This window comes from Aythya ferina, assembly GCF_964211825.1.
Source record: "Aythya ferina genome assembly, chromosome: 3".
Lineage (NCBI taxonomy): Eukaryota > Metazoa > Chordata > Aves > Anseriformes > Anatidae > Aythya > Aythya ferina.
The window spans coordinates 59080998-59141945 of record NC_140298.1 but is presented as its reverse complement, the minus strand read 5'-3'; the positions used below and the strand labels follow the sequence as shown (position 1 = coordinate 59141945).

At 38.8% G+C, this 60948-nt stretch overlaps 1 long non-coding RNA gene across 1 annotated transcript; it reads left to right on the top strand.

Moving 5' to 3' along the window:
- The first annotated feature begins 260 nt into the window (after positions 1–260).
- LOC311434424 lies at positions 261–41184 on the top strand. The gene is made up of 3 exons (XR_014691474.1): positions 261–356; positions 13690–13760; positions 40901–41184. It is a non-coding gene; the product is annotated as an uncharacterized lncRNA (long non-coding RNA).
- Positions 41185–60948: the final 19764 nt, after the last annotated feature.

Below are 60948 nucleotides of genomic sequence, written 5' to 3'. Positions count from 1 at the left end.
TCCCACTGGGTTACATTGTAGCTTCATGCTTCATTTATAGTCCTACATGCATGTGTTGTACATGTCCAGGAGAACAGGATTATGAACAAATTACATATGTTACTTGTTTTGCAGAAGAACTCGTCTTGCCAGCTGTGAGCCTGCAGCGAGGGCTCCCTGGGTGACTGCAATGGGGAGCACATGTGCCAGTGAGGCAGCCTGGGTTTCAGAGAGAAAGCCATGATGGCAGTGCTGAACAACACGTTGCCAACACCTTGCCTTTACCTGCAGCATATCATGATAATTCTCAGTGCCACTGCAGTGAAATGGGTCCTGGAAAATAAAAATAAAACAACAAACCCCTCAAGCATTAGCAGGTACTGTGCTATGCTACCCTCTGGCATTTTCATTTATCTCCTTGAAGTCTGAATCTTCCAATTAGCTGTAACATACCTGCTACGAGATTTAAGCTGTAATAGTAGCCCTGGGCTTCCTGACTGGTGTGACTCCAAAAACATACACTGACCAGAGCCACTGAATAATGATGAGGAGGATGTGACGTGCCAGTGGCACAACTTTTTGCAGACACCTACATAAGAGCCCTAGATAGCTACACACAGCAGTTTTCTAGTCTGTTACCCCCTGAAAGAAGTGTGAGAAGAGGACATAGGACTTCTGGTTCTCTGTGTGGGAGCAGACAGGAAGGGCTGGATCGACAGAGGTAATTACAAGGAATGACAGCAAGTGTGTGATTTTGTCTGACAAAGGGATGAATTTGATTTCCTTTCTTGTTTATACACACTTGCTGGTTACTGTTTTGGCTGCAGCCCTGCTTTTTTGTTCCTTCCTTTCATTCATTTGTTTCATAATTGCTTCTTTGCTGATTTGGTGCTGTGTAACTAACTACACCTCCGAGTTTGTTTTTAGCAGTTAATGGTTTGGGGCTGATTTTGAAAGGACACCTACAAGCTTGAACATATCTGATGGCATTTGAAAACCTCCTGAAGACTTGAGAGTCTTCAGTCACCCAAATCCTAGGGGAAATTTGGCCCTTTTATGACAAAAGATATGCTAAGTAATAAAAAGTGGCATGCTAGTCTTGATTAAATCATAAGATAAATTACATCCTCTGGAAAAAATAGGAACTTTAATTTTTCACTGTTGACCTCTGTTCTTGATTAAAGTCTGTGAGGTCAGCCTTCAGGCAAGGCTACCCTAATTACTCAGTTCAGTGGTAATGCAGTGGACTATTTAACAATAATCTGCCATCTCTCATGCTAATATTTATCTGGTTTAGGGCAAAAAGCAAAGAGGAGGAGAATTTTTGACTGATTCCCTATGAATGTAGAGCTGTTGAAGCTGGCATAGGTGTCGCAATGACAAGGGATTTAGTCTGGCTGACTTTTATTGAAATAAAGTGAACAATAATCAAACTGCACTTTGGGGAAAATATTCTGAACTTGTGCAGGAATTAGGAGAGCATATTACAATGGCAAGTGTATTCCCACCACAGCTCTAGTGGCTGAAAGTAGAAATCCTCAGAGGTTTTTGCCTTTCTGTGCAGCCTGACTGTGCCCTGAAGCTAGGCAACCTTTGGGTAGCTGAAGTGAAATGTGATAATTACAGGCCTCTGATTTCTGAAGGTTTATCTTGAGACTGTGTAAACCCTAAATAAGTAATATTTGCTTACTTGAGCAACAATTTGTGTTGCTCAGTATCTTTATATATATATACATATATAAATAATAATAATAAATATAAATAATAAATATAAATAATAAATATAAATATATATATTTATATATATATTTATATATATATTTATATATATATTTATTTTTCTTTTATTTTATTTTCTTTCTTTCTTTCTTTTGGAGTGAAGTTTGACTTTTTTATTTGCTAGCACCAAACACTAATACACTGCCCTATCGTTTCAGACTGAATTAAAGTACCCAGCTCTTTTGCATCAACACACCTCCACCCAGCTACTTGGCTGCTACCATAACCACCTCCAGCATTACTTCAGCAGCAATAATGACACTTGAGAATGTGTATTAATGTTCTGTTTAATAGAGATGATTTCCTGAACTGTGACACCAAAAAAGAGGAGGTTGTAATGGGTGCACAGTGCATTTGATCCTGGCAGGCAATTATTGGAAGAATGGTACAGATCAGGAGTCAGACTGCCAGATTAGCTGTGTGGGTATGTTATCCTTCTTCCTTCTGCATCTCTTGAATCAACCCTTGTCAGACTCTTCTGAGAGTGTGAAGGGGTATTTATGCCTGTGGAGACAAGCTGGCTCCATCTGCTTGGGCTCTGGGAGAAGGCACGGGGGAGCCGCGCAGGGCGAGGTGGGTGTGTGGCCCTGCACGCCTGTCTGCAGTGCATGTGTGCCATTTACTGTGTGGATCTGTAACTAGTACAGGCATTTTAAAAGTTCCCATCTCTTTTTCCAAATGCTCTACTGTGAAAGCACAGTACAAGGACAAGTAAAACAGAAGTCTTCACATATACCTCCTATAGAATTAAAATCAGCTAAACAGTATCTCATTTGTGAGGAATAAATAGCAGCCTGTGTCCTGTGTTTGCTATGCCTGTAAACAAAATTTGCCTTGAAAGTGAGTAGATACAAGATATTACAGCTCATACAAGGCTGCCACATCATATTTTAGGTTGTAGGTGCTCCAGCTCTGGTGGCAGTAACCAGTGCAGAGATGGTGCCTCAGCAGAAGAAGTAAACAGAGTCCAAGCCATCCAGTGTGTAGAGAACGAAAATTCAACTCATGTTTTCTCTGGTCATCAGACAGTCAGGGCAGATGCTGAATGCCAGTATCACCAGTGACTAGCACTGCAAACTGAACTGGGCTGTCACCTACCAGCCACAGGCAGGCTTGTAGAGCAATGGTCCAGCGGCAAGCAGGTATTGCAGGCTATGAGTGAAGATAGCATAGCACTTTGATAGACTCTGATCCAGTGTTTGGATAGAAGCGAATCTCAGCAGGTAAGGGAGTAAAGGGAGAGGCTTTAAAAGTTATCTGTGGAGCACAAACAGTACAGCAGGGAAAATGTCAGAGGAGGAAATACCACAATAAAAGAGACAAATATGGTATGTCAACTAGGAAAGATATCACTGATCTTTTAAGTATAGTAAATAGAGGTTTGTTACAGTGGAAGGATTGTATGAGATTGAAAAGACAGGACTGAACAGAACTGATTTTCATTATTTGTTCCATTGACCTCAACTCAGATGCAGGCATAGTCCACTAGCTTTTGTCAAATGATTAAGTAGCTCAAATTTGGAGAATGTAGGTCTATGCCATGATGTCTCACAACATCATGAAAAGTCCCCCTCTTCTGCAGAGCACAGCTGGCCTCTCTGAGCCCAGAGTGGAGCACTGTCTGAAAGGGATGATTGCCCAAGGGCATGACAGGGCATGTGCCACAGAGGAAGAAGCTGACCCAGAGAGCCCTTGCAGAGTGTGCTGGGGCTGGCACTGGTCCCACTCCAGCAGACAGCAGTGGGAATGAAAGCCGGAGCTCGGGATCCTGAGAATGCAGCTCATGAACCCAGCCCTGGGGACTGAGAGCAGACCCACCGCAGCCAAACCCAACAGACCCTGGGACTGCACATTGTCTTGACAACAGATGGATATGTATGTTTGCCCTCAGTCTGAAGTCTGGTCACGGTCCTTGTCAAATCCCCAAAAATGTTTCCTTCTGCCAGCATGCATTACTACTGTTTTATCTGGATCGAACCAAGAGTATCAGACTTTCATCCAGACACTGGGCCACTCTGGAGTTACACTGGAATTACACCAATGTTACTGAGATCAGAGTCTGGCAGTGGGTGAACAAACCCAGAAATAGCAGCATATCATGAAAAGGAGATAAAGGCGTTTGTCATGACTGGTGATGTGACAGTTAAAATAAGAAGGTTCGTGAGACTGTATGGGCTTAAAATATGTTGTCTTTATTGTAATGACATTTATGGCTAGTATAATTGTATACATTAAATATGAATTTATTATTTGAGCTGTTATTTAGAATGAAAAAGAACCCAAGCTTCTGAATTTAAAACATATATAAGCCAAGGATACTTGCTAAGTATCGCTAGTAGGAATGTCACAACACCGATGCCATTCTGTGAAGTTCTAAAACAGTAAATGTGTGGCATAGTCCAGCATAAATCTCTCTCTCTCTATGTATATCAGAGTAGAACCAGTGGTAGATAAAGCACTGCAGAGCCTGTGTTCATCAAGCTGGGACAAGAAATATACCATTTATTTTTCTGCAAGGTAAATGCAAATGAAACTATGCATTGGCAAGGATATCTCAGTTTAGCTCTAGTCCTTTTACAGTAAGAAATCTTCCCTCAGGCGGAAATTAAGGAGGAAAGTAAAAATAATATTTAAAGTTTATTTTAAGAAAGAAAAATTGCACATAAAAGGATAAGAGAAAGCTCTCAAATGCAGAGACAGTTTTTGAAATTAATCCAAAAATAAGAACAGATTAGATTGTATTACTGTGCCAAAAGGAGAAGTTCATTTGTTGTTGGACAAAGGACTCAATTCATTAAAAATTACTCAGGTGGATAGTGATATTTTTGATATTTCATCCTTCACACTGGAGTCAAGATGGTGATTTTCTACCTGATTTAAAAATGAAAAAGGTGCTTTTGTGACTGCATAGAAGATAAACAAGACTTAAAGCATAAAACCAATAGCCTTTTTTGCTGCATTAGACTGCTTCATCCAGATGCCCAGAAGATGTTCAGTGATAGAGCTTGAGTGGGAACAGCTCTGGGACAGAAGCAACTTTTCTGTGTTTTTGTGATTGTACATCACTACTGTCCTTGCATTCACAATTAACAGCATTACTGTAAGAATTAGAGTCCTATGCCTCCTTCTAAAAATCTCTCTCCTCCACAAAAACCCTCATAATAGAGTATATCAGCATGGCTCGTTTACCCATATAAGGGAAGTTATTGTAGTGGTAACAGACTGCAACACCTCTACAGGCTTCATCTCCACTCATTTGGATGACATTCCTTTCTCTGCTGGTAAAGATATTTGTTAGGCAGAGTTAGTCTTTTCCATGCAGTTGGGAGCAGAACAAAAATAAGTGAGTACCAGAGTGACTTACACCCAAAGGGAGTGTTAGAAATCTTTCTAGGGTCACAAACGCAAGTCAAAGTCAGTTCTGGGTACTATAAATCTCCTTGGAAATCCTCACCTATGATATCTACACTCATTTCTGAGTACCAGTAACTCTATCAGGTGGGCCAGATCCTTCTCTATTCTCATTAATAGCAAAAATTAAGAGGGATAGTAGTTACTTTCCCCACAGCTGGGAGCTGCCCTGATTAACATCTTTATGAGTGATCTGGAGAAGACAGAGGTGTGGTCTTACCTAGGAGGCTGATGCCAAGTGACCAGGCTGCTGAGTGGTTTTCAGGCTGAGGGTAATGTCACAGAACAGGAGATGGGAAACTGCTGGATGAGACATCAGAAATTGCCAAACAGGAACATCAGTGTGAGAAGGTGGCAAAGACCATAGAAACAGAATCATTTAGGTTGGAAAAGATCTCTAAGATTATCAAGTTCAACTGTTAACCTAGCACTGCCAAGTCTACCACTTTGGGAGATGGTTGGACCATAAGATCTTGGAGGTCTTTTCCAACCCCATTGATTTTATGATTCAATGATTCTAAACCATGTCCCTAAGCACCACATCTACCTGTCTTTTGAATACCTCCAGGGATGGTGACTCAACCACTTCCCTGAGCAGCTGGTTCTAATATTTCAATTCACAGGTACTTTTCATTTGAAAAGTTTTGTGGGTTTTGAATTCATATTCTTTACAAGTGAAGAGGCAAAGGGACAGGCAGGAGAGAATAAGTCAATGACAACATGTTACTGAAGATACCATGTGGAAGAGAGACAGACTGTAAGTGTGAGAATTTCAGACAAATAGAGTGAATTGAAAAATAGACACATATTTAAACTCTTGATAAAGGATCAGACTTGCAGAAGAGTTTCTGACTCAGACATCTTTAATTTTGCTGTCATTTGATACATGATGTGATTCAAAGAGATAGATTTGGTTATGTTAATTTAAACTACAAACTTAATATGTAGCAAATCCTCTGCCTTGGTCTTTGAGTTTCTCAGGACACAGAATAGTTTTTGAGCCAGATCTCCAACAGGAACACTGCCATGAGTCCAAATTGCAGGTATTCAAAACTTGCACTCAGTTGTCACCTTCTTCTAGGGACAGACATTTTAATGATCTGTGCTTTCAGTGTTCTCTACATGTTGGAATTCATTGCAGGTATGAAGTCTGAGGAGCTGTACTAATAGACATGAGTCCCTGCCCAATTGCAGATAACCAGTTACTCCCCCTCATAGATGTTCTCAGAATGCGCCCACAGAAAAAGACTTCCCATGAAAAGCAGGAAGCAGAAGTAGTGCCATTGATTTTGCCATATGCCCTCCCCAGAAGTGCAAAATCAAATTATCTAAGTACAAGCATAATGAAAAACAAACAAACAAAAACAAGCAAAAAAAAAAAATCGTTACCAAAGCAACCTACTGAAACCGCTACTGTGTCTCCTGTTCACCTTCATACTTCTTGTGAATTAACACTACCACTTACACCATGTGTAATGACATGCAGACATACTTCTGCACTTTTCTCTCCTCTCACAACAATTACTTCATTGTTTTTAGTTCATACAAGCTTATTAATGTAAATTTACTGTTTTACAGAAGTAGTTCTTCAGCATGGCTTTTCTACTGCTAGATCTTTACATTTGGTGGTAACACCTGGATGCAGCCTCAAAACAGCTAATTGTATTTTTGTCCCTTCACCTCTGACAGCTGGCTGCCCTCACTGCTCTTACTGTCCTCTCCATCTGCTTCCTGTTTCTCTGAGGAGGAAGCATATTCTTGTCTTTCTAAAATAGCATCTGATAATGTGTGATTTTGTTTTCTTTTTTTTTGTTGGTTTAGAGAACTTAGTATCTATATAACTATGTCTGCTTAAGGAACTTAATATCTATTTAATGTCTGCAAAAGCATGAGCATTAACAACCTTTGCTCAGCCTGTAGTATTTCAAAGTAGATTAACTGCTGAGCTCCATAAACTGACCATGTCATTCATCTGTAGGCAAAGAGGTTTGAACATTCTATGATATCAGAGAAGCATAGAATCATAGAATGGCATGGATTGGAAGGGACCTTAAAGACCATCCAGTTCCAACCCCCCTCTGCCATGGGCAGGGACACCTCCCACAAGACCAGGTTGCCCAAAGCCCCATTCCAATCTGGCCTTGAACACTTCCAGGGATGGGGCATCCACAGCTTCTCCGAGTGGATGTGCCAGTACCTCATCAGCCTCTGAGTAAAGAATTTCTTCCAAATATCTAATCTAAATCTATCCTTTTTTAGTTTAAATCCATTCCCACTTGTCCCACCACTACACTCCCCGATGAAGAGATAAAAATGGGAAGATTGAAATTTCATGAATTACTTGATTTGTAGCAAAGATTTATGCAGGTATGGAGGGAAGTTCCAGTTCTCCCTCAGTTTGGTGGGAGACAGCAGTTCAAGGTGAATAAGGAAGTCAAACAGAAACTGTAATGTTTTCTTGTGCAGCCATTCCAGGTTATTGGAAAATATAACCTGTTATTGCAGTTGAATAAATTGAGGACAGTGAAAGCTAGGAAATAATGACATGTGGAAAACAATTTTTAAGCAATCAAAATCCTTATCATGAAATTCAGCTGAAGTGACAATTTCAAGAACAACAACAAAACATAAGAAAACCTTTTTCAAATGTATTGAGCAGATCAGTGATCAGGAAACTGCCAATATGCTGAAAAAAATGTCCACCTCTAATGGGCAAGAAGTGTGTTCTTAAATTAGTTACTGTTCTTAAATTTCTCCAAGGAGTTATATATAGTGTTTGATCCAGATTGTCTATGAAGTAGCATGGATACGCTAGAATTAATTCCTGATGAGGCTTTGGGAGCAGGATGTGGGGCTGAATGAATATCCCTGCTTTGTGGCACTAGGAAGGTTTACACAGTTTAGTCTTCAAAATGGAATGTCCGCTTGGTGAAAGACCTGGGAGATCAAAACTGAAAGTTCATGTTCTAGTATGCCAATTGGAGCTAATTATTGGTTCTTTTGAACCATAGAATCATAAAATCATTTAGCTTGGAAAAAATCTCTACGATCATCTGATCCAACCATTAACCTAGCACTGCCAAGTCCACCATTAAACCATGTCACTAAACACTACATATACATGGTTTTTGAAGACCTCTAGGGATATTGACTCAACTACTTCCCTGGGCATCATGTTCCAGTTTTGCAATTAGTCTCTCATATTGCAGAGATTAATAACCTCTTCTCAGGATTAGGCCCTAAATTGTCTTGTGGCAGAGGAAAGTATAACTGAAAATATTACAGTTTGATGAAAAATAAATACTATCCTGCTTAGAACAACTACAGCCTTGGAATAAGCAGCACTTAGAAAGGATGAATTAGTTTTATAGCTTTCTTGGTGTATCAAGCATCTTAGGTTGTACTGCAGATTAACTTGGAACAGAAGATGGTCAAAAGAGTTACTGTCATACTGGCATTTCCCTGGTCTACATCTCTACCATTACACCATTACATCAAAATACAACCAGTTCCATTAGTTTTAGGTCTGCAAAATATTATTCTGACTGCTCACGTAATCTGCAAGGCAATTTTATACCTAAGCAGATGAAGGAGATCACCTGAAATATTCAGAAAAAAATGAATTTCATTAAGGAAAATGCACCCAAAATTTTCGTATTTTGTCCATTACTTGCTAAGTAGTAATAACATCTCTGGTAAGGATGTGCTTTTTTTTTTTTTTTTTTTTTTTTTTTTTTTGTAGTTTCCGGTGACAGAGCTCAAATTTTTCCTGATTCCTGATTTTTCCTTAAATACTAACTTCTACAATTCATATTCTTAGATATTATACTGAGAAAATAATTCTCAGGTCTTATGTATATACATATATACATTCTATGACAACTGCAGTCAAAGATGTCTTTATTGTATGTGTCAATGGGAAGAAGAAATACGCCTAAATGAAACCTTTGGATTCGTATCCTCACTGATTTTGGGGGTGAAGAGCATGCACTGAGACCAGAAAGAGTCTCTAGTATATTCTGTCAATCACTTTGGAATTTATTTATTTTTTTTACTTTTATGTAGTTTTTCTGTTGAACCAGACTGCTCCTTTGGGTTACAAGGTTTTCATCTTTTGTATGATATGTGGTGCTGCTTGAAGCCTCTTTGATAACTCAGGGGTGCCAGAGAGATAAAGTTCAGCAGATCTATAGATTGTCTGTCTGGTTTCCTAAGAGTGTTTAGTAACAATATTAGAAGAATTCAATAGATTGCAACTTGCAGAACATGAATGCACAATCCAGAGATGTATTAGTTAATGAGGGACTGCAAGTCTTTCTGGAAGATTTGACCTGAAAAAGAATTCAGAGCATGAAGTTCAGCTGCCAGGTGAACTGGTGTGATGGGCTTGTGTTATCCAGGAAATTAGAACAGATGACCAGAACCATCCATCTTGGCTGTGGAATTCATAAAGGTGTAGATAAATGGGATTGCTTAAGATCTGAAAGCAAATGAGCCTGATGGGACATCCAAGTCTAAAAGAATGGTCAGCTATTAAATTTCTACTTCATGCATTTTTTGAGGCAGGGATAAGTTTAAAATATCTAGAAGCTGTGGTCCAACTGGCTGTCAATTCAAACCTTCAATGCATCTGGCATCAAGTGCGTCTGGGACTATTCTAGACAAAAGGAGATTATGAATTCTCAATAATACACATCGTTCTATAATATTTTCTTCTTTGACACCCCTTCTCCCAGTAGATACACTAGTATGCTCTCAGTCTGTAATTTTTATTCATGTGGGTGTCTTTCATCTCACTGAGCTTTTCTAAATCAATTACGTTGCTGGCTGCACTAAAGTCAAAGATCTTCACTGCTCTGTTTGCATGTTGTGTATGTCCTAGTGTTGTTTAGCTGTGGAAATTTTGTGCTGTTGTTTAAAGTTACGAAGTTGCACAACTTTCCCAGTTTTCCTTCAATCTTTCTAAAATCGCAATATTTCTTTATATTTGGCAAGCAAGGAAGATGTGGTAAGGACTTAGTGAGGAAGGGGAAGCATTCAGTTTTGCCCATTTAAAAGCGTCATAAGAAATTATGATTGAATTATGATGAACGCATATAAAGTGGATTCTTTCAAACCAGACCTCTGTCTCTGAAGAGAGAGGTGGCAGATGCCTAAAGAAATTCTCATGTTCATTTTACATTGATATAATCTCACTGAGGCCACTACAGAGTGCACTTTGCATCTGTGAATCCTTTTTCTACCCCATATTAAATTTATAATGCTTAAATAATCCTGTGCATAGAGTACATTCCAATCTCTCACCAAATTGGTGTGTGTGAACTGGTGAGAAATATGGGAAATTTTCATTTGCTTTGTCAATGCAAATGTTGTTTTATATATAATATTTATTATCCTCTGGATACTTACACCTTTGGTAAGAGCCTTCTTCACATCTAAGTGGATCAAGATTCCTTGATATTGATGCTACTGGAAATTAAAGGTGGAAAAGACAGTAGACAAACACCTAGAGATATGAATAAAGATATAACATAACATAATTGTCTTTCCTTTCCCTTCCCTGCCTTCATTATTGAATCTTAATGGAAAATATTACTAGGAAGCTAAGGAATTGGAAGTCTGTCTTCAAATAAATTATTATTAGATGCAGAAGTTGGATCCACATACCACAGTTCTGTGATCCTGTGGTGCTCTTGCCCTTGATTTCTGTCATGTTTAAGTAAAAAGCACAGGCTAAGAGGCGGCAGTCCAAGTATGGAGATAGGCTTTTTTAGTTTTCATATATGCCAGTGAACTGCATTCCTGAGGTTGGCATTTCTAGACCTGAGGCACTCCTTACAGTAAATGCTGAGTCTATAAATGTTATTATTTAAATCAAGCTTTTTTTTTTTTTTTTTTCTTTTTTTTTCTTTTTATCTGAGATCTGACAAGAAGAGAAAAGGGTTCTAGAAATTCAATGTCACATTGGTAATTATTCTTTCTCCTTGAAAAGGGTGCCAAATTCTTCCATCACACAACCTTTCTGGATTGCTTTTTCTACACCATTGCTTGCAGGCTATATGTGTTATGGCAGAGATCCAAGTGACTTCAGTAGAAGTAGGCCCAAGAGGGAGAGGGTGGAGTGAAAGGTTACAAGTTCAAGAAGAAGCAATTCAAATCAAATCGAATCATAGTATCTTAAAATAGTTATTTAACATAACTGTATTGTCTTAAATGAGTCACCCTGAGTAATAATCCATTGATTCCCAGGCTGACTTTTCATTCCATATTTTGATGGGAGCTTTAATGTCTTAAAATCTGTTATGTTAATCTGTGCATGAGAAGTTTCAGCAGAACAGTGTCACTGAGAGAGTTGGGTGAAAGATGAGGGGAAAGACTATGTTCAAGCCGTAGAAAGAGGACTATGTGGTAGTTGCTGTAATAGACAACAAAATATATTGTTTATTCCTCTTGGTATTGCCTGCACCTTTTCCCTGTCTAACATTTAGTTGCTGTGGCCAGTTCATTGGCCATATATTTCACAAATGACAAGATTCCTGTACTTACCATGTGCTGTCTTCCTCCATCCTCAATGGATAGATTAAATGTTTTTGAAAAAAAAAACCTAAAATCTCTGTTAAACATATGAGAAATTAAAATCTGCACCACAAAAGAAAGAAAGGAAGAAAATTTGGACAAGTGCGTCTTACACAGTTGTGGAATAGGATGAAACATTTTATCTATCATTTTATCTATTTCTGTAAGGGAACATACTTCCTTCTTGTCCCTGGGGCCTTGATTGACAAATACAAAAATCAATCTCCTGAAAGCTGAAGCGTTGTGTTTTTTTTTGTTTGTTTGTTTGTTTGTTTTTAAGAGCAAAAGTGTTACAGCTTTTCTTTTCGACCAATGAAGCAGGCTTTCGACCAATGAAGCCCTGCCAAACTCTTGATGTTCAGAGTACTTGTAGTGGGTCACTGGATCATACTATAGCATCATGTCTTACCTTGGCCTGTGTCTCCCACTCACCCGAGTGGAGTGCTTCACTGCAGATTGCTTCATGTTGTCTTTGTTCATTTACTTAGCAACTTTTTACGAGGCAGATGTGAGATAAACCAGAAAGAATCTCTCAGTGTTTTGCAATAATTTTTGTTTTGGTGACTGGGACCATATTCTGATGACATGTAGTAGGTATTTAAATTAGAACTTCCCATAGTGAAGTGGGACCCCACATCTTTCTGACTGTTGAGAAAGCCATATATTGGCATCCTTTCAATGGGAGATCTAAGTACGCTTATTGTTCTCTTGAATTTTGACTCTATGGCAGGTGAGTTAAGTGTGCCTTATGAACCCACATTTGTGTTCCTACAGGGTTTGCTGATTGTTATTCTTGGATCTTATACATTGTCTGAAGGAAAACTCCTTCTTCCTGACACCTTCTGGGTTTTGGCCAACTAAAATTGTAAAGTTAATTTCATACTTATTTCTGGAAGCAATATAGCAAGTAAAAGGTGGAAAAGCTTTAGGGTCAGTTTGATTTATGAGTTGGATCTGGTTATATGTTTCTATGTCTCCTACTGCTTTGATGCTGTGGCTTGTTTGTGACTGCAGTGCTACTGTTCATTTACAATGATAGAAGAGACAGTGATAGTTGTGGTCATATCCCATTAATGTGATCTAGGGCAGGTTTTAGTAGAGGGTAGAGAGAACATGTTGGGGGTCAATTGCTCATACAGCTGGAGTGGAGGAAGGAAGAAAGAATAGGGGAGCTGATAAGCTTAATTTCTTTAAGATCAGTGAATGTAAAGCTGTGAAGGGTCCAGTACTAATCCCAGGTCAGAGAGTTACAGAAATGAAGTGTGAAAATTTAATTAAAATTTGGAGAGAAACTGGGACCCTGTCCAATTTCACTTCTAGACTGGGACCAAGAGTTCTTTTTTTCTGAGTCCTGTCTTTCCCCACTTCCCCTCAACTGCTATCAAAGAGCCAAGCTTTAGTACTGGATGTAAAAAACCTCTGGTGGTGTCAGGTGTAGGCAGAGTCTGCTGCTTGTGTGATCCAGCGCTGGAGCTTTTCAAAGAAATTTTCACACTGAGACATGGTAAAAAGACAATGTATATTCAATTAGCTTGTGCTGGGATTACTGCTAAAATGGAATTAAGCTTTGCAACCCACAAAAGCTTTGAAACTATTTATATTAAAAATTAATACTCTGTGCTCACTCATCTTTTTATTTATTTATTTATTTATTTATTTTAATATACCTGCTTAGATTTTATTTTAGGCACTTTGCATCTTTTCATGTATGACTCTAAATAAAATATACATATATAACATGTTTTCTTATCATATGTTTAGGCTAATTTCTTGATTTGCATAATCAAACTGAATTGTGCTTGCAGGTCTTGATATAAAGAGGGTCGTTTTTTAGTTATGGCAAATAGGTAGTAATAGCTAGCAAGTCAGTAAAACTTTTTAATTTGAAGTGAAAAGAACCCACAAAGTGGAATACTCAGACTTTTCCATTATTAACTTCTACAGGACTTCAAGCCTTATTAAAAAACATAGGCAAATTCTACTGAAATTCATTTGAAGACCTATAGATTTTTCAGGTAAGTATCTCCTTCCTTATTGTCAATTTATTAAATATTACAGAAGCAAATTTTAAATGTTGTATACCAAAAACATGGTAACAATCCTTCTAAATTTATGCGAAGATGATAAACTGTACTTAAGAATTACTCTTTCAGTAGAGATATCAGAATGCAAGACTTCATGATAAATTATAGAGATAAAAAATTAATGAGCTATTTTTTGTTTGTTTTTTTAATTCATTAAAAAAAAAAAAAAAAAAAAAAAAAAAAAGATTCCTGATCATAATGAACATGTTTCAAAAATGTATTCTGATACAGAAGACTATTTCTTTCCATGACGGCACTCATTTCATTTTTCATTTTTATTACTAATGCTAACTTTTTATAACTCTAGACATGCAGTTTCTTGTTATTTCCTTGACTTTGTCATCCTATGGTGTAAATTTTATTTTATTTTTTGGTCAAGAAACTTACTCTGACATGACTTATGTTATACAATTTAAATATCAATTAGATTAATATGCTAGAATTATCATTGGTAATATTAACCTTAAACAGATATATTTTTTTCTTCTTTGTCATCTGTTTTTAGAGTTTCCAGTGTTATTCTTTCTGTTGTTTTGGCTCTTGGTAAGGAAAAATAAATGCTTCTCTTTTTCTCAAGTAAGCCTTTAGGGAATCCCATAGTACATTTGGCAAGATTTTATGGGATTTGTTTTTATCCATGGATTTCTTGATCTCTTCACTTATAAACTCACCAAATTTGAAGTCTTAAATCCTTGGAAAGGAGTTTTGCCAGTAAATGTCCATATTAATAAAGACTGAAATGGGCACAGGAGCCCATTTATGAATTCTGCCAGTACCAGCAGCTATTATCTGTACTGCCAGGAGTAAGAAATTGAAGAGCATATCAGTACTAGAGAATTAATCTTGAAACACTGGGAAAAATACATATTTGTTCTCTGCAAGATTCAAGTAGTTCCAAATATTTGATTAGATGGAACCAATACTTTCAGATTTTGGTATTTAACAGTCGGTTTAATTTTCAGAGGTTGTGTCCTGTGGCTTCTTGTGGCTTTACATTTTACATGAAAGTCTTTATTAGGTCTCCATGGGACTGCATACTGCCTCATAAAGGAATGGGTGTCATAGTGAATGCTACAATTTGATGATATTCTCCAGAACTTCCATGCACATTGGCTATACGTCTATAACCTCATTTTTGTAGATGCTAGCAATGGGATGGAGTTCAATGCATTTTTGCTATTCAAAAGTTACATCTAGGACGACATTTAGTACTTTTCAAACCACAGAACATTCTACCTCATATCTAGATTGATCTAACAGATGAGAAAAGACATTTCTTTATCAGCAGCTGCACCATCTGTAAACTTGAAATTATAGGCTAAACTTAAAAAAAATCAAAGCAAAACTCACGGTGAATGTGCTGAGCAGAAGAGAAGGTTCAAACCAACTGCTTGAGGTGGTGGAGGTGGGTGGATGGCAATTTAGCACTCAGGTCTGGACGACCACTCAGGACTGGTGCAATGCTGCTTAATCCTTGCTAACTCTGGCAACTGTGTATTCACAGAGGTGTCCCAGCCATTTTGTTCTCTGAAAGTCACCAAAAATTTATCTGTTGGGCAGGTCAGATAGAAGGTACAGAGTTTGAAGGGGTCCATTTACAGGAGTCTGCTTGTATTTTCCATAAAACAAGTTGCTGAGTTAGAAAATAAATAAATAATAATAAAAATCCCTAAATTCCTCTGATTTTTTAAGGAAATAGAATTCAGCTTTGCCCTTTTCTAGCAGGTATCAAAGCCTCTGATATATAGAGGCTATGTCTGTCTTGCATTTTACCCTTTTGGTTGAGTGAGCTTGGGCTTCATGGCTAAGCATCAACCAAGCATAGCATAGTAACTAGGAAAATCTGTTGTGAGATAAGTGACATAGATTTGAATCTCCTCAGGCTGGCAGGGCTTGAAGGCAGTGTTTCCATTTCATGCCTGGATGAACACTCTAAACCTCTATGATGCAAAAAGACAACCACCAACTCTACCCCTCTGGTCATGGTATCAGCTGTGGTGTACTGGATGCCACAGATCCCAGGTGGATGAAAATTCAGATGGACCCAATTTAGGCTTCAGGAAGTTTAGACATCATCAGAATATACAGTATTTTCCTTCTGGATGTCCCTAGGTTTTGCTCTCCTTGTCAAGGCATTAGTGACAATCCTTCAGACAGCACAGGGAACCTATATGCTTGGGAACCTGAATGATTCTGTACAGACCAGGTACCTACATTTTCAGTTCTGCAATAATCACTTCTTTTAGTAAGCCTGGTTCTTGCCCCTGGAGATATGCTTAACCAGATGTAAGTGACCAGATAAAGACCCCTTCTACATAAGATGACAACTTTGATGTGATCCCTCTGGTAGTTATTGCTCTCAGTAAAAGGCAGATGCTCTCTAAGGCATGTCTAATTCTGTCTGCATTTCTTAGTGGTGGAATTTTGTCTTGATAAAGTTTGATTACAACAGCAGCTTCTGTTTTTTGTTGTTTTGTTTGTTTGTTTATCTGCTTTCAGGAAAGGTTTTTCTTCCGCTGAAAAAACAGGTGTACTTCCATGTGATCTTAGCCAAAGGACTACGTACAGGCTTTTCTCTCTCTCTCTAAACTGGAAGGTGTTGGCAGTGAAATTATTGTTTATTCTTCAGGAAGTCTCCAGTTTTCTCTTTGTTTGTTTTTGCTAGTTGAGACAATAAAAAGTTTGCGTAAGAGCTCTAGGCCAGCAAGTCTGTGCAGATGAAATCCATGAGCCAGGACATACAAGATGACTTGCGTATTCTCTACAACCTGCACCGGCTTGTCAGCAGCATGCATGGGTCACTTGGTTTCTGACTATGCTGTAGCAGCATTTAGATATGGAGAATGAAAGCAGAAGCCCGGGGATGTGATTCAAGCAGTGATGTTCTATGGCTAAGAAAATAAGTTAATTCCTGAGCATACCGTTTGTATGAATTGGCAGCCCACGATCCAACATACTTTTATGGAATTGTGGTATCTACAAAAACCCTAGAGCAGTGAAGAAAAACAGACAGCGGGGTTAAAAATAGCACTTGGGAATTTACATGTAGAGATTATTTTATTTTATTTTATTTTAATTTATTTTATTTTATTTTATTTTATTTTATTTTATTTTATTTTATTTTATTTTAATAATTCTGATTAGAAAATTACACATTCTTTAAATCTCTTATATTGCTTCAATTATCCTAACTCGCTCCTTTCCTCTTTTAAATGTTTCCAGGAGCTTCAGAAAATGCACATTTCATTTTTAAAATGAAATACAACATTGTCATGCCTATGCACACTTTAGTGAGGAAAAAGAATAGATTTTTAGAATCAGTAGTTGGAATAAATAAATAAAAAAAAGTAACTGAATAATATTCCCTTACTATAAATAAACCACTTGACAAACAAATGTAACTGTTCTTGTGGCAGGAACATAACTCTGTAACCTATTGGAAATACAGCAAAGCTGTGACATTTTTGTGAACTTCCTTGATAAAAGCTTTCAAGTGCGGGTTAATTCTGTACCTTTTCCAATTCATGCCTGAATTACGTCATGGCAATGGAATTGTTTTGTGCAGCTTGACAAATATGACTGGTTTTTAGCCATTTCTATGAGCCTAACAATGTGACCTGACATGTGTCAATGTCAGAACAATGTGTCAGTTCAAGAAAAATGTCAGTTAAAAAGACACGTACAAGTCATATGAGTTGTATAAGTGAAGGATTGGCTTGCATATAGAAGCAGTGACAAATCAGAGAACTCTTTGTCCCCCCCCCCATTTTTTTTTAAATCTATTTTTTTAATATGTTTTTGAATCCCAGATTTATTAATAGATAGTATTTTCCATTCTCTTTTCTCAGTCTGTGACAATAAACAGAGTTGTCTTGCTTCATAGTATGAAACTGGAGGTTGATTTGCCTACCAAGATAATCAAATAATGGGGTATCATCCTCAAGAGGAGAATTCTCATGCTTATAGACTGTTGCATTAGTCTGTCTGCCTTTGCATTCAGGCTATGGTCTCCTTGTAGTCTTTGCTACAGGAGTATTAATTTTCTCTCATACTGTTCTGGGGCATGAGAAGCATGGGTTTTGTGATGGGTAGATGACCTCAGTGAGTGGATAGACTGTAACAGGGCCAGAACAAACTGCAGAGAGAGCAACCCTAAAACAGCAGTGTCAAAAAGAGGTGTTCCTCTGCCGTCATCTGGGTGTAGGAATAATGAACGGTGGAAGAGTATTGCTGTATTGCTCTTTCACCATCCATTGTACCACTCCTTTGCATCATTTAGTGTTGGAGAATATGGATGATTTTGCAATCTGCAAATAGCATTATAGGTTTTAAGAGTACATGTAGTTCCACACCGTGATTTATGAATGCGGTGGTGAAAGAAAGCAAAGAAAGCAACAATTATGAGACATATCTTTTTTTTTTTTTTTTTTTTTGATGGACTTCAGCACCAGGTCAGAGCAGCCCACAGAACTTAGAAGGGAGAGCTGCAAGTTGTGAACCACGAGACTGTGGGCTGTAAGGACTTGCTGTGGTGGTTTTACCATTCTGTGCAGCTAAACCCCACAACCGCTCTCTCACTCCCCCTCTTTTTAGATGAGGAGGGGGGGAAGTAAAGCAAAGAACAACTCACGGGTTGAGATAAGGATAATTTAATTAAAGGGAAATAATAATAATAATTAAATAAAGATTATTATAAACTAAACAATCTAACTAAAGGGAAATAAAAAGGGAAAGGGGAAAATGGACGGGGAAAGGGAAAATAAAAAGAAGGGAGGAAAACAAACAAACAATCAACAGGCTATGTGGAAGTGCAGAGGAAAGAAATTACTCCCTGCTTCCCACAAATGAGCAATGATTGACCAAGTCCTTGAAGCAGGGCCTCAACGCACGTAGCCGGTGTTTGGGAGGAGGACCGACATTTTCATAACAAGAGCCCACCCCTCCCCTCTTCTTCCTGTTTCCACCTTTTATTGCTGAGTGTGACACCACATGGTATGGAATATCCCTTTGGTTGGTTTAGGTCAGCTGCCCTGGTGATGTTTCTCTTCTCACTTTTTGCCCACCCCCTAGGAGGGTTAGAGAGAGGCCCGATGCTGTTCCAGTGCTGCTCAGCAGTAGACACAACACTGGTGTTATAACACTGTTATTCTAGCTACAAGTGCAGAGTACAGCACTGTATAGGCTGCTGCCGGGAAAGTTAACATTCCAGACAGAGCCAGTACACTTGCACAACTGAATTCATACTGTCAATAGAACAACTTCTATAGAATCTGGGAGGTTGTTGTAGCAGTGTCTGATTCCTAAGCAACAGGGTTTATGTAGATGAGTGAGACTAAGCTGATCAGTGGACCCATATGTTTTTAGGTCATGCCATACAGTAGATGTGAAAAAAAAAAATAAATCAGGTAGTTCAGATGTGAAAATCAAAACTGGGTCTTGGCTTCCAGCATGAGAAAGCAGAGGGGAAGACTCCTCTGAAGCTTCTCTCTTTCCTCTTTCCTCTGACTTCATGAAAGTTTTGTCCCTGAGACATTTTCCTGTTGTGGAAAAAATGTCACTACCTTCAGGATCCTGTTGGTGCCAACAGATTAGATGAGCAGGTTTTCTGTTTGTTGTTGTTGATTTATTTATTTATTTATTTTAATGCATGTGTAGGGTATTTACCATAAGGCATTTCTAGCTTCCTTCCTTGAAACTTATTTTAGTCAATGACTCAGGAGCTATAAACACTGGTACTTGTAGCTCTCCTACATAGTCTGTCTGCTGCACCAACCTGTGTTTAAATTGTCTTAATGAATAGCTTGCTGCTGTCGTGGGAAGCTGATTGCCCCATCCAGTTCACAGTACAGAAAGGGAGGAAAACAAGCAACACTGATGCAAAGCTTTGCTATTCTCCTCTGGCACTAAGCTGTCATTTGGCAAAAATACTACAGCTACTTTCTTTGCAAGGAGAACAGAACTTAGTGAGCCTGAGAGATGTTGTGCTCCACCTCAGTGGTAGCAAACAGGTGTCCCTATGGGATTCTTGTCTGTCAGTAGGTAAGGAAATATGTGTAAATAGGAAGGTCTAGGAGACTTGGTATGCATTTTTTTTCCATTTATTCCTCCTCTGTAGGGGATTTCTTCTCTTCATGGAAAAAAAAAATAATCTTGAGCCACAGGAAGAGCTGTTGTCTCAAAAGTAATGTAATGACAATATTGTTTTATCACAGACTAATAAAGAATTAACTCAGCATTTATAGTGCAATGCTTTTCTCTCTCCTCTAGCACTTAAGAAACAGTGACCTGAAGCAAAAGCTTTAGCTGCTGAAGAGAGACTGGAAAATGTCATACTAGTTTAGGTCTTATGCTCTTGAAGGAAAAACCATCAGAGGTAGTCCGCCACTCAGATACTCAGTCCACCACTCAGATACAGAGTTTTGTAACTAAGAGTTCCCTCCAGTGCTATCATCATGCAAGACTAGTGGGTTTTCTCAGAAAAAAAATTGGCTGTGAAGAAAGGAATCAAGTCACTTTTGAAGAGTTAATGGAACTGAGCCTCATGTACCAGGCTTTCTCTTCTTGAGACATGGCAACCGCCATGCTCCAAAATAAACCGTTTGTTGTGGTTTGCCTTGCAGAGGTGATCACTGAACCAAGAGCAGATGGTGGCAACAAGTAGGGTTTGTGGTCATGTATGAACTCTGAGTATGCTAAGTATAGTACACGCGGTGCTGGTGTCTACCAGTGTACTACCAAACACAGTAGTCATGCAGTTTAATAAGGCTTAGAGGTGTACTGAAGATAGCATCTTGCTCCTGAATATCTGATATACTGACTTCATTAAGTGTAACTTCTTGCTGCACCATGACTATGATATTAGCTAAACGTTTAACTTTAGATGGCTATTGCTTGCAATGTGTGACTATTCTTTTGAATATCTGGGCTTTTGACTGATTACTTTATTTTAAATCTGTGTGACAGCACGATCAGGATTCCTTTCTGTGCATGTGTTTCTTCATATTTTAGTTAGGAGTCTTGTTGCCAAGCGGATGTCATAACACCATGCTGCTTTGCCAGTGCATAATCCTTTGACTGATTCATTAGGAAACTGCAAGCTCAACTTGCTGTATCATTTGCACAACTAACAGTCACAGTCTAAAAATAAACCAGTTTCCTGATAGATTGAGGTCACCCTTTTGAGTGGCTGTTGCTTTCCACCTGGATCGAAAGTGCTTGGAGAGATGTTCCAAGTAAAAATTAACAGTAACTGAGCAGCAGAGTTTCCATTTCAGAACATCAGATAGAGTTACTAAAACAGATATAACAGAGCTCATTAGCAAAATAAAAGGCCTTGACATACTGTGTCACAAGACAGAGAAATTGCTCTGCACTAAGCTGTGCCAACATGGATTCAGTTGCAAGGGAACACTGCCAGTGTATCTGAAGGAGTTTGCTTCTTGCCAGGTGTGCTCTAGGAAGGATTCCCACCAACACATGCTCTTGCAGAGATGTGCTGAATTTGCACATCATAGAGTCTTTTTACCACCCAGGCTTCTTAACCCTTTGTTTACCTGGTTGTGCTATGTATGCAGGGCAAGTTCTAGGCCACCTACAATTTCTTTCTAAGTGCTCTCTAGCAGAGTCCCTGCAGATAGGTTCTACTGGCAAAATCGTGTGTAGTCAGGGGTGAGCTTAGTCCTGTTATTGAATTTAAATAAATCTTCTTTTAGTTTTCTTTTCTTCATCTTTTCTGTATAGTCCCCTGCTAAATGTTTAGTTAATTGACACAGGCTTAGAGGACACACAAAGAGTGATCTAACTTTTGGCTACCACTGACAGATCATGAAATATGATACAAGCTTATCTGAACCATCAAGAGAAAGTATTTGTATCTTACACTGTATATTTTCCATTCATGTAGACTCCATAGTAATTCACTCTTTTGCTTCTCTCCTACTGATTTTACTGATATCCTTTACTTGATAATGGCAAGTACAGTTCATGCTGTGAGCTCTTGATGAAGAACCAGGGGAGAGAGTAGTCCTTTCTCTTTGAATAATCACTTCTGTTTCACATCTAACAATTCAAAGGTACAGAAATAAGGATCATTAAACAGTCTGAACTGCCAAGGAGATTGAAAGGAAATTAATGCAAGGTGGGAAGAAACACAACAGCAACAGTAAGCAAGGAACCTTTCATTCTGCATTGCCTAATGCCGAATACTTCTTGTCACCCATAGTTACATCTTTCAATGTAAGTATGGGCTTCAATGGGCTTCCCTGCTTTGTTTTATTTAAATATTCAGTAATCAATAAGGTCTTTTTTCCTGTTTTAAAAAGCTTTTGTTTTTGAGACACCATTTTTCTGTAAGTTAGGAAACTTAACTGGTTGAAAGCTAGTTTTTGTCATGGCTTCAAGCATTCAAGCTCTGTTTTTCTTGGTATTGAAAATTTTACTATGTATGCATGGCTATTTTATGTGTTTGTGTATGTATAGCAATTTTTATGGTTTGGGAACATAAAACCTCTGGGAACTCAATGAACAGTTAGATTGTAATAGACAAAGTTTTCTAGCATAATTAGAGCATGAACTATATTTTGCTTTTATGAATTTCTAATGAGAAAGTGCTTTCTTTGAGGTGTGCAGGGCATCAATTATAGAAAAAAAAATCTAGGACATCATCACTTTTAAAAATAATCATCCAGTAATTGCTAGCACACTCGATTTAACTTTCATGTCCCAGCACCATCAATTGAAAATTGAACATTACTACCCATTGTGGGAACTTAAAAATGTATGTGAGACATATAATCTATAAGAGATTTTTAGAAATTATAAATTATCATTTCCCAGAATTATTGTAGAATTTGTCTTGTATGCATTATAGAATTACCTCACTGAGCAGAAACTGCTCCTTTGACCTCGGTTGGCTTCTGCTGCTGTGGATCTGGGTACCAGATCAAGTGATTATATATTAAAGGCTTGTTGTTAAAGCAGTTTGCTGCCATGTTATGTGCGCAACTTCTGCTTGCTGCTCAGAGCCCATCTCTTGTCTACTCTGTATTGGAACCTGTATTTCGTGGGGCTCTGGAATGATAATGCGAAGCAATCTCTACTTCCACACACGTGAAATATTATGCTGCAAAAGCCAATACTGCCAGCCAAGATTAGCATCATTGTTTAAAACTGGGCTCATTCTGCAGAGAAGTATTTAAAGCCATGCTCTTTCTGTAGGCAGGGAAGTGCTATAGGATTCTGATTGCACTAGTGAGCTTCTTCCCTTCCCTTCCCTTCCCTTCCCTTCCCTTCCCTTCCCTTCCCTTCCCTTCCCTTCCCTTCCCTTCCCTTCCCTTCCCTTCCCTTCCCTTCCCTTCCCTTCCCTTCCCTTCCCTTCCCTTCCCTTCCCTTCCCTTCCCTTCCCTTCCCTTCCCTTCCCTTCCCTTCCCTTCCCTTCCCTTCCCTTCCCTTCCCTTCCCTTCCCTTCCCTTCCCTTCCCTTCCCTTCCCTTCCCTTCCCTTCCCTTCCCTTCCCTTCCCTTCCCTTCCCTTCCCTTCCCTTCCCTTCCCTTCCCTTCCCTTCCCTTCCCTCCCCTCCCCTCCCCTCCCCTCCCCTCCCCTCCCCTCCCCTCCCCTCCCCTCCCCTCCCCTCCCCTCCCCTCCCCTCCCCTCCCCTCCCCTCCCCTCCCCTCCCCTCCCCTCCCCTCCCCTCCCCTCCCCTCCCCTCCCCTCCCCTCCCCTCCCCTCCCCTCCCCTCCCCTCCCCTCCCCTCCCCTCCCCTCCCCTCCCCTCCCCTCCCCTCCCCTCCCCTCCCCTCCCCTCCCCTCCCCTCCCCTCCCCTCCCCTCCCCTCCCCTCCCCTCCCCTCCCCTCCCCTCCCCTCCCCTCCCCTCCCCTCCCCTCCCCTCCCCTCCCCTCCCCTCCCCTCCCCTCCCCTCCCCTCCCCTCCCCTCCCCTCCCCTCCCCTCCCCTCCCCTTCCCTTCCCTTCCCTTCCCTTCCCTTCCCTTCCCTTCCCTTCCCTTCCCTTCCCTTCCCTTCCCTTCCCTTCCCTTCCCTTCCCTTCCCTTCCCTTCCCTCTGCAATCACTTTTTCACTTTTTCTTTGCATCTGATTTCCAATGTTACTACATCATGAATTGGTAGAAGTATGACGTTTTCTGACTTTCATGCCTTCAGTGGGACTGCTTATTTTTTCTACATTATCCAGTTTTACTAAAACTTCATATTTCCTAAATCATTTTCTCCACTGATTCCTGCAGGTAGATTAATTCTTTTCTTTCGTATCAATAGAAGAACTTTATTAATGGTTGTGTACATTTTCTTGACCGACAAAGGCTGAATCCAGAAAGACCCATTTCATTTCCACTCCATAAAGCAAACAGTTCATGCATAATTAATTATACCTGATTTGGGATGAAAATAAAGGAAGAAGGTAAAAAGAAGAAAGAAAACATAACATCACACCTTTCAATGATATTATATTGAGTTTTGACCTCATTAGAAATCTCACAAGCAATGCAGGGCTGGAATGTGCAGGGAAGCAGAAATAAAAAGTATGGGGATGAATCTATAAGGAGGCTTGTGGAGGCTTTAACTGCTAACACCCAAACTCTGTAACCACATACAGGAAAGCCATCTCAAAACTCCTTAACAGGGCAACAAAAAGTTGGAGGTGATAATGTGGTAAAGAGCATCCATGAAGAGTTGATAGAGGGGTTTGTGGGCACAGTATCTGGCAGAAGAAAAAAAAAAGTACTTCAGGAGGATGGGTGGTGGGCCAGAATAGAGTCCTTTATTAACATCACACCCTCACCACATTTAATAGCAGAGTGCAGTAGTCAGATCTAATGCAGCCTTGAAGTGCCATCCTTCCCCTTTGCGGACAATGGTCCCCCTCATTGCCCATTAATTACAAAGGTGCTGCAATTGGGATAGATGATTTCAGGATGTAGTATGTCCAAGACTATTTTCCTTGGTGTTACCATCCCAGAGAGCTGGGAGAGTCCAATCTAGTTCAATGGTGGGGAACATTTTCCATTTTGAGTAGAAGCCAAGTGTTTGGAATCATAAAGTAATTTGGATTTTCAAATTTGGAATTTCTTTCTGTTAGAAATAATGCTGAAGGGAACTGATTAACTTCTCCAGGAATCCTTTCAAGGTTTCTTTGATACATGAGATGTCACCAAATAAGTTAGTGGCAGCGCTTGTGGACATGAAGGAGATAATAGCAACTGGTGATTTGGGGTGAGGAAGATCAGTGCCACAGAGAGGAACTGTGTGATAATGAGTGATATCTCAAAGCAGAAAAAATACAGACAATAGAGTTGTAATCACAATGTTGGGTTGTTGGAAAACATAGACTTGGCCAAAATAAGAGAGGTGGTAACTGGTCTAAGCTAAAAAACTCACAGACTACATACTCATGGACACATTAATATGACAGACCACACTGTGGTACCTCACCCAGGTCTCTGTGTTGTTTTATGGAGGTTTGCGTATCTGAAGAGTTAAATTTCACATTGCTGAACACTAATGAGTCACAGTTTGTAATATTTTAGAACACTTGCTCAGAATATGAGCAACCTAGGAAAGCACTTAATCAATTTTATAGGGCAAATGTTAACTATTACAACCTGCATCTTATTTATAGAATAACATAACATGGCGTACAAGGAAAGAGTTATAGTATCTATGGGGAAATGAAACTGCTCTGATCTCTTAAATAACAGAATTCTGAACTGTCAGCTGTGAGAGAAAGCAGTGGACATTCTAGGACATTTATTGTGCCTATGCCCAGTTCTTGATAATGGCTCTTCATCTTCTACTGGAGTTCACCGAGCTTTCAGAGATAGGAAAGAAATAAAATATTTTGCAAACCTATTAATAATTTTCTCTTGGAGCTGAATTAACTTCTCCTTTCCAGTGACACCTCTAAAAAGTGAGAAGGTCCAACCCAGGGCTTACAATGTCAGAATAAAGTGAGAAATAATGTAAAGGCCAGAACAAAGAGCAGTTGATAACAAAAGAAATTAAAAACAGCTTGTGCATTTTTATGGAGAGAGAAATATATCACAGCAGTTACATTACTAAATTGTCTTTTTTTTTTTTTTTTTTTTTTCTTTCTGAACTGGAAAGATTAATGCAATGAAGCATTATTTTAGGGGCTGCTGCACAGACCAAGGTAGCACATTTTAGTGCCCCATCTCTCAGCTATAGGATGCAAGGTTCAAGAGTCTGTAGAGGAAACAAGCTAATTATCATACCAGTAATTTCTATTTAATATATTTAACTAAGTTTAGCTGGAGATTACTAGGAAAAAGAAGGCTACTACGGAACACGCCCTAGTATGAGTAACTTCTCAAAAGTAGGTCAGCCAAATCTACATTTCACGCTTTGACCTGTGCAGACAACAAGTGAGAGGCTCTCTTGGTACAGATGCAAACATCATTGTTCCAGGACCTTAGGCCACTTCAGGCTTCTTTTGGGGGACATACAAAGAGCTGTGACTATTTGCTTGAAAGTGCTTTCTTTTCACTTATAAGTATATATATATTTTTTTAATTTTTATTTTTTCTTGAAACTTTTTACAGAAGACATTCCAGTTCAGAGCTTTTTAATTGGATGAACCCTGTGATCTGTATTCATTCTGGCACATGCTCTCTGATAAGCCTGTTGCAGCTGCAGCTGTTACAGGTGAACAAGCAATAGTAATAAGTAAAGCCCCAAACCATTCTGATCATATGGGGTACACTGGTTTATTGACAGCTTATAGAAAACAGAGCAACAATGTAATACCCATTACATATGGGATGAATAACTTGTTCAGGACCTTGCTGGCCAGGCTTTCAGTCACAAGATGAGGAGGATTCCTGTGTCTTGCATGATTTGCATGATGATTTTTTTCAGTCTCTGATTCTCACTTTGCTTGTGTTCAGCTTTTATTCTGGTTATTATTATTATTATTATTTTGCTTCCAAACTATAATTTTGTTAGCATCCAGATGACTATATTTAAAGTACTTTGTCATCTAGGAATCCAAGTCAAACTGGTTTCTATTTATTCTTCCTTGAAAAATTCTTTGTCAGTGGTGCCTTGTCTTCTGCTTGTCACTGCATCAATCACTCCCTCATTTTATATTGTATTGAGCCTATTTGTTTACAATAATCCATCAGCAGCAATCAAGAGCCTGAATTAATTTCTATATCTTCATATTGATATGGGACTGTCAAGACAAAATGAAGAAGAGTGCAGTACAAGAGCTGCTCATTCAATGAAAATTACCAGTATGGAGCAACTGCCAACATCCTGTCACTTTGACTAAATTCATGCCAATGAAACTGTTGTTTTCTTACAACACCAAACAAAATGCTGAATTCAAAGACTGTTGAATTTCTGGGGAAGTAAAGCTCTGGATCTAATTTATGTGGTTGGAAGTCATCTTTCTCTGTGAGCAAGCTACTACTAAAAGGCAAATATGGTATTTGTAGACAGAACATTCAAATGCTTGAACTTCTTTAAAGAGATTATAGCAGAAGTTAAGGATAAAGGAGATGGCTAATGTAGTATAGTTGGTTTTACTAATGCAGTTGACAAGCTCCGTGCCTGAAAATTGCAGAATCGAAGTTTCTGTAATATAAGAGGTAATGTACTTGCAAGTATAAATAATGTATAAAAAATGTTTCAAAGCTACAAAAAGCCATATAATTAGTGGGGCCTTATTAGAGTCGCTTCAGGGATCTACAGTGTTCAACATACTTGTAACTGGTTTAGAAAAAAGTGAAGTGTCAAGTTATTTAGAATAGTAAGGCCTAGCTGAAGAGAGTCAGAAGAGCACCTGCTGATACTAAGGAATAAAATAACAGCTGAAGTTGTATCCTGGTAAATTTAAAACAAGGTGGAAAGAGGAAAAACTTAAATCTTGAATGCTCTGTGCTGCTTTCTGAGCCGATTTGAATTGGTCTCTGGGAATAGGATTTTGGAACAGAAACAGAGCATCAACAAAAACATTAGTTCATTCCTTTTCAGGGAGGTAAGCAAACAATGTTAAGAAGAATCACTAATCAATACAAAATGTTATATAAAACAGTGTTTGTTTTACTTATGAAATAGTATTTTGCACCTCGGGTTGTCAAGTTCAAAAAGAGCTGTTATGGCTGGAAAAGAGGGAAAGAAGGATGGCCCAAGATTAGAAGCTGTCAGCCTGAAGAGAGATGACAGAAAGCTATATTAGCATAAGCACTCTGTGGAAGATGAACTAAGAAAAACTGTTCAGAGTCTTACTCCATACAAGGGCTAGGAAGCACTGAGTGAACTTGACAGGTGGGGTAATACTTAGTTGTATATATAATAACTCTGCAGAGTATCTTACCTGGGTATGTTGTAGGTATGAATATTTCTTGTCACAAAATTGATCAAGGGAATTCATGGAAGAATTCCATCTTGGTAGTTAAATTCAAGGACACCACCACTAATTCAGGAAGTCTTTGTGCCCCAAAACCATTAAAGAGGGTGAGACAGTTCTGCTAGGTACAATATACTTCCTGTCCCCTCAGAGTCTGACTAAGACAACTACAATTTGTTCCTGGTAATTACTGGATACAGGGCCCTTGGGTAGGTGCAGGGCCTTGCTTTACATGTAGTAAAAAGGAAAGGCAGTAGTTATTTCTTTATTTGAAGATTTGGATTTTAAGAGCTTGCGTGTGTGTGTGTGAGATACAACAGGGCAATGCAAACTTTATCAATAGGCCTGACTCTTGCAACCAAAAGCACATCTTGTTTGTCAACCAGAATGTACTTCACCAGATCCAGATGACTCAGAATGGAAAGTGAAGCAACAGGGAAGAGAAAAACAAACAAACAAATAAATAAAAGAGGTATCTTTTTTAAGTCTTTTTAAAACACTGTTTTTCTTAAAAAAAAAAAAAAAAGTAAAAAATATAGTGGAATAAGGAAATTGTTTTTCTATGTATTTTACAGATGCTTGATAAAATGCTCTTTAAAAATATTCTGATTACTATACATGTTTTTCAGGAATGTCCAAGAAATTTATTTTTTGTTTGTTTGTTTGTTTTAAGGATTTTGGCAGCTGTGGAGAAGAGCGATATGTTAATGTTTTGAACCTGATGTCATGGCTGTTATATTTCTCTTTTGTTTGACCAATCTAAATTGTTGTTGATAGCAAAGGGAACTCCAAGGGATCATGGAACAAAAGGAAATGATTTTTGAAACAACATAGAACTTCTTTATAAAGAACATACTAATTCTACTGGAGATAGCTCAGATGAATAATCTTCATTAGAACCACAACCTATGGACTGAAGCATTAGCCAGCTTGTTTGTTCTACCTAATGATCATCAACACAGTTGTTTTTAGTCTATTTTTTTTCTCTTTTGCACTGTCACATGGAAGGGGAAAGACAGATGACTGTGAATGAAATGGTGACTTGGAACCCTGTGTGAACTGGAAAAACTGGGAAAACGTGTAATTTGGTGTATAACACCAATTATCCACACACAAAGGAGCAGTTAATGAATAGCCTACCCTAATAACAACTCACAAGAATGAATAACAATTCAGATGGCATACATTTTTTATTTATTCCACTGAGGAAAAACAGGAAGACTTTGTCTGCTTCAAAGATGATGTAAATAAACATGGGAAGAATACTTTTTTTTTTTTTTTTTTTTTTTTAAGTCAAACAGGCCTAAAAGTAAAAACCCTTATTGTTTTAATTAGGTCAAAACTAGTAGTTGTGTATATCATTAGCTTGATTGCTGCTTATTGCAAGATTTTGTAAATGTGAAACAAAATAAAAGGATTGCAACAGCAGTTTAGGTTTAAATCATGATATGTTAAACTTGTTGCACTTCAAGAGCCACAGCTTGATTTACTTTTCTGGACTGACCTTACTAGGAGAGAAAAGACAAAACGTAGACTGCCAGCATCTCTGTTCAACATCAGGAAGCAGTGAAGCCAGTTTAACTACTCCGTCGTGTGATCCCATGGTAAATAGAGAATCAAATTCAGACTTGGAGTGAGTTGATATTAAATCCTACCGAATCCAGCCAATAATTCATTAAGGTTCTTCTCTGGAGCCTGTACAATCTCACTGTAGTTCTTCAGGGGTAAGCTTTCATCCATTAAGTTAACATCCCATCTGATGTTCCTTTGGATACTGCCAGCAGAAGAGGTTGAAAGAGAGCTTTCCTGTTAGAAGTGTCTAACAAATGATCTTAACATGTGACGGGAGAATTGAAGACTGTGAGACTACCAGAGATGACTCTTAATAAGTGAAACGTCCATTGTAGGGCAAAGTCTCTCTGCTTATTAGTTTTCTTTGAGCTGGGGAACAGTGATTTTGCTCTCCAGATGACTGCATAAAAGTGGCAAGGTCTGTGTTGAGTACTGATATGAAAAAGAACCTCAATATAATGTCTGTCTGCTATTATAAAGTATTGTGGTTCTTTTGCTGACCTTGTACAACCATAAACCAAGATGTTTAAATCTACTAGGTCTGTTCTAATGAACTGCTAATCACATATCCAAGCAACAAGGGGTGGGTGTGAGGCTGGAGAAGTTAATCTTCATCAAACTTTTTCTTTATCATAAAATGCACAAAACTAAGAGACACAGAATATAGTCTTAAGACACCTTATTTGAATAAAAGGGGGATATTGCTTAGAGTCTGTCTGGAATAAGAATCCAGAAATGTATTTTCATGTTAAAGCTAGATGGTAATGATTAAATGTGTATGTTTCTTGCTCATCAAGTCACAAGTCCAAAAATCCAAAGGTATGATTCCCATCTACATGAGTCATAGCTAGTCAGGTTTCTTACTGTCTCGTTTGCTTTGCACATTACCTTGCTCTTGCACCTAGTAGTTCCCCCTGTTGATGGGGTGCTGAAACACCTGGCTTTGGGATTTCCAGGGTTTATTGTCATCACAGCACATCATGAATGTACACCTCAGCCACAGAGATTTGTTAAAACAGATTTTCAGCTGAGTATGAGATGTGCATCCAGATGCTCAGATAACGACTATCTTGAGAGCATTTATATATTGGCTTAAAATTTTACCATATCAGTTTTACTTCTGCATTACCTCATACACGTTACAAATACTCATTAATATTGGTGTGTTTTGCTCTAGAGCTCAATAATTTCAAATCCACTTCAGCTCTAAACAACCAATCCAGACTTTGTATTTTGCATTCCATACACAAACCTGGTACAAGTATTTTTATTTGTATTTTTTTCTGTTAAGTGTTCATTGCTGTCAGGTTCAAATTATTTAAAAGATTAAAAAATAGTGCTTCAAACTCTAGCAAAGTCCCTAATACAATCCAAAGAATTATAAAAGTGGTAAAATATTTTCCAAAGTCTTCTGATTCTGGGTAAAGAACATTGTTATCAACAATGATTTAAATCAGACATCTTGTAAGAAAAGCGTTTCTTTTATATCATTTTCCTTAAATGTGGTGTGAAGATTACTTCCTTGAAGAAAAGTTGTGGGACTATTTGTAGTGTCCTCTATTAACTAAAGATTATAGCCTGGAAAACAACCTGAATGTAAAAGAGTTACAAACAATCTTTTTTTTTTTTTTTTTTTTTTTTCTCTCTCTCTCAGCAAGGAGAAAGATTGTCCCTAGGCAATTAGTCAACATCAGACAATTGACGGTGATATTTCTTCAGCCATTCTAAGGCTTATCCTCATTAGGACTGGCAGCTTTAACTTCAGTGTGTAGGGAAACAGCTCAGTGACTATATAGTGAAAATAACCATTCTTGTGGCTAATGCATGTCAGTGATAACCCCACTTATTTTTTGGACATATATCTACAATAAGGGAACAAATGATCTATGAGACTCTACCTTCTGCCAATTGCATTCTAGATTGAGTTAATTCACTTTTTCTTAACTTTATAAAGATTGCATATTTAATCATTAAAAGTAATATTTAAAAAAGTAATTTAAAGAAAGAAATTGTTAGCTGACTTTGGGGAATCATCAAACATTATTAATTACAACGTTAATGAATTAAAGAAAATAGTGTAACTTAATAAGTTTTTCTTTCTCTAAAGAGAACAAGTTAGAATCTAACTGATATTTTAAGGCAAAGTTACTTGGCTTAAAGTACCAGCAAAATTGTAAATAGCCAGCAGTTAATTTGCTCTGGGTAAATAATAATAATAGGATTTATTAATGTCATTGATTCTATCTATATATCTATCTATATAATATAATATATAATAAATGCATAAATATTCTGACAGATTATAGATTTGCTAAAAAAAAAAAGCTAGAAATTTTTAGGAAGCCTTTTCAGATTAAGATATTTCTAAATATTATTATTTACCACAGTCTTATAAAAAGAACCATGAGACATAAGTGTTCACATTATCCTCATATGCTCAATTATTTCAGTGTTTGTCATAAATTTCAAAGTGAAACTGCAGTCAAACGGGATATGTCTGCTTTTGATAACTGTTTTTTATATTATATATGATCTCATTATGAACGTCTGTGAAAAGTTAAAATAGAAATTCTAGTTTTATATTAATACCATAAAGAGTGATATACCTCTATGATATATGTATCTTGGTAATTGGGCTCCATGTAGGACTTCTGGAAACTGAGCAGCTGAATCTCTTGTTAGACAATGAAATGAGGCAGTTTAGTGGCTCCAGGTTAATTTGATATTGATTTTATAATAGCAATAAAATATTTTTCTATTATATTCAGTTATTTGATATCACATATAATGCTTTGACATCTAAAGTCTTCATGTTTATGTTCTAATGATTCTTCAGTAGCATCTGAGAGTGGGTACAAATCACTTTTCACACAAGTAAATCCAGTTGTTTGGCAACTTTAAATATGCTTACACAGTGGTGCAGTACCCAATTTACTAAAAAGAAAACTTCACAAAAGAAAATGCACAGAAGAAAACAGTAGCAGCCTTTTTATCACAAGGAAATCTCTCACACATTTTAAATGAGACACCCCTAATTGGTCAAACAGCAATGGAACTACCAAATCCTGGTTTCCCACAGGTTTGTGTCCTGCTTGTGTGGATCTCTTCCCTCTCTCTCTCTAGCCTGTCAGGATCATAAAGTTTCCTATTTGGTTTTCAGAGGGCTATGCATCTTGTTGCTGCTATGGTTTTATGTACCTGTGGGTGGTAACTCATAAGCACAAGATATCTTCTTTATTGTACAAAAGAATTATCATCTTACAAGGCGATAACTGGGATGTCTTTCCTCTATCCAGGTAGAAAGTTTTTTTGTTTTTGTTGTTGTTGTTGTTGAATTTGACCAGTGAACTTTGTTTCCATAAGTAACCATCCTCTCTCCATCCCTGACTCCAAAATGTGTTTTGTTTTGTTTTTTTTTTTTGTATGAAATGCTAAGACATCTACAACATGTACCAATATTTCTTTCTTTTAACGTAACTCTATACATTTTTTAAAATGGTATTTTTATTTCGAAACCTGCACTGTAATGTGCAGGTAGCTCTAACAATGTTTATGAGGTATTTCAAAAAGTGTGAAATACTCTAATATCTTTTTTACCTTGTTATTTTGCATGATATAATTGGGCCTTATTTATTTCTTAGAATTTATATATTGGTGAAAGTGGCTTTTACAAGACCTGAAATAATAAAATAAAATGTTAATTTTCTAAGTATTTTGGAGGAAAGTAAGCCTAGTGCTTTACTAATTCCTTAGAGTTATAAAAGTTTACCATGAATAATACATGTAATACAGGCAGTAATACATGCCTGGCATCTTCCTGTCAAACTAAGGATAAAGGGACTTGCTATTACATATAATTATTTTTTCAGAAGTAGAGAAAAAAAAAAAAAAAAAACACTTTCAGATTTATTTATTTATTTATAATATTAACTTTTTATTAACAATGCAAGTTTCCAGAGATGTTCCTGAAGTTATCTTTCCCAGTACACTTGAATGTGATAAAAAATGTATTTCATGCTTGTCTTCTCATCTGAAAAGAATGTACCACAATAACAGAGGGATGTGTGGGCTTGAGGAGTGGGCACATCTGTCACTTGACTGGGAAGGCAGGAATCTCTGTTCAACATAACAAATATTAAAATGTTTTTTACAATATACTACAACTACAACTAGAATGCATTGTAACAGCAGATGTATTATGCTGCACTACTGTAGCTGCAAAGAGATCTAGGTTTAAATTCAGAAGAAAGAGACGATCTTTCTCTTGCAAGCTTTCTCTTGCATTTTTTTTTTTTTTTTTCTCTCTGCTAAATGCACAGGTAAGGACAGGTGTTACTCTGTGGTGCTAGTAACTACATTATCCTTTTTTGTCAAAGGAGTGGGAAATGTTTTTGGAAAAAAAATATGGCTAGAAGCACTGTTGGCTGTTGAAATATATCTTCTGGATGCATTTCTTATGTATCTTTATCAAAGCTTGATTAGAGCCCACAGACTTTGTTAAATAAATATGCAGAAAAAGGAAAATATGTTAACACTGTGAGTAGAATAAATATATTCTCAAATAGTGATATGTAAATCAACTTATAATAGAAATTATGTATGAACTTGGAGTAAAAATAGTTATCCTGACTTAACTAGCTGCCAATTGAGCAGAAGAAATTAATCATATGCATATTTTTAGCCCCTGGAAAACGGAGGTAAAAAGCTTAATTTAGTTTAAGCAAATGTTTTTTATTTTATATTTGTGATAGGTTGTATGTGTGCTTGGTTTGTTACCATCTGTCAGCTGATACATGGTAATTCGTTAAGAGATTGCAATAAAAATGTTCACATGATTAAAAGCAATTACCATTGCTTATTATATTGCTTTTTATCACTTTGATATCTGTCAGTGTGTGCTCCTACTTTGCTGTGGCTGTGTAATATTGTGCTATGTAGATTAGTGAAACCACTCTCACAGTAAAGTGATTGTCTAAGGAAGTTATAAAGTCTCCATTCTTGGTGGCCTTTTAAAAACAGGACAGACAAACATCTGTCAGGGATGACGTGAGTGAAGCTGATCTTGCCTGGGGACAGAGACTGAACTAGGTGACCTCCTGAGAACCCTTCCAGTCCAGGGAGTTTATGATTTTAGTTTAACTAACTCAATGAAATGCCACACAAGGATTTGTGCTAGTTGAATTAAGTTGGCTTTTAAACAAGTTAACAGATGTTTACACTTATAGATGTAACCTCTTAAGGTCTACAGTGTTTAATCTATTCTAGTACTTCATTGTCCTTAAAATTGGAAAGCTTTTCACTAAATCTAACTGCATTTTCCATGCTGTGATACTGTGTTACTTTTATGCACCATTTATGCTACTTTTATTCTGTCCATCACAAGCACAGATATCCATGTTTGTTATGGATCTTTTTTACATAGTCATATGCTGTCTTTCACCCTTTGTTTACTTTCTTTGGTCTTTTTTTCCATAGGCTTTGTAGCTTGCTTTTGGAGTTGGAGTTTTTCATACCTCCAAATATATTTCTCTCTCTTTTTTTTTTTTTTCCCTCCAGACTTTTTCCAGGTGAACTATGACTTGAAATGTGTTTTCCCAGACTACATCTCATGTTAAACTGAGGCTTTTTAAGTGTTGATAAAACTGAATATTATTTCCATAGGCAACACTTTTTGTTATACATGCTAGTAATTTAAAATTACATATAAGTAAATTTAAACTTAGTTTTAGATGCATCTGAAGTTTCTAGATCGTGATTTGTATACAGATAACTAAGAGTTCAAAATCACATTCTTCAAATCGTCTACTGCAAGTTTATCATAGATCAAATGATTTTGTGTCTTGCCTATTATTTTTAGATGAGATCAAGTACCCTGTGAGGACTTGACTCTGTTGATATTCTACTCAACTTCTTATTTTATCTTATTTATTTTATTTTATTTTATTTTATTTTATTTTATTTTATTTTATTTTATTTTATTTATTTATTTTTGAGAGCAGCCCTGAGGAGAAGGACCTGGGGGTGCTGGTGGATGAGAAGCTCAACGTGAGCCAGCAATGTGAGTTTGAAGCCCAGAAAGCCAAACATATCCTGGGCTGCATCAAAGAAGCAGGTCAAGGGAGGTGATTCTCCCTTTCTACTTTGCTCATGGATGGACATATAATTATTAGAATGAGTCCAGAGGAGAGCCATGAAGATGATCAAGGGGCTGGAACACCTCTCCAGTGAAGACAGGCTGAGGGAGTTGGTGGTGTTCAGTCTGGAGAAGGGAAGGCTCCAGGGAAACCTTATAGTTGCCTTCCAGGAAAGCTGGGGAGGGACACTTTATCAGAGTGTAGGGATAAGAAAAGGGGAATGGCTTTAAACTAAAAGAGGGAAGATTTAGATTAGAGGTTAGAAGGAAATTTTTCCACTGAGAGGGTGGTGAAGCACTGGCACAGGTTGCCCAGAAAAGCTCTGTATACCCCATCCCTGGAAGTGTTTAAGGCCAGGCTGGGTAGGGCTTTGAGCAACCTGGTAGGAGGTGTTCCTGCCCATGGCACAGTTGGAATTAAATGATCTTTAAGGTTTCTTCCAACCCAAATCCTGCTATGACTCTATGATTATCAATTAAAAAAGAAAGAGTCTTCTGCAAAATTTAAGGGGAATTTATTTAATGTTTTATATTAAGGCATATGAAAACAATGTTTCTCACACCCCAATAAATATTTCAACTTCTATTCCCCTTCCTCCCAGATATCTACTTTTATTTATTTATTTATTTTTAAATATGGACAAGAGTGAAATAACATAAATTAAGCTCATCATAACATAAACTAAGCTCATCATTTTCCATAGTCACCTTTATAACAGTTTTGAGACTCTGGGTGTTTGGATTTATTCATGTTCTTTAAGGAGGAGTGAAAGCAAACCTAGTGTTAACTGATTGCATTTTTGTGCAAACAGTGGCATGTAAGGCTTCTAGTAGTCATCTACTAGATGATTAGGAGACAGACATCCTTCTAACCATGCTTTGGTAATTGCTGAAATTATATTGATTTTTTTTTTGTTTCACCTTACAATTGGGAATCTCAGGTGATTCACTGGTATGTCTTTTAATTATACTCAATTAAACTACCAGCCAGAAAAAGTTTTCTTTCAAATAGACAAGAACTGTTGCTTGTGCTTTTTGAATTTGACCACTTTCCAGTGCTTGGAGGTACTGTGACCTCTGGGCCAGCTGGGGGGCAGTCTCCAGCCAGCCCTCTGTCTTTTTCACTTAGGAGCAGAATCTCAAATCTTCAGTACAGGTACTACAGCTGCAATAGATGGATCCTTTTGATCTATGGGCATATTCAGAGGAGTAATTGCCTACTATTGCAGGAATATTCTTCCCTTCTGGTGACATAATTGCTTTTCTTGAAGTTTCTAATTTTATATGTGAAAGGCTTTAAGCTTGTTATAGGGTGGATGGTGTACATTTTTAGTGAACTGAAGCTGTTTACTAGTTAAAGGTCTGCTGTATGGATGAGTTTTGTGCTGGAAGACTGGATTTAAAAACCCTGATTGAATTAATAGGAGTCATGATCTCATTGTTATTTGTAATACTGAGGTGCCTTCCCTCTTGGTATTGCAAAAGGAGCTAGAGGTCTCAATTATGAACTAAAGAATTATAAAATATAGGACTGAAAAGGTAATACAGTCCTGATAAAGTGGTATCAGATATTTCTAAATTCCTCCATGTTGTATGATACTAGGCAGTAAAGTGTTTCCTTAACACTCAAAATTTAAATAAGCCAGAGCAACAATTCAATTTTAATACTTTTTCTTCCTTTTTAATCTGTTACTGAAGCATTTCAGTGTTTTATTTCTTTTGTCTTCCTCTCTTGTGAATGAATATAGTGAAGACTTTTGTGATGCTACTTTTACTCAGGGGACATTTCACATTGTCAACCCTAAATCCTGATCTTACAAATTGATCTTTAAGAGATATTTGAGCCCAAGAAGAATTCAGATGATTCAATGTGCAGCTGGAAATCTGAAATTTCAAGGACAACAGTTTGATGGAAGTTTTTATCTGGTTTTGCTTCTGCTTTTTTATTTATTTATTTATTTATTTATTTTTATTTTTTCATGATTCCACCCTGACTATTCATTCTTGTCTTAAACATGACTCCTCTGTTGTGTTGGAATTTGTATTTAATCTCCTTTATTCCAAAGAGAATTCAGCTAATTAGAGTAGAGAGAAAGATTTTCAGAAAGGCTTACAGACTCAGGAGCATTCTGTGGGGGACTGTACACTGTGCTTATATTTGTGTATCAACAAGAAAGAGGGAAGAAGTGACCAAAATAAGGAAGCTCCCCTATGTCTTCTCACATCGAAAGTGGCACATTTTTGTCTTTTGGTTTCTTTCTTCAGTCCCTGCTTCTCAGAGTCTCTGTCTGACTGTCTGTCTCTCACAGAATGGAAAACCTAGTCTTAAAAAGTTAGTATGCTTTTTAAAGTTTCATACCAATCTCATGCATCAGTGAATATTTTTAGCTTATTTTCATGAAATCAGCAATAATAAACAACTGGAACTGCTTTAAAAAAGCTTTACTATCATGATGACTAACTGGTTCCATGGTTTCTGCTTCTTCCCACAGAACCACTGAAAGAGATCTGGAAATGGATAGCTTAAAACAGTTCTATTTGTATCAGTAGTGTAATTCTTTTTTGTGGAATTATGATCCTCTTTTCCTGACACAGACAAACTTTTTTGTTTGTTTTAACCTGAATTTGGTTGGTTACATTGAAGTAGAACATAAAGATAGATTAAAGTTTTCCTTTAGCTTCAACTGATTAGGCTTGCTAGAGGAGATCAGTTCTGGAACAGAGACTTCCACTTTAAGAAAAAAGCCAATTTCATCATTGCTACTATGAAAAAGTATTATAGCTATAAATCTAAAGATCTCAAGCATCCCTCTTGCCTTATACTTCCTTGCTACATTAACAATGGGATCCTTTCAAAGATCAAGCAGTCAGGGAAAAACATTTATAAGCACCTTGAATATCCCTTTACAAAGAAGCATGAAGAATTCTGTTAATTGAATTCTCTTTCGAAGAATAGACAAAAAATACAGAGATGTTTAGGATGTCAATCCAAAAGGGTTCCACCATCCTTACCTACTCTTACTGGAATGTACTGTTGGCTGTATGATTTTATCAAATGATTTATGAGTTGTGCTATGTAATTTCTAGAGGATCCATCACAGAAAGACATGAGACCTGGTCTGAAATAATGTATGAATAATGGTACCATATTCTGCACTAAGTTACTCAGTCAAGATAGGCTAATGAAGGGTTAGGTTTAGTTATTTGCATCAAAGATGATCTTGTAGAACCATAATATTTGGTTAGATCAGGCTACATTGTGGAGCAACCAGCACTGGATGTGTTTGGAAGAAAAAAAGGCAAGAGACCATTTCTAATACTTTTGAGACACTGGGGGATATATAAGGCTGAGATAAACTCATCTTATAGTCTGCCATTATTTTACTTTGATAAATGAAAACCTACCACCAACACTGAAATAGCTGGGATTTATCTCTTCATCTTCTCCATCTTACAGTTAGAATACAAGTTTATAAGGAATAAAATAAATAAAGAAATAAAATATACATATAAAAAGGAGGAAAATTTACCATGCAGTTTAAATTTGGTTTCCTCCCACCCAAACCAGAACATCTGAACTATTAATGTAGTCACACAAGACTTTCTCTGTACTTGACGGAAGATCTTTCAGAATGACTGAAAAGGCAGATAGTCTCCACTGACTAAAAGCAGAGGACTTAGGGCTTCAGGCAAGCAATTGAAATCAGGTAAGATGAATCCAGACCCCAAGACTTCCAAAGACATTTCAAAGGAAATCTTTCAACCATTGTCTTCTACCAAAGGAATCAGTTACAAATGACAGTAGTAGTAAGAAAAGAAAAGTGATACATAAAACTTTTTACCTATGACAATATGATCAAGGCTGCATTTTGGCCGTTCAATATATTAAGTTTGACTTAGAAACAGAGCCAACCCCAATGTCTCTGACATATGCTTCTGGCTTCCAGATTGTCCTGGCTGTCATGTAAAGGAGCAAAACCAGCCTGCTCCTATGCAGCTCATTGGAATGTTCTGGGATTTCTGGTTTGTAGCTGGCAAGCAGATGATAATTTTATTGAAACAAGCTAGAAAGTCATCTTTGGTTTTGATTCCCATATGCCACTTAAGATGTTTCTTAGCTGAAAATGAAAAACATTCTACCTCTGAGGAACCCTCACTCTGAATAATGGGTAACACATCCCTGTCTTAAACACCAGTGCTGTGCTTTTGATTTGTGATCAGTCTATCCTATAACTACCCTCTATTTTATTTTATTTTATTTTATTTTATTTTATTTTATTTTATTTTATTTTATTTTATTTTATTTTATTTTATTTTATTTTATTTTATTTTATTTTATTGTGTTGACACATTTTGGCTGTTTGACTCTTCATAGGTGATGTTCAAAATAATACTTCTGGAATTTAAAGTGTGTTAATAAATTTCTTATCCATTGGCAGATAGTTGAAGACATTTTTCTTGAATTATTGAATAGAAAATTAAGGTCTGCAGTTGTTTTCTAGAAGGCTCCCTTGTTTAAAAATTTATAATCCTCCTAGTCAGAAGTCCTTTCTCTTTAGTGATATGAATGTACACTCATATGATGAATTCTTCAGTAATTGTCTCTAAAAGTACCATTTGAAAAATCCTGCAGTACTGGGATGATTTCAGGTACAGGAATTGATTCCAAGTTTAATTTTAAGGTAAATTGTAATTCCATATGTAATGTTTGATAAATAATAATATATCAGTGTTACCTTTTTACAGTAGTTACTGAAATTTTCACTGTGTATATGTGTACATACTAGCTTAACTATGAATGCATGCATATATGTGTTTTTGAAAATATTATTTATTTAGATATTTTTTAAAAATTTCTATATGTGCAAATATATACATTTCTACTTGGGCAATATCAAGTATTACAATTTCCTTAGTCAAGACCATTCAACTGTATTGCACCACAGTTATTTTCTCTTCCTTTTTTTTCTTATGTCTGTCCCTTGCAGATATGCATCAGAGAGGAAGATCACTGATCCACCTTCTCATCCTCCACGTTTGCACATAAAATTTTCCTCTGAACACAGAGGCACAGTGTATCTTGGAGCAACAGTAATGTAAATTACTTTTATTCACAAAGAAATTGTGAGGTGTACAGCAAAGAGAAATAGAGTTGTGAATAGTGGCAACTCATTTCTTCCTGTTTCATCCTGATTTAAGGGGTCCTGAATTTGTTGTATGTTTGTACATATTTGTCTGTATGAGATAACCCAAAGAGTTACTGCTCCTTTGTTGGCCTGCCTGTTGGCCTCAGATTTACCCTGCATGGTTCTCATCTGTGCATGGATGTGGATGAGATAGTAGCTATTTCTGCTTTCTTTTTTTCCCTTTCACTCATCTATATTTACAATAAAGTGCCTGTGTAGCAATGAATATGCTGAATGGTTTAAATTGTGTGAGGGAGGGACCCACTTCCTTTGATAGAATTATTTTTTTCTCCATGATTTATTTATTTATTTATTTGTTAAATAAATTTAAGCAAGACTGCACTGAAGATTTTATTTCTATTTCAACTGAGAAAGATAGAAGCAGCTTCACTCCTTCAGAAGTCAGTAAGGTCTAGGTTTCACAGATGACATCTCGGCTGTGTTTCCCCTGATGTGGTAAAGATCTGGTTGCAGGACTGAGGGAGGAACTGGGAAAAAATTCCTCATCTAAATGTATTCTACAAATACCAGTAAAATTGATGGTCTAATGCAAGGCTCCCCACCATTTCACAATGCAGACCACATCTAATGAGAAGGCTCATCTTGTGGACATGCTTCTTTTTCATCCATGATGACACCAATTTTCCCTTCCTCAAACAATTACAATTACATGTCTTCCTGCAGCTGCCTGTGTACATCAGGACAAATATTAGGAAACCTGATCTGTCTTTTCATGCAATTTAGCAGCTGGAAATTAGGAGATTCAGCATCATGTAACCAAGCAGTTCTTTGTGGACCGCAGGCAAGTGCTCCACAGACCACAGAGCTGGAACTTCTTGACTAATCCATTTCCCAAATGCTGTGCAGCCAATGCTAACCACTCCTTCCATCACAGAGTCTGAATGCCTCCTCCCGCTCCTCACTCTAGCTCATCACAGTTAGCTATACTGAAGGCAGCCTGATAATTTCCGTTATAAAATACTGTTTTCAATGGCTTACAACTTCTCCAAAGTTGAATTTACTTGTAGCTTTCCACAATGCTTTTGCATGCACTGTGTGTGCTCCTGCTCCTTGCCATTTCCTCACTGACCATGCACACCCATGTTCCATCAACAGAACCTGGCTGAACACATTCCTTCTGGGGGTGGTGGGGTGGCATGGGACCCATCAGTCCTTGACATAATCAGAAGCTGCTAAAATGTCAGGTGTGGGACCAGAAACTCAAAGATGTAAGAACAGAGAAGGAGACCAGGCTGCTTGAAGAAAGGAGCCAGGAGTTGATGCCAAGATGGGTATTGGCATCCTTAGGGAACAAGGAAACAGCAGGGCATGAGGAAATTGGAAACAGCTGAAAGTCATTGAACACTGCCTTTATACAACTTCTAGAGGGCTCGTGTGTGTATGTGCACACATGGTTATACAGCTCTGAACTATAGGAGCAATATTTTTTTTTTATATATGTATTTTTTTTCTCCAAGGATGTTCAGTGTTCAGAGGGTGAGCTAGGGCTATGTAACAATGACAGCTACTCTCTGTAAGATCTCCTCTTGTTACAGATAAAATTCCAGGATAAGGAAATGAGGAGTTGCAGAAGGAAAGAAGATGGATTTTGTGACTTGGTTGTGAGTTTAAGCCTGTGCTTTTGTTTCTCTATTTGTTTGTTGTAGATTGAATAATAACTATTTAATGTAAAATACATACTATGCTGATGAACTCCATGGAAATGAGCTTTTATAAAAGTTATTCTGCCTTCAGAAGACACTTGCAATAATACCATGTAAATAAGCCATGAACCTACATATTTAAACATTTAAATATTTTGATCTATTTTCATTAAGTGTTTTTTCATTGAGAACAGTCCATCCTGTGCATTAAGTAGACAGACATCGTCTGGGGAAAAATAAATGCATGATACTTGAATGAAACTTTGTCTTGGCAAATATCAGAAGAAAAATATAAGGTTTCCTGTGCAAACTTATTTGGACACTTTTTAAATTTTGAAGGCTTAACTGTGCTACTTTAGTATCCTATTCAATTGAAATAGTTTATGTTTATTATTTAAGCTAATCTGGAAATTGTTTCTCTGAGTCTTTTCACATATGTGTGTGCTCAAACATATATGTGTTTATGTAAAGTGTATTTATTAGGTATGCATAGAAATATGTGAAGAGATATATGTTGGACCAGAATTCTCTCATTCCTTATCTGCCTCATGAGACTTTCAAAATGATGGTTTCCTGTTTACTTGTTAATTCATCATTATAAAATCCAAATGCTATTAGTGTTCCCAGTGTTCCTGGTGTGTATCTGGAGTTTTAAGCATGTGCTTTGTTTTCATAAAACGAGAACAAGACATTATTCATATCACTTTGATGTAATTTTTACAAAGAGAATGCAGAGTGTCTTCAAAAAACATTCTCTCAACATCTGAATGGTAACTGCTGGGGATATTCACTTAATATCTTCAAAACATATTTTTAAATCCACTCTTGTATTCCTGCTATTTTCAAATGCTATATTTAAAAGCACATTAATATGTCACTTTTGTATCACCACTGATTCTGCAAGGTGAAGGGACAGGCAGTGAGCTATGCTGAACAATGGGGAAAAGTCCAGGTTGCCTGGGTGTGGTAGAGCTTAAAAACCATGTTCTCTCTATGCCACCCAGAACTCGTCCTGGCCCAGTTCTGAGACCCTCTGTCAGATCTGTCGAGTCATCCTTCTTTGAAGCTCACTGAGAGTTTGGGACAATAGCAATGATGAAATCAGATGTGGGCATTTCAGTTCTGTTTTCTCCATATACTCAGAAAAGTGCAGGTTTGGGAGGCTTGATCTTGTAATTCACACAGAGCTCATGCTGGAAATTCCAGTTTTCAGCCATTGGAACAAGCACAGCTTCTATCCTGGAGAAGCCTCTGGCCATTCCCAGACATTGTTTATGGCAAGAGTTCAGGAGGATGTGAGCCAACTCTCTTAGCTATTTGTACCGTTTATCTCTCTGTCCCCCGACCCAATCTCGACTTTTTCCACTGTTATGAGAAAAAAGATTTTATAGCAGTCTCTACAACAGTCTTTCTACTCATGTCCCCAGCAAGCATAGTATTCTCAATATGATGTGATAAGTCAGTCCTATGAGGGCTTTCAAGTATATGGTCTGTGACCAGTCTTGCATATGGTCTGGTGGAGCCTCTCCACCTCTTTCATTTCCTTTTTATATCTGTTCTGCCCTGAGACTGCAATGAATATGAAGCTGGAACATGTACATTGACCCAGACACCATTCCTCACTTCACATGCAGAATTTGGCTAGTGGTGTCTCCACTGAAGATTTTTTCTATGGCAACCATTTCAATGATTGGGTTTCATCAGTGCTTTGACAATTGACCAGTTAATTTTATTTACAAAGTTTCTGTCTTTCAAAAGTTTCCTATGTAGGTCATAGTTAGTCTTGTTAGTCTTCAATAGTTAGTCTTCGCTAAGTTTTTTTTTTTGTTCCCCCCCGCCCCCCAGCATATGTTTGATCCCATAATGTAACTTAATTTTGGGGACAAAAATAATGTTTTCCCTTCCCTTCCCTTCCCTTCCCTTCCCTTCCCTTCCCTTCCCTTCCCTTCCCTTCCCTTCCCTTCCCTTCCCTTCCCTTCCCTTCCCTTCCCTTCCCTTCCCTTCCCTTCCCTTCCCTTCCCTTCCCTTCCCTTCCCTTCCCTTCCCTTCCCTTCCCTTCCCTTCCCTTCCCTTCCCTTCCCTTCCCTTCCCTTCCCTTCCCCATATAAAACTATTTCCACAATTCCCCTTTCCAGCTACCTTCTCTCCTCCCCCCCCCCCCCCTTTATTTTTTCCCCCCAAATTTAAATTTGTTATTCAGAGATGTTACTGTGTAGCTGGGTATTGCTGTGCACTGGATGCTCATCATGTATTTGTTACAAGGGAATGTCAGATCTCTGCTAATGTGCTTGAACACTTCTTTTGACATTATCCACACTGTGCTCCTTGGTGAAAGGAAGTGTTTCAAGGATCCAGCTGGAAATCTTCTTTTCTTGTTTGGTCAATGCCAAGTGCTCAGCTGCACATCATGTTCTTGTGTGTGAGGTGTAAGATAAGGGACTTTGAGAAATGGAATCTGTCCTACTGTAGTACCTGAGCACCAATTATTACTTCAGGTGGTGACGCAATCTATCATTTACAGATTGTATTGAATATATTTACATGTCTTCATGTTTGGCTGACACTGATGCCTCTGTGGTGGTTGTCCAAATTGGATACAGGCATGAGGCATCTTGAATCCTTCTTGGGAATCATGCCACAATCTGTACTAATGCTTTTCCTGTGGGCCAGTAGCCCACAGATGGATAATGGATAAATCCTCTATATTATTTTTTTAATATTGTACTAAAACTCTTCAGTTGTGGAAAACATTTCTGTAATGAAAGCTTTTTGAAGGATTGTAAGGAACCCTTCTTTATAAAGCATTTTAATTTTATGAATAGATCGAAGACCTAAAATAACATGTTAAAAAATAAAAAGAAAAAAAATATTTTTTTCTCATTCCTGTTCTTGTACTGAAACAGTTGAAATAGGGTGATAAGTAATGCAAGGATAATAAAGGCATAATAAATAATGTTAATTACAGACAAAGCTCCAAAATGTTTTTTTAAAAGAATTCCCCCCCCCCCCCAACCAAAATCAAATCCCAATCAAAAAAGAAAAAATCCTTTGTGCACATTCAATGAAAATGAAATCTAGACATCACAATGCATAAACACTGTGAATTCTTTCATTTTGGGTACCAGAGGTTTGCACTGAAATATGCAAATAAAAAGTTTTTGATCACTATGCACACCATGCCCAGACACATTTTGGGCCTGATTCTCTTGACTTGGATCCCAGTATTAGCAATATTCTTATTTAAATAGATCTTCATCTTGTTTAGCCGAGCTTTTTAAAAGACTGAACACAATGAATTAATGGTTTATTTTTCTTAAGCCCCAATGCTCTTCTTCAAGTACATCTTCTCCACTTAATGGCCAAGTTAGGGTTAATACTATTCAACAAAGAACTTTATTTTTTTTTCCTTCCACTCTTCAGAAATCTTGTATATTTTCTCATATCTCCAACTATATTGTGTAGCTTGGTGGAGTCAGATTTTGTAGAAAAACAGGGAAGTTCTGATGCTACACATAAAGATTTGCCACAAAGTTTGCATGTGAAATCACTGGGTGTTTTATACAAGCTCATTCACTGATAGCAGCAATGGCTATATTGCATTTTGGCAGTAGCCAGATTCTTAGCTATTGAAAACCCTGAAAAACAACCCTCAAATCCACAGTTATAACTGAGAGTAATGATATTTAATTAGAGACTAAAAAGGAACTGGTGCTTTCTCCTGTTTGAGAACTTGGAGAAAGAAAGAGTGCTTTGGGGAAATGTGGACAATATTGGTAAAATCAAACTATAAATGTAAATATATGGTTAATTCTTACATGTAGAGGACTTTGTCAAAAGTCAGATGTATTCCTAGGCCAACAAAGAACAATCATCTCTTAAAAAAAAATTATCTATATATCTATATCTATTTATACATTATTTTAATTTTTCCCTTATGTGCAAAGAAAAATGGGATTGGTTTGTGCAAACAGAGAAAGTATTCTGCAAGTGCCAGTTAACTTTTATTCTTATTTTTATTTTTTCTTACTTCATAAAAATATGAATATGTAATAATTTGCTTAAAAAATCATATGTTGAGTCCTAATAAATTCTACCTGTTCGAGATGTACATCCTAACTTTTGCAATATTTTCTGTTTGTTTTGATGCTTGGTCAAAAGGATTATACACAGTACAGAAAATAATGAGGTTTTCATTTAATTTTGTGGTCTCTGAATAAAGCTGTAGCCAACAGAGTTTAGAAAATAGTCCCTTACCCTTCAGCCATTTTTATGTAGAAGGAGAGCCATTTCCCCATCCATGCTTCAAAACAAACAAGAACAGATAACAGAGAAGATAAGTTACTGAAAGAATTCACAGCTGAATGGAGAAGAGGAAAGAGTAAAAAGAAATAAAGTGCAAAACCAGCTTGGTAAATAGGATTTAGATTTTTTTTCTACAAGATGCTAATGTAAACCAAGATAAACATCTCTCTACACCTGGTTTAAAAACATGGTAGAAATTCACAAAATTTGTATTTCGTGTGACTGTTTTTTTTTTTTTTTCTTTACATTTTCAAAGACTATATTTGTCAATTATCTATGGAAGCCTACTGTAATACCAGCAGCTATTTGATATTAGGAAGTTTTAAATAGTACCCAGCCTTGTAATGGAGTATTATGTCTATTTTACAAACTTCAGCAAACCTATAAATAAACATGATGAAAATATCTGAAATATGAAAATGTCTGAAATGTGAACTCAGTATAGTGTAGGTGGGATATGCTGCTTATCAAAGGTCTGAGTCACTCAGGCCTCTATCTAGGAAATGACTGAGGCTCTGTGTGCAAAGTAGAATAAATTAGCAAGAAAGCAATATTTGAGAGGTGAAAAGTGTGGTGGTTTTACAGTGCTGGGCAGCTAAACCCCACAACCGCTCTCTCACTCCCCCTCCTTTAGATGAGGAGGGGGAGAAGTAAAGCAAAGAACAACTCACGGGTTGAGATAAGGATAATTTAATTAAAGGGAAATAATTATAATAATTAAATAAAGACTACCACGAACTAAACAATTTAACTGAGGGGAAGTAAAAGGGAAAAGGGGGAAAAGGGAGGAAAACAAACAAACAAAATAAATGAAAGCTATATGGAAGTGCAGAGGAAAGAAATTACTCTCTACTTCCCACAAATGAGCAATGATTGACCACGTCCTTGAAGCAAGGCCTCAACGCATGCAGCCGGTGTTCGAGAGGAAGACCGACGTCTTCTCAACGAGAGCCCACCCCTCCCCTCTTCTTCCTGTTTCCACCTTTTATTGCTGAGTGTGACACCACATGGTATGGAATATCCCTTTGATTGGTTTAGGTCAGCTGCCCTAGTGATGTTTCTCTCCTCACTTTTTGCCCACCCCCTAGGAGGGTTAGAGAAAGGCCCAATGCTGTGCCACTGCTGCTCAGCAGTAGACACAACACTGGTGTGATAACACTGCTGTTCCAGCTACAAGTACAGAGTACGGCACTGAATGGGCTGCTGCCGGGAAAGTTAACATTCCAGCCAGACCCAGTACAAAAAGAAACAAAGCAAAACTTACGGCTGTCAGTGCTGTTGCAGTATATTTGAAATGACTGATGACTTTATGAAAGTGTCATGGCTATTTGTGAAGAAATAGATGATAATGCCCTAGAAGAAGGCATGGGATCAAATTCCTTACTAAGCTCTCATCTTGAGGATAGAAATCCTTTTTTCATAGATAGAAATCCTTAGGCCACAACATTTTCTGTAATGTTACTTGAAATTTCAAAACACATTTGAAAACATCTTACAACTTCCAGAAAAGCACATCCAGAACAGATGCCACAATCAAATTTCATGAGTGAGGGAACAAAGGCAGCTTGGAGTCCTCATGGAGGAAGGGAGATGAGGGCAAGAAAGAAGTTTTCTTTCATAGACCTTGGTTACTGCCCAGTCCTTGCAAGCAAGAACCAAGGTTTTACATGAAATATACTAGTTTAAGAAAGATGTGGGGCTCCTTTTTATTTAGGAGCTGGGACTCCAGGAGGGGATAGAGTAGAGCTCACAGGGGAGCTGTACTAAATGAAAACTAAGATGTAAGCTGTAAAACAGTGACTAAAGAGAGGACAACCAGAATTTTCTGTGGTAAAGGGGATTTCCAGGCCATTGTTATGCTGCAAAGGAAAAAGTATTGCAAAAGATGACATACAAAAACATAGTCACATCTTAATATAGGAAAGTCTTGCTCAGGTAGAATATAGAGACTCCTAGACATCGGAGAGTGGCATTTCATAGAAGACCAGATTAAGATATTAAGACCACTGTGTAGCAGGTGGATGTGGCCTGGAGGAGGCAGCAGCCCATAGAGAGCCCCCACAGGAGCAGGCCCTGGGCTGGAACTGCAGCCCGTGGAGAGGAGCCCACGCAGGAGCAGGGGGTCTGGGGGGAGCTGCCGCCTACCCGTGGGGGCCCCGTGCTGGAACATTTTGCTCCTGGGGGATGGAACCCGTGGGACGGAGCCATGTGGGAGCAGTGTTTGGAGAGCTGCTGCCTGTGGGCAGCCCACACAGGCTCAGTTTGGGAAGGACAGCATCCCGTGGGAGGGACCCCACATGGAGCAGGGCAGACAGTGACTGAGGAGGAGCAGCAGGGAAGAAGCATCATGAACTGACTGCAGCCTCTATTTTCCCCTGCAGTGCTTGGGGGAAGGAGGTGGAAGAGGGTGGATGGGGAGAAAACAATTTTTGGTTTCTTTCCTTTATTTCTCACTTCTCTACCTTGTTAGTAATAGGCAATAAATTTCACTATCTCCCTACTGTTTTTTGAGTCTGTTTTGCCCATCATGATAATTTTTTAGCTATCTCCCAATTCTTGTCTCAACCCTTGAGGACTTTGCATTGTATTTTTTCTTCCTTTCCCTTAGAGGAGAGGCAATGAGACAGAAGCTTTGGTGGAGCTTGGCTGCCCATCCGAGTAAAACCACCACACCTACACACAGTGGGTATCTTGCACACTGGGTGCCAGAGACACTTCAGATACTTTCACAGGGATGGCATGTAGGAGAACGGATCTGTGTATGTCTTGACTGGCAGCTGAAGGCCAGATGGGATAGTTTCAGCACTGGACACCTGTTCTTGGTTGATTGGAGTCCAGTGGCACGTTTCACATATACAAAGCTTTACTCCAGTAAAGTCATGACTATGTTAAATCTGCTGGAAGTCTTATCATTCACAGAGGTATCATCTGTGCACCACCCACAGCATTGAATGTTGTTCATTCTAATTTACTTAATGTTTAAGTTATAAGAAGTGAAGAAACATTTTGCAGTGGATCAATGTTAATTCTCACCACCTGTTTTTTTGGGGATTAATATTAGCTAAACTAAGGTAAATAATGCATTGGGAAAAGTAATACTGAGTAATTCATTTACCTTTTTTTTTTCTCTCTCCCTGCTCCCTCCCGCCTCCTCCCCCCCCCCCCCCCCCCCCAGGATTTCAGTGTACAATTATCAATCAAACCTCATGCTATTGAGGGATCAACACAATAAAATTTATTCTGAATTCTGCACCACCTTTCTAATGAAGAACTCTCATAAAACTATCAGAGTTCTCTTGATCCTGGACTGATCGCTCTGAAGCAGAAGCATGGGTTTAATTTGAGGGCAATCAGATGCTAATTTTAAGACACATCTTATTTATCTATGATAATTTACTGCAAGAGAAATTTCAATGGTAGAGGGCGAGAAGGAAAAACAAAGTAGTTTGGCTCAAATTTCACTCATGCTCTTTGAATGGAGACTGTACTATGTATTTAAATCAGATCTGTGGTCTAAAGGAAGCTTGGAGGGCTTTAAAAGGCTTTAAATGGATAGGTGTCTTAATGTCCTTGCATCATTCCCACAGTCCTGCTGGCTAACGAGACCGAATATTGCCTCTTACTCTGTTCTCTCATCTAACTGTAGTCTTGCTCTTTTTCTTTGTGTATGTGAGGGAACAGAGACATGTTTGTCCTTCTGTTAAAAGTTTCCCTCTTTATCCAGCCTAGCAATGATGCCAAGTGAGAAGAGGGCCATTTGTGACCTACAATTCAAAAGCTCACCTGGCATTGGGGTGACAGTAGGCGCTGCTGCACTTTACAAAACAAGGAGTTCTTTGAAGTTAATGAAACCATGTTTCTTACAGCTTTATACATTGTGATTTAATCTCAATGTCTTCAGCTTCCCCTTCTCCCGTCCTTTTCTATGCTCCTCTCTCCACCCCTCTCCCCAGCAATTGCATTCTAGCACTTTTCTCCACTTTTCTGTGTCCCTTACTTTTGTCCCCTATTTGTCATGCTATCCAGAAACTACATAAACACTGGCTGACTGGCCAGCTGAGTACAATCTCATATAAGGAAAAATTATTTTAGGATACCTAACCCTTTGCCAGTATTCCCTTACCAAAGACTTTCTGGGTAGCTTGCATCACTCTCCTTTGAGATCTCATTAGCAGCTTGAAAATTTTAGATCACTTGAAAAGAATGGGAGAAACTTTAAACACATTAAAATCCTCTATGTATTTGGTGTTCTGATTTGGACTAATATTTATTAAGACTGATTCACCAACCACCAGTAGGTGCTGTCTTGGGAAATATCTTAAGCATTATCAAAGGATTAAGGATATAGAGTGATATTGTTGTACAGAAACTTGCATTATTATTTCATTGGCAACAAAATGACTTCTTTTTCTCATTTTCCTTTGAATCTGTATGTATGATCTCTTGTTCCAGTAAGGGTTAATTAAGCTTCCCATACCTTAATGTGGGTAAGTATCTACTGGACCACAAGGATATATTAATACTTAATCCTAACTTTTATTATACAAATATTCCAATGACTTTTTTTTTTTTTTTTTTTTTTTTTTTTTTGCATTGCTACAATAATGCAACACAGCACTGTTTCTTGTTTTGTCTGCAGCTGCACATTGACCTGAAGGCACAAGTCTTTTTTATTTAAGTTGTATATTACAGTAAATTCTTTAGTACTTTGGTCACAGTGTTAGTGCTTTGCCACATGAAAAATGATGTGCTTTTAATTTATTTAGGGGAAAGGTCTTTTACTTTAACCTACATTTGAATCTCTGTTCAGTAAATGAGATATTCTGAAAGAAGTATCATAAGATTTATATTTGATATTCTGATATAGATTTACTGGTTGTGTTCTTTTTAATATTCTCACAATAATGTTGTTATCACTATAAAATTTAAGATCCATAGAGTGAAAGGGCAAAAGGAGCCATTCTATCATCTTGCCTGATATGTGGATTCTTCATATTTCATCCAGTTATTAATATATTGAGCCAAATGTCATGAACTTGATTAAATAATGTCATACAGAAAAGCTTTCATTCAGTGGCTCTTGTTACACCTTTCATGGAAAGTTAGAGAAGTTAACCCCCACAGTCCTCCCTTTCTGGGGGCTCATTTGTACTGTAATTGCAGAACTCTCTACATCATGTTTGTAGCAAGTTAAACATTAAAACTTGGCATTTGTTGCCATTCTCAGTCATTTTTTGTGTGTGTATCTTTATGAAATATTGGAGAATTGAATATATCTCCTTTATAGGAGGGGTAACACAAATGCATAGTATATTCCTGCATATACTTAAAAATGTTCCATAAACAGATAGTGTCATATTTTCATTCTTCCTTCTCACTTTTTTTCCTTTTCTACATCCTTCTTGCCTTAGCATGAGAAATCATGTTATGTTATTTCACTGCAGCTAAGTCCTTTGTGATTGAGGACTTTCTTGTGTTGATGTCTTGCTTGCAAAGTCATTGCTTATTGTAAAAATCATCACAGCAGCACAGGAGGTCCCTGATGACTGGGGAAAAATGTATGTTAAACCCATGTTTCAGAAAGTTAAGAAGGACTTGAGAGCTATAGATGGGTGAACCTCATCCCAGTCCATGTAAATATCATGGAATGTGTCCTCTTAATTCACTTCCAAGTACACCAAGGACAAGGAGGCAGTCTGAGGGCTGCCTTCTATAATTAAATGGCTTTTGATTTGGATAAGCTGGTAACAATAGATGTAACCTGTCTTGACTTCAGTAAAGCTTTTTATACTACCTTGATCAACATCCTCATTTAGAAGCTGACAAATACACAGACTGGGTGAATGGACTGTCTTAGTTGGCTTGAAACTGGCTGGACTACTGAATTTAGATGAGGATTTATAATGAGTGGATAAATGCAACAGATAAATGCTGCTATTATTCAATAGTTTTATCCAGAATCTGGAGGATAAACATCCTTAAAAACCTTAATGAGAACATTAAAAAAAGTATAAAGGACATTAAATTTGGAAGGTAGATCTGGTGAATGGCAGAATTTCAGTCAAGACAAATTTAAGGATTGAATCATCAGGATCATCATGGATTTCAGAAAAAAAAAAAAAGTTTACTCTTCCACATCAGAGGCAAAATAATAACACTTAACATTGTTTGTGTGCAGGGCAGTGCCCTCAGGGCACCGTGAAATAGGAGAAGTAAAGCCAGCATACTGAGACAAGTAATTTTTCTCCTTTGCTCAGCTCTACAGTGGCTGGAAGATTGGATTGTTTTGGGATTAACTATTCAAAAGGACTGTTAAGAGATTGGCCAGCATTAGCAGAAGGTTGCCAAGATGGTCAGTGGCCTAAGGCATGTGATCTTCTGTACTGGGTCTGGCTGGAATGTTAACTTTCCCGGCAGCAGCCCATTCAGTGCCGTACTCTGTACTTGTAGCTGGAACAGCAGTGTTATCACACCAGTGTTGTGTCTACTGCTGAGCAGCGGTGGCACAGCATTGGGCTTTTCTCTAACCCTCCTAGGGGGTGGGCAAAAAAGTGAGGAGAGAAACATCACTAGGGCAGCTGACCTAAACCAATCAAAGGGATATTCCATACCATGTGGTGTCACACTCAGCAATAAAAGGTGGAAACAGGAAGAAGAGGGGAGGTGTGGGCTCTCGTTGAGAAGACGTCGGTCCTCCTCTCGAACACCGGCTGCGTGCGTTGAGGCCTTGCTTCAAGGACGTGGTCAATCATTGCTCATTTGTGGGAAGTAGAGAGTAATTTCTTTCCTCTGCACTTCCATATAGCTTTCATTTATTTTGTTTGTTTGTTTTCCTCCCTTTTTCCCCTTTCCCTTTTATTTCCCCTTAGTTAAATTGTTTAGTTCATGGTAGTCTTTATTTAATTATTATAATTATTTCCCTTTAATTAAATTATCCTTATCTCAATCCATGAGTTGTTCTTTGCTTTACTTCTCCCCCTCCTCATCTAAAGGAGGGGGAGTGAGAGAGCGGTTGTGGGGTTTAGCTGCCCAGCATGGTAAAACCACCACAGTCCTTTTTGGCGCCCAACGTGGGGCACGAAGGGTTGAGATAACAATAGAATTGATTAAACGCATACAACTAACACACTTGCTTGCTAGTAACCATGTTCCTTGCCCTGTTAATAATAATGGCTTTGTTCATAAGTCATGCAATCTGTGTCATATTCTCCTTTCTCCTATATATCCGATCCGACCAAGTGCTACAATCTGTGTTCACTTTTTTTAATTCGTTGTGCTGCCAAGCACTGACCTTGGTTTTACTCTGGAATTCAGGCTCTGCGCTGTTATCATTTGGGTCCCATGGAAACTATCTTTCAGAGAATATTCAGAACTACACTGCCTTCCTTTTCTCATCTGGACACCAGTTTATTAATAATATCAGGAATGGTACCTTTCCCTTCTTTCACAGTGGGCTAATTACAACAGTTTGGGAGTATTTTGAAGATCCATCTGTAACCCATGTATTGCTATTTCTAATTCTGAATAATAGGTTTCATTTTCTCTCTAAGATTAGTCGATTGTTTAGAAAACTTATTTGGGAATCTGTCCCGAAACAGTCTCGTGGTGAGTGGCACGGTGTGTGGGATGATGTTAGCAGATACCTGTCACGAGTGTCTCCTCCTATAGTTTTGAACTTCACCCCTGAGAAAGTGCTAAATCCTAAAAACTTGGTAGAATGTTTGAGAGTTGTATGTCCTGATCCTGATAATGCCGGAGAACAACAGCTTGCAGCATTGTGCTGGGTCCTGGTTTATTCCTATCAAACACTGTTTAACATCATCCAGCAACTTGAAGAGAGGGAGGAAGTCTCTGAATCTGATGACCAAGTAACACATGCTGTGGCTGACCCAGAGGACCAACCAACTATGGTATCAGTCGCCCCCATAGTCAAGTCAAAACAATGGAAACGGAGGTCAGCTCGTTTAGTAAGGGAAGAAGGCTCTCCTAAGAAGGAGGAAGAAGGGGAATTGGCAGGCACCTCTAAAGCAGAGCCGTCACAAAAACAGCAGGAAGATGAGACGGAAATCATAAAGGAATCAGAAATCACTCGATCCATATCCCTGAGTGAGATGCGAGAAATACGAAAGGATTATGGTCGACGCCCAGGTGAACACATCCTCACTTGGCTGCTCCGATGCTGGGATGCTGGGGCCAGTAGCCCACAATTAGAAGGCAATGAAGCCAAGCAGCTGGGATCCCTCTCTAGAGAAAGGGTAATCGACAAAGTAATTGGGAGAGGAGCACAGGCCCTCAGCCTCTGGAGACGACTCCTGGCAGCTATCAAAGAAAGATATCCCCATAAGGAAGATATTGTATATCACATAGGCAAGTGGACCACTGTGGATAAAGGTCTCCAACATCTGCGGGAATTAGCTGTGCGGGAGATGATTTATAGTGATTTGGACAATGCCCAGACACCTCAAGACCCCGATGAAGTCCAGTGCACAACATCCATGTGGCGTAAATTTGTGCGGAGTGCACCATCAGCACATGCCAGTACCCTGGCAGCAATTCGCTGGGACGAGGGGACGGGACCAACAATGTATGATGTGTCCTGCCAGCTTCAACAATATGAAGACAATCTCTCTGCTCCGCTACAGTCCTGTGTCTCAGCTGTGGAGAAACTGTCTAAAGGACTTGACAAGCTCGTGGAGAAAGTATATTCCCCCTCATCTAGACAGAGTGATACTTCAGCCACTAAGAATCAGCATTCGCCTGCTCAAGAGAGAGAGTACCCAAGACGTACACCACGTGGCACCTTGTGGTTTTATCTGCGTGACCAGGGGGAAGATATGAGGAAATGGGATGGTGTACCTACTTCAACCCTAGCTGCTCGGGTACGTGAACTGAAAGGAAATACAGCAGCAAGAAGAGGGGCTCCTAAGAGAAATGCTGCTCCAGTTTCTATTGGGCAGTACCCCAGAGGCAGTAGAAGAGCTGATGTTATTCTTGACCACGATGAAGGGACCTCTACCTCTCATTTGCAAGAATTTGTGCATTTGCAAGAATTAAGTGGCAGACGCTCCAGCCAGGACTAGAGGGGCCCTGCCTCTGGCCAGGTAGAGGAGAGGGATAACCGGATTTATTGGACTGTGTGGATCCAATGGCCTGGAACATCAGAACCACAGGAATACAAAGCTTTAGTGGACACTGGCGCACAATGTACCTTAATGCCATCAGGCTACCAAGGGACAGAACTCACCTGTATCTCTGGAGTGACAGGGGGATCCCAACAACTATCTGTACTGGAAGCTGAAGTGAGTCTAACTGGGAATGAGTGGCAAAAGCATCCCATTGTGACTGGCCCAGAGGCTCCGTGTATCCTTGGTATAGACTATCTCAAGAGAGGGTACTTCAAGGATCCAAAAGGATACCGGTGGGCTTTTGGCATAGCTGCTTCGAGAACAGAGAAGATTAGGCAGCTGTCTACCCTGCCTGGCCTTTCAGAAGACCCTTCTGTTGTAGGATTGCTGAAGGTTGAAGAACAACAGGTACCAATTGCTACTACAACAGTGCACCGACGGCAATATCGCACCAACCGAGACTCCCTGATTCCCATCCATGAGTTGGTTCACCGACTGGAGAGTCAGGGAGTAATCAGCAAGACTCGCTCACCCTTTAATAGTCCTATATGGCCAGTACGAAAGTCTAATGGCGAGTGGAGGCTAACAGTGGACTATCGAGGCCTGAATGAAGTCACGCCACCACTGAGTGCTGCAGTGCCGGACATGCTAGAACTTCAGTACGAACTAGAGTCAAAGGCAGCCAAGTGGTATGCCACAATTGATATTGCTAATGCATTTTTCTCCATCCCTTTGGCAGCAGCATGCAGGCCGCAGTTTGCCTTCACTTGGAGGGGCATCCAATACACCTGGAATCGGCTGCCCCAGGGGTGGAAACACAGCCCTACCATTTGCCATGGACTGATCCAGTCTGCACTGGAGCAAGGGGGAGCTCCTGAGCACCTTCAGTACATTGACGACATCCTCGTGTGGGGCAACACAGCAGCAGAAGTTTTTGAGAAAGGGAAGAAAATAATCCAAATTCTCCTGAAAGCTGGTTTTGCCATTAAAAAAAGCAAGGTCAAGGGGCCTACACAGGAAATCCAGTTCCTGGGGGTAAAATGGCAGGATGGACGTCGCCATATTCCAATGGATGTGATCAATAAAATAACAGCAATGTGTCCGCCAACTAGCAAAAAGGAAACACAAGCTTTCCTAGGCCTCGTGGGATTCTGGAGAATGCATGTGCCAGGCTATAGTCAGCTTGTGAGTCCTCTATATCGAGTGACTCGAAAGAGAAACTATTTTGAGTGGGGCCCTGAGCAACAACAGGCATTTGAACAAATCAAACAAGAAATAGCTCGTGCAGTAGCCCTTGGGCCTGTCCGTACTGGACCAGCTGTGCAAAATATACTGTACACTGCAGCTGGGGAGCATGGGCTCACCTGGAGCCTTTGGCAGAAAACCCCAGAAGAAACTCGAGGTCGACCTCTGGGCTTCTGGAGTCGGGGCTATCGAGGATCAGAAGCCAATTACACCCCAACTGAAAAAGAAATACTCACAGCATATGAGGGTGTTCGAGCTGCTTCAGAAGTTGTGGGTACAGAGGCACAGCTCCTCTTGGCACCGTGGCTACCTGTGTTACACTGGATGTTCAAAGAGAAAATTCCCACTACACACCATGCAACTGATGCTACATGGAGTAAGTGGATAGCGTTAATTACACAGCGGGCTCGAATGGGAAAACCCAATCGCCCAGGAATCCTGGAAGAGATTATGGACTGGCCGGAAGGCAGAGATTTCGGAGTGCCAACAGAAGAGGTAACCCGTGCTGAAGAGGCACTACCATACAATGAGTTGCCAGAAGACAGAAAGCAGTATGCGTTGTTTACTGACGGATCCTGCTGTGTGATAGGGAGCCATCGGAAATGGAAAGCTGCTGTGTGGAATCTCATACGACGAGTTGTGGAAGCCATGGAAGGGGAAGGTGAGTCGAGTCAGTATGCAGAAGTAAAAGCCATACAACTAGCCCTAGATATCGCCGAAAGAGAAAATTGGCCAGTATTGTATCTTTATACTGACTCATGGATGGTGGCAAATGCTCTGTGGGGGTGGCTGCAGCAATGGAAAGAGAGCAACTGGCAGCACAGAGGTAAGCCTATCTGGGCTGCTACCCTGTGGCAAGATATTGCTGCCCGGGTAGAAAACCTGGATGTTAAAGTACGTCATGTAGATGCCCACATGCCCAAGAGTCGCACTACTGAAGAACATCAGAACAACAAAGAAGTGGATCGAGCTTCGAAAATTGAAGTGGCTCAGGTGGACCTAGACTGGGAACATAAGGGTGAGCTGTTTGTAGCTCGATGGGCCCATGAAACATCAGGACATCTGGGGAGAGATGCCACTTACAGATGGGCTCGTGATCGAGGGGTGGACTTGACCATTGAGGCCATCACACAGGTTACCCATGAGTGTGAGACCTGTGCTGCAATCAAGAAAGCCATGAAGGTAAAATCTCCCTGGAACAGGGGGAGATGGTTAGGGTTTCAATATGGTGAGGCCTGGCAAATTGACTACATCGGACCACTCCCAAAAACTCGCCAAGGCAAACGGTACATACTCACCATGGTAGAAGCAACTACTGGGTGGCTGGAAACATACCCTGTAAACCATGCCACAGCCCGAAACACTATCTTGGGCCTGGAAAGACAAGTATTGTGGCGTCATGGTACACCAGAGAGAATTGAGTCTGACAATGGGAGTCATTTCCGAAACAATCTTGTTACCTCCTGGGCAAAGAGGCATGGTATTGAGTGAGTGTACCACATCCCTTACCACCCACAAGCCTCTGGGAAGGTTGAGAGGTACAACGGACTGTTAAAGACTATGTTACGAGCATTAGGTGCTGGGACGTGGAAACAATGGGACACAAATCTACCAGAAGCCACTTGGCTAGTTAACAACAGGGGGTCTGACAGCCGTGCTGGTCCTGCCGAAACAAAACCCCTACACACTGTGAAAGGAGCTAAGGTTCCCGTAGTGCATATAGGAAGGTGGATGGGGAAGGCAGTGTGGGTTGCTCCTGCCTCGGGAAAAGGCAAACCCACTCGTGGGATTGTCTTCGCCCAAGGACCAGGGTATACCTGGTGGGTCATGCAAAAGAATGGGGATATCAAGTGTGTGCCTCAAGGAGATTTGACATTGAGAGAAAACTAATCTATAATCTAAGTTATATGTTGTAGGAAGATGCTGTAGGATCAACGACAGGTCAACTTTGCAAGGAGCCGGGCAGTGCAACAAGGACTTGAGCTAAGCTGGTGCTGGTGTCCAGACATCCAACTCCGCCTGCCTTGAGTGGCCACTTTGGCAGATGAAGACCTAATCATCAACAGTTCTTATGAACATTTTCCAAGAAAGACCTATGGAATGAAAAGATACACCTGCCTATTAATCCTGTCCTGTTAAATCCTTGTCCTGTTAAAGGACAAGGGATAATGATGAGAATGCTTGTATGCTAAAGTATGGGGATCTGAGTGTGACACAAATGTTATGGAATAAGGGGTGGAGGTTGTACTGGGTCTGGCTGGAATGTTTACTTTCCCGGCAGCAGCCCATTCAGTGCCGTACTCTGTACTTGTAGCTGGAACAGCAGTGTTATCACACCAGTGTTGTGTCTACTGCTGAGCAGCAGTGGCACAGCATTGGGCCTTTCTCTAACCCTCCTAGGGGGTGGGCAAAAAAGTGAGGAGAGAAACATCACTAGGGCAGCTGACCTAAACCAATCAAAGGGATATTCCATACCATGTGGTGTCACACTCAGCAATAAAAGGTGGAAACAGGAAGAAGAGGGGAGGGGTGGGCTCTCGTTGAGAAGACGTCTGTCCTCCTCTCGAACACCGGCTGCGTGCGTTGAGGCCTTGCTTCAAGGACGTGGTCAATCATCGCTCATTTGTGGGAAGTAGAGAGTAATTTCTTTCCTCTGCACTTCCATATAGCTTTCATTTATTTTGTTTGTTTGTTTTCCTCCCTTTTTCCCCTTTCCCTTTTATTTCCCCTTAGTTAAATTGTTTAGTTCATGGTAGTCTTTATTTAATTATTATAATTATTTCCCTTTAATTAAATTATCCTTATCTCAACCCGTGAGTTGTTCTTTGCTTTACTTCTCCCCCTCCTCATCTAAAGGAGGGGGAGTGAGAGAGTGGTTGTGGGGTTTAGCTGCCCAGCACGGTAAAACCACCACATCTTCCTAGAGGAGCTGAAGAATTTGGGTTTACTGACCCTGACAGAAGGAAACTAAGGTGCAATTTAACAGCTGCATACAGCTACATGTGGGCAGTTAAAAGGTAATGGATCCAAGACCTTTTCATTGATGACAGATGGTATAAAGAGTCTAAAAATTGAAAACTGGAAGACTTACTGACCATGACATAAGGAAGAGGTCTTTCCTTAGGAGGTTTGCCCAGCACTGGAACAGGTTGTGCTTGTAGAAAGGAGAGCTGGCCAGACAAAACCACAGCTGACCTTACCTTGCATTAGAGATTGCTGTTCGTTGGACAAGAAACTGGAGTTTATGACATCCAAACATGACCTCCACTGAAAGTTTGATAAATCTGTGACATATGCTTGTCTTTCTCTGTATCAAAGTACTAAATATACTACATGGCCATTCAGACATTTGCACCATTTAATATTTTGTTATACAACTTATCCTTCAAGTAAACTTCAACAGAAGTATGTAATATGTACTATCAGTTTATTGTTGATGATGTTGAATGCTAGGCCTCATGCTGAAATTAGCAATTATAAACTTTTTCTTAGCAAGTATAATTTTTCTTTTCTT